Source organism: Pteropus medius, unplaced genomic scaffold, assembly GCF_902729225.1.
Source record: "Pteropus medius unplaced genomic scaffold, Ma_sr-lr_union100, whole genome shotgun sequence".
Lineage (NCBI taxonomy): Eukaryota > Metazoa > Chordata > Mammalia > Chiroptera > Pteropodidae > Pteropus > Pteropus medius.
In genome coordinates this window covers 1,335,596-1,406,120 of record NW_024342468.1, presented here as the reverse complement: position 1 = coordinate 1,406,120, position 70,525 = coordinate 1,335,596, and the positions used below count along the sequence as shown (strand labels likewise).

At 43.9% G+C, this 70,525-nt stretch overlaps 2 protein-coding genes, 1 non-coding gene and 1 pseudogene across 9 annotated transcripts in view; 2 read left to right on the top strand and 2 right to left on the bottom strand.

Moving 5' to 3' along the window:
* TTF1 (transcription termination factor 1) overlaps window positions 1–6,604 on the top strand; it is a 22,211-nt gene extending 15,607 nt beyond the window's left edge. For 3 of the 4 annotated variants that reach the window (XM_039862923.1, XM_039862925.1, XM_039862924.1), the window contains exons 9-11: window positions 887–952; window positions 3,495–3,580; window positions 4,475–6,604. In XM_039862923.1, coding sequence (XP_039718857.1) covers window positions 887–952; window positions 3,495–3,580; window positions 4,475–4,656 — 334 coding nt within the window. In that variant the 3' untranslated portion in view covers window positions 4,657–6,604. Of the gene's footprint in view, window positions 1–886; window positions 959–3,494; window positions 3,581–4,474 lie in introns of those variants that run through there. The other variant, XR_005652826.1, reaches the window with a different exon arrangement.
* Window positions 6,605–14,207: 7,603 nt separating this feature from the next.
* Window positions 14,208–70,133, top strand: SETX (senataxin). Of its 4 annotated transcripts, none has more exons than XM_039862919.1 (26): window positions 14,208–14,361; window positions 15,322–15,436; window positions 22,767–22,950; window positions 23,931–24,141; window positions 25,971–26,080; window positions 27,320–27,539; window positions 28,230–28,349; window positions 30,444–30,615; window positions 30,747–30,834; window positions 31,340–35,539; window positions 39,955–40,054; window positions 43,927–44,100; window positions 46,430–46,662; window positions 47,574–47,741; window positions 48,263–48,419; window positions 51,214–51,315; window positions 51,493–51,608; window positions 53,071–53,142; window positions 54,774–54,923; window positions 55,698–55,805; window positions 58,747–58,934; window positions 59,418–59,510; window positions 61,022–61,186; window positions 62,243–62,341; window positions 63,290–63,377; window positions 66,989–70,133. In XM_039862919.1, the coding sequence occupies exons 3-26, from the start codon at window positions 22,774–22,776 to the stop codon at window positions 67,727–67,729; spliced, it is 8,052 nt and encodes a 2,683-aa protein (XP_039718853.1). In that variant the 5' UTR covers window positions 14,208–14,361; window positions 15,322–15,436; window positions 22,767–22,773; the 3' UTR covers window positions 67,730–70,133. The 4 variants fall into 4 exon arrangements, with proteins under 4 accessions (XP_039718853.1, XP_039718856.1, XP_039718855.1 ...); XM_039862920.1 differs by having other exon boundaries at window positions 14,302–14,351; XM_039862921.1 differs by lacking the exon at window positions 15,322–15,436 and having other exon boundaries at window positions 14,253–14,361.
* On the bottom strand, window positions 19,001–19,107 carry LOC120602768 (U6 spliceosomal RNA). Its single transcript, XR_005652835.1, has one exon. It is a non-coding gene; the product is annotated as a U6 spliceosomal RNA (small nuclear RNA).
* Window positions 41,575–41,693, bottom strand: LOC120602761 (uncharacterized; annotated as a pseudogene).
* Window positions 70,134–70,525: the final 392 nt, after the last annotated feature.

Below are 70,525 nucleotides of genomic sequence, written 5' to 3'. Positions count from 1 at the left end.
GGGAGAAGAGATGAAATGACGCGTGTAAAGTGCCCCCAACAAACATCGTGATTCTAGACTTTGAAGGTTTCCGTGTGGCCGTTAGTTCTTTCCGTCCGTTGGAGATGGAGGCCAGGTACGCAGGCCGAGCCCTGGTGCTCTGCAGTGCTCTTCAGTTCTGTCCTTAAGTCCCTGTTCCACGCAGAGCCTGTTTAAGGAAACCTGCAGGTTTGATGGACCAGGGCTCGTGTTGAGTGAGGAACTGCAAAGAGCGGAAGACACCGGGTTCTGGCCACCCCGCGCGGCCTCACGCCCCCTGCTCAGTGACGGGCCCCGCGTTGGCGTCGTGGGCGCGCGTCCTTGTTTCCCGCGCTTCTCTCTCCTTCCAGAGAGACGGCGTAGGCTGGCAGAGCTGAGGGGGGCATCTCACGTCAGGCATCCCGGGCCCAGTGTCGGCGCCTCCCATTCGTTGTGAAACCTCGAGCCAGTGACTCGGGCTGTCAGCCCGTTTCCTTGTCCATAGAGTGGAGATAGTCCCCGACCTCATCAGCGGGTGAAGGTCATCACACGGTGTCTGTCCCACAGTCAGTGCTGAGGGCACACGTGCCGTTGCTGTCTGTCTGCATCGAATGTCGTGTGTTTTTCTATGACAAAGCAACACAGTTTGGTGGGAGATGCAGAGGGCTCAGGAGGAAGAGAGGCGACCTTTTGGCCAGTAGCCCGCTAACTCGCTGAACTTGGGCTGACCTCGGGCTAGCGTGCCGGCCCCGCTGGGCCTGTGTAACGAGGGAGCTGGAATGGGGGTGAACATTCTGATGCCTTGGCGCTCTTAATAGTCTGTGGGTCCATGGAGATGTCCATCGTGCTGATTTTTGGTTGAAAACTTAATTTTTATATTTTCTCATAGATTGTATGAAATCAATGTGGAAGATGCTAACGAAATAGACTGGGAAGACCTTGCCAGTACCATAGGGTAAGGCTATTTTGCTTAATATTAATATGGTAATTAAAAGGTAAGATGTGACTTTTAATAAGTGACTGCCTGTCGGACTCTAAAGGGCAGGGCTGAGGTTCGTGCCGCACGTGGAACCCATCTAGAAATTGCATCCATGTCCTTTTGTATTTGGAACCCCCCATGGTGTGTACCGGACCAAGGGAATCCCACAGCCTCTCCCCGCACTGCACCCCTCACTGAAGACGCCTGAGAAGAGCGAATGAAATGTGGGCTGCGTCTCTCAGAAGCTTCGAGCAGCTCACAAGTCACGAGACTAGTGCAGAGAACAACTCGCCTCCGCCCGTCACACCCGTCCCGCCGCAGTTCCTTCGTCCTGCTCCCCTCCCTCTCCGGCTCCCTTCTCCAAGGCAATGAAATTTTTCCCCTGAACCGTTTGAGAGATGGTAGTGGACCGCACACCCTGAAAAAGTAACCCAGTCCAGTTATCATACTGGGAAAACTAGACGTTGATATGATGCTAGTCACTGACAGTCCACAGTCAAGCTTCACGACTTGTCCCGATGATGTTATTCACATAGCATTTTCCCCTTGATTGAAGATCCAGTCCAGGATCACTCGTGGCATTTAGCTGTCCTTTCTTCTTAGCATCTTTCCAGTCTGTAAAGTTGTTCTGCCTTTGTCTTCGATGACATTGAAATTGTGGAAGAACACAAGCCGCTTGTCTTGTAGACTCTCACCGTGGAGTTCATCTGACGTTTCCTCCAAATGAGATGAGGGTTTTGTATTTCAGGCAGGAACATGACATAGACGAGGCTATGTTTCTATCACCGGTCACACTGTATCATGAGGCATGTGATTCCCATTGTGATCTTTTGGCTCTGGGGGCGTCTGCCACATTCCCTCGCAGTATTACATAGACAGTTGCTTTAAGTAGCGGTGTTTCTGTTGGTGGTAAGAAGGCTGTGGGGAGGTATTTTGAGACTACGCGAAGATCCTGTTCCTCTTCTAGCTCCTCGGTAGTTTCGCTGTGCCGCTCATTTGCATTTCTCATCTGAGCCGTGAGACCAAACTTTCCTATGTTTATAATCTTGTTTATAATCGCTTACCTCTACTGCGAGCCTTCATCGCTGTAGCCCTTGCATTTTGAATCAGTTCCTGCACCTAAAGAGAAAGGCCACCACTCCCAGTGTCTGGACCGACGGCTCCGTGAGGGAGGGGAGCTAGCCTGCCATGCAGTCCCTTTGAGCAAAGCGAGTTGTTGAGCATCGCGCGGTGCAGGGTTGGGGGCCTTTTGGAAGTGGGGATGTTGAGGGATCGTTTGGCCTCCAGTTTTGAGAGGGTGGGCAGTGGAGCGAGGCTGCTGCTGTGATGTCGCTGATCCAGGATGGAGGGTCTGCACCGGGTCTGGTGGTCAGTCACTTACACCTTGGGATGCAGCCAGAGAACAAGCAGCCTGAACTTGGTCGGCAGGATGTCACACTAGGTGCACGGCATTGTGGGAAGTGGGACAAGTGGGACAGCGCCGTGCCTTAGAATTTGGGCTTTGCAGCCAGATTGGCCTGGCGTTGAGTCCTTCGCTCATCACTTGGCCGTCCTCGGGCTGTGTCCTAACTTGTCTCGGTTTGCTCATCCGCGCAGCAGCATAGCAGGGCCACAGCGAGGACAGAAGGGGATGACAGATCTTAGCCCGGTGCCTGCGGGGTGTGTCCACTAGCGGTTGCCGTGATGAAGAGGTTGAAAGAACCCCACCCCCTTTTAGCTCTACGTACTTAACAGATAAAATGATCCACTCTAATCATTTTAACTGCTAGATTAGGTAATTATTAAAACGCGTAAGTCGTGCTTTTCTGGTTCAAGAAAAAGTATAGCACAGGAAGTTAGCGATTTTCTCTTTGAAAGCAAGTTTAGATTTGGTTGTTTCGATCTTACTGTACGTTAAAAATGTATTGGACTCGTGAAAACATCATCAGCATCTGCTATTATTAGCTTTGCAAAATAAAAACTCAGGATGTCCGCCTTGAATTGTGATGAATACGTATTTACCCTAAACATAGTGGTTGCGGGTAGGCTTTGGAGTCAGACCACCCAGCTGTCCCAGCCCGACCGCTCAGTAGCCGTAAGGTCTTGGACAATTTCTTTACGCCTCAGTGTCCCCATCTCTGCAGTGAGGCTTTAGGGCGGTCGGTAGCTTCCCTGTGGAGCGGTCATGAGGGTCGTTTCTCGCTCTGTGGAAAGTGCTTAGGGCAGGGTCAAGTGCAAGGTAAGCATCAGCACGTTAGCCAGTGTTATAGTTCGCCTACCGACTCGTAATTTAGTTTGTTCTGTTTTAAACAGGATCCATCTTGCACTATTAATTTTCTTTGTGCGTGTGTGTGTTTTTTTTAACCACGTACACAGTAGCTTTCCGTCAGTGTCCTGTTTCTGTCACACATTCACGGACATGATTTCATTTTCAGAATCAGGAAAGCTGCTCATTTTAATTGGTGTACTTAGTACATAGTACGGAAATGACCAATTTTTAAACTGATGCTCACTTTTTTTTATCTTTTTCTTTCTAAAGTGACGTTCCTCCATCTTACGTTCAAACAAAATTTTATAAGCTGAAAGCTACCTGTGTTCCGTTTTGGCAGAAGAGGACTTTTCCAGGTCAGTATTTTCAATATTTGAATATTTGAGAACACAGCGTGTTGATGCCACATACTAGTTAGTGACCTAGGACTTGACTTCCGGGAGCCTCAGTTTCTTTAGTTGCAAAGTGGTGTAAACTGGCAAATTATAATCCCTACCTGACAGGACTTTGCACAGTACTAAAGGAGATGACGAACGTGTAACCTGTGGTCCCCAGGGTACAAGCACTCACCAAATAACCGCGCGTGCCTCTGGGTCACCGCCACGTGCACATGCGTGCACACAGTGCATGCCGACCTGCACACACTCGTGCTGCACGCATGCACACACGCGTTCCAGAGAAAGCATCAGGTGCCTGGTGTCGTCTTTGCAGCCATTTGTGGGTGGCTCAGATATGTAATTCCCAGACCCAGATCATCGGAGTCATGTGGGGACTCGTTAAAAACGTACGTAGCTGGGCCTCATCCCACCCAGACTGACTGCTGGTCTCCGGGTTGGGTTCGGAGACTAGATTTTCTCTCACAAGCTCACAAGAGACTCCAGTGGTCTGCACAGCACCAGTGTTTGGGGACTACTGGTTTGGGTGATATTGCCCTGCAATGTCACCTCTTGCATTCAGCAGGTATCACTTCCTGGCTTGGGTCTTGGTTTGGCCCTGATTAATTCTAGGACTCTGGGCCAGTTTCATGATGTTTCGTAGTGCCTTGGTTTCTCCTTGGAAGAGCGGGTTCGTGGCAGTGTCTGCCCCGGAGGGTTTTTTGAGAGGATGGGGTGAGTGAGTCCGAGTAAGGCAGTGAGGACAGGGTCTGCCCGTGGCAGTAACAGTACAGGGCCATCGGCGGTGCCCTCTCTCTCTTGACCTTGGGAGGAGGCTTCGTACGAATAATTTCAACACTCAATCTTTTTCTTCAGAGATTATAGACTACCTTTACGAGACGAGTCTACCTTTGCTCAAGGAAAAGCTGGAGAAGAAGATGGAGAAAACGAACACAGAGCTCCAGACTCCTGCAGCGCCCAAGCGCGTCTTCCTGTTCCGAGACATCTTTTACTGTGACGACGACAGCGAGGGAGAAGACGCAGGCGAGAAAAGCTGACTGGACGGCCCCGTTTCTCGTCCGTTTTCTAGGTTTGGTCGTGTTCGCGTGCACGTGTCAGTAAAGCCCTTGTCGGTATTGACGTTTGTTAAGAAGATGCAGTGGCTTAAGGAAGGGTACGAGAACGGCACCTCGTGTGATGGAGTATTAAAAACGGACTGACGTGCACAGTCGAGTTCGTTCGAACGTGGAGAGGAGCATATGAGTCGATTGAATACTTCTGTACCGTTACACTGAAAACGGAACTAAAGGTTTTTACGGCAGCAGCATCCATAGCACCCCTAACGCAGCGGAGGCCAGAGTCACGTCCTGCGCATGTTTCGTTATGTGGGTTCAACTACACGTGCGCGCAGCAGCAGAACGTTGACAAGTTCAAACACACAGGCCGCTGTGTTCTCTGCCTTTCCCGCCGTGCGCGTGCGCGTTCGCGCCGTGTGTGTTAGGGAAGCGTCGGAAGGAGGTTGCGACCCTGCCCTTCCCCTACACTGGTTTCGGTTCCCCTGTGCGTGTCACATCTCGTCTTCCGAAGCGCCATTCTAGCATTCAAAGACGTGTGTTTTTCGTGCAAGATGCCCTCTCAGAGCCAGTCACTGACTTCATCTGCTGTTCAGCTGAGAAAAAAGGAAAAACAAAACATCCGCACTCTCTCGCATCGCTCCCAGAAGAACTGGCTCTGTCAGACTTAGAGAGACGCGCCGTGGGTCTCAGGCGCAGCTCATGCCGTACGGAATCGCAAGGCTGATTTTCACGGCGGGCTGTGCCATCAGTCAGGAGAGCAAAAGCGCTCCAAACACAGAAGGATTTAGCGTAAGGCTTTAGGGTACAAAATCGTTACACAGGACGAAGGGGCGAACGGGAAGGGTTGAATCACCCAGCCGCGGGGCGCCGAGGGGAAGCGCTGCAGCCCCCTACCCCCCACACACCTCCCCACAGCCCTCCAGCCCGGCCCACACCAACCGGCCTCCTGTGCTGCCTCCCCAAACTCTGGGCTGTCGGCCACGGCCTCCCTTGCAAGAGCCTGTGCAGCTGTGTCCCTTCTCTGCTCTGCGACCCCAGCAAGAACCCACGTGTTCTTGAAATACAATGGCTTCTGTCCCCCGTCTCCCTTCTAGTTTCTCACAAGTGCCTCCCCTTAGCAGGACTCAACTGGCAAGGAAATCAAGGTTCCAGGTGTCTAGGTACAGGGGACAGACAGCACAGGAAGGAAAGCGTGGGCAGACAGGAAACCATAGCCAGCGATGTCACCAGCTGTGCCAAGATGCAACTCCGCTGTCCCCTGAGCTTTCTCTCTGATGTCATTTGTGTTGCATCATGATACGTGCAATTGGTTAATCATCCACAGAGCCAGACGCTGTCCCAAACCTGCCACGATTGGAGAAGGAAGACGAGGAGTCCTTGGTCGCCACGTATCCCCAGCACCCAAAACAGTGTCATGCAAATTATAGACACTCAGTAAATGCTCAGTGAGCAAAAGCATGTTCCGTTTTTAGCAAGCATTTTGCCTTCAGTCACCTCCTGTCTGTCAAACATACGAGTCTCTGTGCCGATGGGAACACAGATCGTACGCTGCTCCGGGAGGACAATCTGGTGAAGTATGTCTGAGCCTTAAGAATGTACATACTCTGCGCTCCAGTAATTTCACTTGTAGGATTTAAGGAAATAATAGAACTAGTGTATAAAATGGCACATTCGTAACATGAAAACTAGAAAAAGCTGTAAATGATCCTTAATAGGAAATTCATTAAATAACGATATATTCCCGAAATGGAATAACACGCAATAATTAAAAATGATGATAGGTTTGGTTAACTCAAGAAGAGGTGAACAATATTATCAACTGGAATATTTCAGAAGAGTATATCTATTTTCTCAATTTTGTAACAGTCAAAAAAAAAAAAAAGGAAATTGTGTACATACAGATGCATTAAAATGTGTGGAAGTAATTAAACCCAAAATGTCGATGGTTTTCTCTGGGCGGTGGGATGGTAAGTTTATAGGTTAGAACTCTGCATTTGCAAGGGCCGAAAAATCAGACTCAGATAGATGTGAGGACTCTGGGAACTCAGGACCAAAAGCTTTCGTGGATGAGCTCTTGTGGCAAGTAAGGCGGGGTCCAGCTACTCAGTCACCAGGATGTGCTTTCCCTCCACAGTCCCCTTCGCACGGCCACACGTTTCAGCAGTCCTGCCCCCCATTCAAAAGGGTCTCTTCCAATTTTTCTTGCTTAAGCCCTGGATTTTGCTTGTAATGCCCACATTAGAGCATGCGCCCAACTCTGAAGCATCACTGTAACCAGGGGCACGGGATTGGCTTCGACCAAGCTGGGCTCACCTCTGGAGCCAGGATTTAGCTCAACATTCTGGAACGGCTGAGAGGTAAATGCCCCAGTGGAAAATCAGAGTCCCATGAGTCGCAGAAGAGGCGAACGGACTGAGGAAGCAAACCACAAATGAAGCAGACCGCGGCGTGACTGCCTGTGCTGTGAGTTTTAACGCACACCCCCCCAAACTTGTAAAAGTTTGATTTTTATAACTTTTTCTTGCCTATATCTCCCATGTGCCTCCCCACAGTAGGTAGAAAAGTATACCATACAGATCTTACTTTTACCAAATGCTTTTTTATACATAACCCAGGAATTTGGAAGAAAAGAAAAGACCAGCTAGGTCAAGTGCAGGACAGGAGAGGAGAAGGTTGTAAGGGGAACACCTGTTTGGTTTGGGACGTGCAGGCTTTGTTGTACTGATGGAGTACATTTGAGGGGACTCCCAGTCTGTACTGTGATGAGAAGGGGCAGAGGAGGGACCTCAAGTAATGTCCCTACTTGGGAGGAAGCGGAAGAGGAAGAGAGGAAAAGAATGCCTAACTCTCAAACAAAACCAAGCCACAGATCTAATTGTTTTCATACTGTCTTAACTGTGCATTGTTTCAGTTCTCGGTCATTCGGCGCCTTGCAATAAGCACGTTTTGTAGCTATTTATCTTCACTTACAGACTTCATTACCCAGCAAAGCGGTGCAGGACTCTGCAGCAGGGTGTCATAATCAGACCAAGACATCGATTCTGGTCACACCGCTGCTTTCAGTTCACCAAGCATTGTTGACCGTACGTGGTGAGCCGGGTGCTGTTTGAAGCTAAAGATGCAGGAGTGAACGCTACAGATTTGGTGCCTGTTTTCTCAGAGGCTACCCCACCTAGCACTTTCTGAGCACCGTTTCCAGCTCGTTTCCTGAAATACACACCACAGTCGTAATTCTTCGAACTCACCAAACAGTCCCCTAGTCTGTCGGCCCCCCCCACCCAAACAGCCCCCAGTCCGGGCCCACCCCAGCCCACCCAAACAGCCCCCCAGTCCGTGGGCCACCCAGCCCATCGAGGCCCCCCCAGTCCGGGCCCACCCCCAACCCATCAAACAGCCCCCCAGTCCGTGGGCCCCAGCCCATCCAGGAGCTCAGGCCATTGCCTGAGCCTCCTCTTCCGGGCATCCTCACCTCTCTTATCCTCCCCCCTCGGTGGTCCTTCTCTGTTCAAGACCCCAAACCTGCATGAGCCCTTCCATCTGCCTCCCATCTGCACCCCAAGCGCTGAATGCTCCTGGAAGACAGTCACACAGCTGAGCTGGCTGGCTTCACTTTAATGGCTGTAAACCTCAAATGGCCACACGGCGCTACCAGAGGCTGCTGCTCCGATTCTCTACGGGGCTGGCTTTGCGTTTCTCCTGTCGGCTCTTTAATCCGTGCGACTTTCCCACACCCCTCTCCTGCCCGTTTCATAATTTACTGAGAAAACTGAAGCCGTCAGGCATCAACCCCTCCCCGCTCCACCGACCAGACACATCTCCCTCCAGCTACACTCACTCCTTCCACGAGCGGATTCCCTATACCAGCCCCGCAGCCTGTCACAGATTGCTATCTTCTGCTGATCTGGCTCCTGAGTCGTCCATCTCCCCTGTTCTGGACTGTTATCACTTGGGGATTAAGCATCTTTAAACATATTTGCGGAATCGGCATTTCCTTCTGCACTCTTCCCCTGCGCTCACCTTACCGGCCCCTCGGGGCTGTTTCATTGAAATGACATTGACCTGCCTTTGCTCCCAAGCGTGTACTTACTGGTCAGTTTGTCCCCATAGCTCCAGGCTGAAAAATTCATCTGCCTACTTGCCATCTCTGTGTAGGTGCCTTCCATGTCCAGTTTAACAGGTTACAAACAACTTTGCAGTCGCCCACACACACCTCAAAGTCTGTCACCCGCCCCGAGGCTTTCTCTGCCAGTGGTGTCGCTTCCACTTAGTTGAAGTCGGAGACTGAGCAGTCATCCACCTTTGCCACCGTCCTCCAATACTGCCTCAGCCAGTCATTAGCACATCCCATCGGTTCTGCCTTCAAACGCTCAGTGGAATCTACCTCTGCCATCGTCCACCATGATGGCAGATGTCATCCTGCCTGCTGCAAAATTGGTCCTATTATCATATCACCCTTTTAGAACCCTTGAAATGATTTCTCACTACATTTGGTGGCAATATTCAAACTCTATCGTAGCATCTACAAAGGTTCTGCACAATATTCCATTGCTTATCTTTCCAACTCTATCTCAGTTCCCCTCCCCTCATGAAAGAAAAAATTAAGGAAGAAAAAAGGAAGCTCATCTGTACAATTCCCCATGTTACTAAAGAATAAAAACCACATGTAGGGCCAAAAAATAAGAAAATTGCATTTGATAAATTCCGAATCTATCCAATGAAAATAGAAGGCAGCTTCCTCAACCCAATAAAGAGTATCTACAAAAACGTGCACCGAACATTTTTAAAAGTAAAACATTGAAAAATTTCCCTCTGAGATTGATAGAGCTTTATCCAGCCAGTGCAGTCGATCAAGAAAAGGAAGTGAAAGCTATGTGGCTTGGAAATGAAGATGTAAAACTGCCATTATCCATAGATGATTTGACTGTGAATACGGGAAAAATCCAAAAGAATCTACAGAGAATGTGTTGGAATTAGTATAGTAAGTAAAGTTGCTGGAGACAAGATCAATATATAAAAATCAATTCCATGTCTATACTGGTGGCAAACAAAATTTTGAATTTTAAGTAAATCTGTATTAAATTTCTATGCTGCCGTAACAAATTATCACAAATTTTAAAACCACACAAAATCGTCGTGCAGTCCTGTAGGTCAGAAGTCCTGTATGAATTTCACAAAAGATGAATAGGCAGAGCACAGAGGATTTTTAGGGCAGTGAAAGTCCTTTTTGTGTGGTATAATGATGGAGACATATCATTATACATTTGTCCAAACCCATGCAATCTACAACACCCAGAGTGAATCGTAGCGTGAAATACAGACTCTGGGTGATTATGATGTATCCATGTAGGTTCATCAATCGTAACAAATGCTATTACTCTGATAGAGGATGTCGATAGTGGGGGAAGCTATGCATTATGTGGGGGGCAGGGGAGAATGTCAGAAACCTCTGCACCTTCTCAATTTTGCCGTGAACCTAAAACTGCTCCTAATAAATAGTCCTTCGGAAAAAAAACGTCAAGGATTCCAATAAGCACATGAAAAGACGTTCTACATCATTAGATATCAAGGAAATACAAGTGAGGGATACTTTTAAGCCCCTGGGATGATTGATACTGAAAAGATTCACAACGGGAAGTGTTATACAAGGTTGTAGAATAAATGGAAGTCTTTTTGTTTGTTTTACGCCTACAGCACCTGGTCTTCCTAGGTGATCTCCCATCCAAGTACTAACCAGGCCCGCCCCTGCTTAGCTTCCATTGGGCTTGTTCGGGGTGGCATGGAAGTCTTAACACCTTGTTATAGGAATGTAAGATGGTCAAATCACTTTGGGAAATGGATTGCAAGCGCTCATAACGTTAAAGACAAACCTACTTGAAACCTGAAATTCCACTCCTGGGTATGTATCCAAGTTTAATGAAAACGTGCGTCCGTGAAAGACTTATACAGTGATGTTCATAACAACTTTATTCCTAATAGCAAAAAAGTTAAAACCACCCTATACCCACCAGTAGACGAGTGAAAAAAACCAAATCGTGGTATTTTAACTGTTGCGGTTTTATTCGAGTCTTACAATTGTAACTGTTATTTTATTCTCTTCCTTTTTTTGGTCTTACACTCTCACGCTCATATTTTAAGTACATAAAAATGCCTTGTTAACAAATGTCTAACTTGTAGATAACAGTTGGCTTGATTGAGAACTCTAGAAACAGACTTCAAAGGGAGCTAGCATTCCCCAGCCCGTTTGGTGCTCAAGGATTGACTGCCAGATCCTCCCCAGACCTCGGCGTGGCCAGCTCCAGGTGCCTTATCAGAGCGGCTGCGAAGGAGAGTTCATTGTGCTGACTGGTACCCTCAAAGAGGGGCTCCCCACCCCTCCTTAATTCTTTTGTTTTACTTGCCTCCCCTCCGGGCAGCCTGAGAAACAAGCCAAGGCCAGAAGACAAGATAGATGGCCTTGGCCTTCCCCGTCCCTCCAGGATACAGCTCCCTCTCTGGGACTTTGGCAGGGCTCCCTTATCCCTTGCCCAGACCTCCCCCTATAATAACCTCTGCCTGCAATGAAGCGGCAGGACAGCCTTTGTGACAGAAGCCCGCTGTCCTCTCAGGATGCTGGCTCTTGAATAAACCTGCTTTCCTTCTACCAAACTCTTATCCCCTGAGTTACTGGCTTATGGGCGGCAAGCTGCCGAGCCTGAGCTGGGTAACAGTATTATTCATTTAATGATCCCCTACTCCACGATGAAAATGAGTTGCTGATATATGCAACATCTATGAACCTCACACACTTCGCGTTGAACAAAAGGCAGACAAGAGTACCTAATGTGTAATTCCATTGATATAGAGTTCTAGAACAATCTAAATGATCTATGGGGACGGAAGTCAGATGAGCAGTGCCATCGGGTAAGTGTGGTGAAGGGGATTTACTGCAAAGTAGTCTAAGGGCACTTTCTGGAATGAAGAAAATGTTTCCTATCTTGATTGGAGATGGTTATATGAAATTATGGAGTTGTTAAAACTCCGCAAACCATTCACTTAAAATCCAGGTATTTTATTGTACATAACTATATAAATTATATAAAGTTGACAAAATTAATGGAATATGAGGCAAAAATGAGGATGAATAATGATGGAATCAATAGAAATTATTTTAAAAATTCAATAATTCATTAGAAGACATCCATTTCAAATAGAAATAATGAGTAACAGGCTTTTGGATTGTTGATAATCCAAATAATGATGAGCGAATCACATGATCAAACTGGAAAAAGTACTGAAATTTTAACATAAAATACTGACATAAACTCAATATGGATTGAAAAATGACAAGATCTATGATAACCTGTGGTAATAAGGTGTCATCGGTTTGAAGTATGTAGGTTCAATCACTACACCAGACACTTTTTGTGCTTTGACATCTTACAGCTCATATGTGGAAAAAAGCTTTTATTTTAGCAGAATTTAATTTGGCAAGCTTTCATTTTAGCAGAATTTAATTTGGCAATCCTAAAATTTTACATGACATGATAAAATCATTAATTTGAAACTTTTATGAGCTCGATAAAATTTCATCAACCTTGCTAGAGAAAAGACTGAATTATTTTTAGATTCTCTCTATAAAATGATCTTCAACCTCATTGTCGAGGTAATTAAAGTTTATGAAGCCAAAACATGTAACTTTTACAGAGTTGTGTTTGCACTTTAAATATTTTGGTTTTTTCCCCTTGGATTTTGTTATATCTGTGGGGTTTGTCTATTTTTTAAAAATCGTAGTTTTGCCATTTTACTCCAAATAAATAGTCCCAATTTTTTATTTATAAATTGTATTGCAGTATTTTTAACAACACCCCTTAAGTTGTGTAAGCTTTGGGCTCTACAACTCCTGACTATATTTTGGATCAATCTTGGGACATAATGTTGAGTGTAAAAAGGAATTTTCAGAAAAATGCATTTAGTATAATTTTATAAAGTTGAAAAGCATGCAAAATTTAATCTATTGCTTACATAGTAAAACCAAACATGGTAAAAATATGAGGAAAGGCCAACAGAGGGCTCAGAGAAAAGTTGAAATTATGATTTTAGTGGACACTAGGCACTTTTTGCCTTCATGGGCACTTTCGTCCTTAATATCAAAAAATCATATTTTACGACTTGTTATGAAGGCAAATATATTGTTAAATTCTAAAAGACTTTTTATCCGAAAATTCCACTTTTCTGATCTTATAGGACGTTAAAACATTTTCATGCGTTCCCTAGCCCAAACTTCCATACCTGATGGAAATGTCCCCTTTGTTCAGTATTCAGGATAATATTCTAATTCTTACACTGTGGTGAATAGTTTGGCATTTTATTACATTCTTTCATATTTACTTAAAAAAACATAGGTAATCAATTCTACAAGAATATACATAAAAACGGTTTTCTCAGAAATAGAAATTCAGGTGAGTTTTGCCACCTTATTTTTCTTCAAAAAAAAAGTTTTTTTCCCCTAATAGCCACCCAGATTTTGTTAAAAGTATTACATAAAAATATTTTTTAAAGGATACACAATTTGTAACGCACTGTGGTTTGAAACAGCTTTATAACTTTCTCGTTTGAACATTTAGTTTGAGTAGGGCCTATTTCACAGGGTAGAAAAATCTAGATGGGAGGAGAATAACGGTTTTTGCCCTGTGCGCCAACTGCCAACTCTCGGATTGTTAAATTACCATAACGGTTGTTTAATCACTATAACGGCTTATTTAATTACCATAACGGTCGTCGAGGCTTTCCAGTAAGCCACGCCCCCCACTAGAACGTTCCGGTACTATTTAAGCCTTCGCCCTCGAATTCTTCCTTGGCTTGCTCCTTCTCACTCTTGGGTTAAGGGTCTCCTCGGTAAGCCCATCGCTGACCAACCAGACTGAATCGGCCCATCTCAGTCTCTTCTTTCCTTTACAGCATTGATCAGTATTAGGAATTATTTCTTTTTCTTGTCTTGTCTATTAGATTGAAAGTGGAAAAGCTAGTGGTGATCATCAAAGTCAGTAGTAGGTGTTAAAAAAAAAAAGAGTAGGCTTTTCGGTGGTGGTTTTTATTGTTACAGTATTTTTCGTTACAATATTTAGTATATCCCTTTTCTAAAATACGACGTATATATATTCCCAATTACAATACTTAATGTATCCCTTTTCTGTAAAGTATATCTATTCTTCCAATTACATGTTGATTACGTATTATATTTTAGGTCTTTAAGGGAAATCTAAAGGGCAAAAAATATTCCTTTTCAATCCGTAACCCACTCTGCTGAAACACCTGAGGTGTTGAAAACAGAAAGGGACAGGACGGAAAAGGCAGAAGGGTAAGCCCTTAAGTCACCTGGGCCTGGACCCGTCGGGGCTCGCGCGCCCCTCCACCCGCAAGTGGAACTCCTGGGCGGGGCCGCCCACCAACGCGCGGACGCTTCTGATTGGTCGGGCCCGGCGGCAGGAAATGACGCAAGCCAGGCGCCTCGGCCTCCCGTCCCGCCCCTCGCCGCACCAAAACAAGAAAGTGGCGGCTGGGGCGGTGCCGGCGGCCGGCGGACGGCGCGCAGGGGGCGGGGCCGTGGCTCTGGGTTGGGTAGCGGGGTGCGGAGCTGCACTTCCGCTCTCGGCAGACTGTTTCGCGGAGGCATGGAGGCGGGCTCCGGCCGACGCGAGGTCAAACTGGGTGAGGAGCGCGGCGGGCTCGAGGTCGCAGGCCGGGGGGCGGTCGCGCGCGCGGGGTCGCATCGAGTAACCGTCGCGGCGCGTGAGGGGCCAGGCGGGCAGGGGAGGGCAGTGCATGCTCTGCAGCTTTTCTCCAGAGGATCGCGGCCTCAGGCAGGAGCATTCCTGTGGCGTCCGGCGGGGGGCGGGGGGTGGTCCCTTCTGGTGCCTCCCCCCCTGGCGCCTCCTTGCAGCCCGGTGTCCCGCGGACTCTTCCCCCGCCACACTTCTCCCCTGTTGTCTACACTGTGAGTGTCGTGTGAACTACTTTGGGTCTGGGCTCGCGTAGTGTCCTTGGCGGGGCAGGGGGTGGTGGGGGGGGTCTCACTGTAGAAAGTCGACTTCTGTACTCCCCTTCTTTCTTTCTGCCCCGGAGTCTCGCTTTGGAGAGAGTCCTCCGGAATGGCCACCTGAGCCTTCCCTGCTCCACCTGAAGGTGATGAAGCGCTGACAACCAGCCGAGGGGGCTTTGTCCGCCGCCCTCACCTTCTAGGAGCGGCGGCGTGCCGCAGGCTGGCATGGCCGGAGGGGACTGGGCACGGGGCTTGAAGAACCCTACGCTTAGGAGGAAGAGTTGGCCGCTTAGGAGGAAGAGTTGGCCGCTTAAAGTGACAAGAGACGTTAATTTCGATCCTAGGGCAGATCTTACCTGCATTCGCGCTCTCGGGGAGTTTTTGACGGAGGGCCTTAGCTGTTCCCTGAGTAGGGCCGGTCCCCTGTGGAACTAGTCCCTGTAGAGTCAGAATCCCAGTTACACCATTTCTTCATTGTGCTCCCACAGTCAAGTTGTCTCATCTCTCTGAGCTGGAGCTTTTTCATCAAATGAGAACATCTGGCTCTATTTAATAGAATTGACGTGCAACTCAGATGAAATAAAGAGTATAAAAATCATTTCATCAGGTGTTTTTTTTTCTTATTTCAGAAATGTTCTTTTGGGGCCAGAGTCTGGTTACATGTGAATGCAAATCTTCACCCATTCACAAGTAAGCCCAGGAATCTCAACTGAAAGGATCACTTCTCTGTAAGCCTTAGCCCAGGTAATTATTTTTTAAATAAACATTTAAGACATTTTCTCACTGAATATGTGTCAAGCCCTGGAGTAGAAATGATATACAAAACAGATTCTTGCCCTACAGATTCAGAATTGCTGAGGATGAAGCAGGCGAGTGGTCGAGGTGGGAAGCATAAGTAAACAGCTCAGCCCCGGGTCCGTGCAATGATAGAATCATATGCAGAGTCCTGAGATGACAGAGGAAAGTCATCAAAGACAGACTGGCCAGGAGAGGAGGGTCCGAGAAGCTCACAGACATGATAACACTCAGGGTTGGGTTGCACACGGGTAGTTCTCAAATCTGGATTTTTATCAGAATCTCTGGTGGAATTCTTTAAACAAAATGAATCTGAATTTTATCATAGTATCTCATCTATTTTTTTTTTTAAAGTTTCTTTGGTGAGTTTGATGCACCTTCGGGGTTAAGAACCAGGCAGAGGTATGGAGGGCAGGTGTTCATACCTGGAAGATGGAAGAGCGTCCATAAAGGCAGAGAATGCCAAACACCGTGAAGCATTATAGGAAGAGCAAGTTGGCGGGGGGCGGGGCAAGAGATGATGCTGAAGCCACATCATGGAGGGCCTTGTGTGGTGAGCTCAAAATTTTGAATTTTAAACTGGAGAAGTCATTTGTATTTTCAAAGTCCAGTTTTTTCTGTCCCCTTTGGCAGCATTTTGGAGGAAGAATTGGTGGTAGATCAGATAAGAGGCAGAAGAATTCCACTTAGGCTTCTTCTTAGATCTATACAAATAACAGAAACGTATTAAACTGTGGCAGTGGCAGTCTCACTGAGAATAGCGTACGGACGTGATTGAGAAGGTAGACTCTGGAGCTCAGAGAGATGAGGCTGAGGGAGAGGAGAGTATAGGATAAATTCCCAGGTTACTGGTTTGAAAACTGAAGGGAGGTAATGCTATGGGTATAGAAAATACCACTTTTCAGGGAAGGACTTTGTTCTGTTCTGATTGTTTATTTTGAGGTGCCTGTCAGGCGAGTCGAGATTTCCTGTGCGATTGGATATTGGATATATTTTTGTGGAATTCTTGGCTAGGCCGTCGTGTACGGAGTAGCGGAAATGTAGTTAAGCATTGCGTTACAAGGGTTATACACATTCTCGGTCCTTGAGAAGATTCAGTGTAGGTAATAGTTGAAGCAGTGGTTTGAATTAGGTCACCCAGAAAGAGGATATTGAATGAAGAGGTTAGAGTCCTGAGGAGAAGCCTTTGGAAATTAATATTTAGTGAGGTGGGGGTGGGGGGGAGGAAAAGGTGATTGCGAAAGAGATCGGGTAGAGGAACAGAAAGTGACGTGTTGCCTCAGCTAAAGAATGCACGGTCTGCGTTTTCATGTGCTGTCAAGGAGTCAAAGGACCTCTTGGATTTGGTAAGACAGCTAATTAAGGACCGCAGTGAACACAGTGAAATAAGGGTAGAAAGCACAGTGCAAGGGGACTGAAGAAGTGAATCTAGATTACTTTTTCAAGAAGCTCAATTGGGAAGGAAAGAAGAAAGTGATGGTTATTTGAAGTTTCTGGCTAGCTAATACTGAGAAATGATATCCCCAGGGCAAGTCTGTGGAAAGCTGTACCGCGAGGTATCCTGTATTATTGGCACATCAGCTTGTTTGTACAAGGTAGACATTAATAAAATCAGCTCCTTTTTAAAGAACTTTTTTAATTAAAAGTTTTGGGGTGACATTGGGTGATAAAATCAAATGACTTTCAAGGGTACAGTTCAACAATCTGTCATATATATATTGCATCCTGTGTTCACCACCCAAAGTTAGATTTCCTTCCTAGCCAAATATTTGATACTTTTTACCTTTAACCTACCTCTTCCCTCCCCCCCATTTCCCCTGGTAACCACTAATCCACTTTCCACAAGTCTCAGTTTGCTATGTCTGTCTGTTGCTTTCAGTTTTATATCTTCGTGAAATCATATGCTTTAAAGGAGTCAAAGAACCTATTGGATTTGGTAGTGCAGAGATAATTAAGGGCCGTGGTGAAAACAGTGAAATAAGGGTAGAAACCACATTGCAAAGGGACTGAAGAAGTGAATCTAAATTACTTTTTCAAGAAGTTTAGTTGGGAAGGAAAGAAGAAAGGATGGTTTTCAACTTTTTCTGTTTTACTGAATTCGCTTAGCATGATTATCTCAGAGTCCATCCATGTTGCAAATGGCAGCATTTCGTCTTACGGCCGAGTAATATTCCCTCGTATATATGTACCACATCTTTTATCCATCTGTCATAGGTTGCTTCCATGTCCTGCCCACCATGAGTAAGGCTGCTATGAATATTGGGGTGCACATATCTTTGTGGATAAATGTTTTCAGGTTTTAGGGGTAAATACCGAGAAGAGAGATTGCTGGGTCTTATGGTAATGCTATTCTCAGTTTTTTGAGGAACCTCTGTACTGTTTTTCATAGTGGTTGTACCAGTTTACATTCTTGCCAGCAGAGTAGGAGGCTTCCTTTTTCTCCGCATCTTCTCGACCTGGTTATTACTTGTCTAGTTGATAAACAGCCATTCTAACACATGCGAGGGGATATCTCATTGTGGTTTTAATTTGCATTTCCCTAATAGCTAGTGAAGTTGAGCAACTTTTCATATGTCTTTTGGCTTCTTCGCAACTTTTTATTTGTATGTCTTCTTGGGAGAAGTCTCTTCAAGTCTGCTTGTTTTTTAATTGGATTGTTTTTTTGTTGTTGAGTTGTATGAGTTCTTTATATATTTTGGACATTAGGTCCTTATCGTTGTTTGCAAATATATTCTCCCATTCGGATGGTTGCCTCTTTGCCTTGTTGATGGTTTCTTTTACTATGCAGAAGCTTCTTAGTTTGATAGTCTCATTCATATAGTCTCATTTTTGCTTTTACTTCCCTTGCCTTTGAGGTCAAATTCATAAACTCTCTAAATCCAAGGTCCCTGGGTTTAGTACCTCTGGTTTCTTCTACGCAATTTATTGTTTCAGGTCTTATATTTAGGTCTTTGATCCATTTTGAGTTAATTTTAGTGTATGATGACAGGTGGCAATCTAGTTTCATTCTTTTGCATGTGGCTTTCCAATTTTCCCAGCATCATTTATTGAAGAGGCTTTCCTTTCTCCATTGTGTTTTTGGCTCTTTTGTCGAAAATTATTTAAAATGCATTTTAAAGCTATAATATTCAAGCAGTTTGGTACTGATGTGTAAGTAGACACACAAAATAGTGGATCAGACTAGAGTCTAAGAATGGAAGCAGATAGTTCAAAAATTATTCAACAGATGGCTTTTGATGGGGGATTTCATTAAATCTGCATAATGCTTGGGGTAATATGATCATTTTAACTATACTGATTCTTCCAATCCACGAACACAAAATAACTTTCCATTTCTTTGTGTCTTTTTCAATTTCTTTTAATATTGTCTTATGGTTTTCAGTGTATAGGTCCTTCACATGTTTCATTAGGTTTGTTTCTAGATATTTTATTCTTTTTGTTGCAATTGCAAGATGAATTTTTCCCCATTTTTATGAAAATTCATTGTTAGGATAGGAACACTATGATTTTTTTAAAAATACGGAACGCTCCACGAATTTGCGTATCATCCTTGTGCAGGGGCCATGCTAATCTTCTCTGTATTGTTCCAATTTTAGTATATGTGCTGCCGAAGCAAGCACCGCTGTGGATTTTTGAACATTGATTTTGTATCCTGAAACTATTGTATCTGTTTATAATTTCTGATGGGTTTTTAGTGGAGCCTTTAGGGTTTTCTATATAGAGGATCGTGTTGTCTGCAAAAAGTGACAGTTTTTCTTCATTCTCTGTTTGGATGCCTTTTATTTCTTTCTCTTGCTTGATTGCTCTAGCTAGGATTTCCAGTACTATATTGAATAGTACTGGTAATAGAGGACAGCCTTGTCTTGTTCCTGATCCAAGAAGGAAAAATCAACTCGTTTTGATGCGTGGGAAGTGGTACTTACTTCTGTCCTGCAGCTTAATGGTTCCCTGGATACCTCATCTGTGGTTCAGTAATGGTGCCAGGCAGTTGAAGTGAACAAAACTGACCTCCAGAAGAACAGAGTTGTGCAGAAACTTAGAAGATTCACAGTCCTCTACAAGTAATTTTCCCTCAAAAGAAAAATTATGACATGCCCTATTCGGAGTTTGTTGGGCTTAGCTTTCAGGCCTGTGATGATTTTCGATTTGAGGACATAAGCACACACATTATGGCCATTTGGGAGGAATCACGGAAATGTTTCTGTTGCTGGAGCACACCGTGGCACCGTTCTCTGTGTTCTAGATTCCATGGCACTTACAGAGCATGTGGCAGTCACTCCCACCTCCTCTGAGAAAAGTTAGTCTTTGTGGAGTGGAGATAGGCTAGCTCTCTGAGGGGAATAAAAAGCAGACTCCATAATTTTCTTAATGGAAAGTTTGTTTTGCTAACTACGCTTTTAAAATGTCATAGAGGTATCATTTGTACTTCAGTCCCTTAGTTTCAGTTTATGCAGTCTTTTACTCTTGTCAAATCATGCTCAAAACAATTAAGAAACCTCAAAGAAGTTTCACTTTCTATTGAATCTGAGTTCACTCCCCACATTGACTTAGATCACCAGAAAAAAACTAACTTCTCTGCAGACTTCTTAGTATTATGAAATTGGCCTTTCAGATATAAGAAATTCTCCTTTGAATAAAATAATTTTATATTCTGCAGTGACTAGTAATGTTCACGGTTACTTCGTAGTCCCTAATTTGCAACAAGGCAGGCATCAATCAGCTTAATTGAATTAGTATCAGGAAAGGGCAGGACTCTCCCGCTGAACTGGCATCCTTTTTTTTTTTTTTCCCCTCAAGTGAGAACTGTGTCCCTCATGTTATCTTTTGTTCTGCTTTTCAGGAAACCGAATTTAAGACTTAGTGAAATTAAATTTCTTCTGTATAAATTTGGATTGCTCTCTCTTTTTAAATCTCCTTTTTAAATGTCCTTGTCTATATGTAGTACATCAATGTTGAAAGCTTTCCTAAATTCTTTTTAGGTGCAGGAAGAAGGTACGTAATATTTAATAAGTTTAAAAATTAATAAGTATTTGATTATAAAATCAAAATGTGTATTTAATTATGCTTATACATTTATATATAACTCTTTAATCATGGATGTAAGAAGAAAATAAGTAGTTTTTTTAAAAAAATCAGTTTAAAGAACTGGCATTATGCCACAAAAACCTGAGCATTTAAATGATTTCTGTCAAGATGTCATAAGCAGAGATTATGCACTCCGAATTTTAGGGTGATACGCATTCACAAACCTCACTGCCAAGTTTCTGTGCTCAAATATTCAATGATTTGGGTCATATTTCTTAACCTTTTACTGTCCTCTCTCCCTCCCTGAAAGGAAACATTTTATACATTTTTTCCTATGAGTTTCCCGTGACTTTTAATATTAGTGATATATTGTATATCCCTCTGTGTACTGTATGTTTATCTGTGCTCTATGCATAAAAAGAGTAAGACTTTACATAATTAAGGTCAGGTTTGTAACTTTTTTTTCCCATTAGGCTGATATTTTACGTAGTTAGGGTCAGGTTTCTCCTGATGAGGTTTGTTAGCTGATTCCCCGTGAATCAGTAGTCTCATGAAAGAACACTTGCTCTGATTTCCTTCGGGTGTGGTTTTCCTCTTCGTTGTTTCAGACTGGCTGATACCTGTTTAGATAATACCCACTCGGGCTTGCCTTCTGTTTTCCTCATGAGTAGACGGGGGTGCTACGGGTTTGGAGAAACAGACTGCAGAGTTGGAGCTGCTTCCTCATCACATGTCGGGTTATCAGCATGACGTCACCAGCGATGTTGCCCCTGATCCCTTGGTTTGGGTCATGTTGGCCAGGTGTCTCCACTGTGAAATCCCTGCTTTTCCTTTTGCGTGCTCTCTTCTCTGGAGGCGGGCCACCAAGTCCAGCCCATGTTCAAGATGGGGTGGGGTTAAGTTCCTGGAATGGAGAATACTGATATGTATTATTTGAAATTCTTCTATATGGAAGGTTTATCCCTTCTCCTACATTTGTTTATTCAGTCATTTATTTATGCCACTGTGAACTCACGCGTATTAACTTTATACTGTTGGCTCTACTCCACTAGTACATTTATTTTGTCCAGAATGTTTGAGCTTTGGCCATTGAGAGCTCTCTTGGGTTGGCTCCTGGGTCCCTTTGATATGCCCCCACCCTTTTGTATTTTGAGCGCTTTCTGGCTCTGTGAGGTGCTCCAGGCTCACCTTGGTATTGTTCCTGCCCCCAACTTCTCCCTCTTTCCCTCCCTCATTTATTTTCATGCAAACATTTGCTTTTTGTTTAGCCACAATATAACGCTGACTGACAGCACCCTATTGGCTTTTCTATGCATTTCGTTCGGCATAAAAATAGAGCATCTCAGCTTACTTTTATTATACCTCATTAGAGTTCGAAATCTCTAGATTCTGGCTTCCATCCTATTTGCTGGTCCTCCCAGTTTCATGCCATCTGCATTTCTGATAAACGTGCCTTGCATATCTTCTTTGACATCTTTGACATATTTGGTTCTTGGAATTTCCTGGTACCATCTTGCTACTTTGCTCTCCTTGAGATTGCTAGGATTTGGAAAATTATTTACTCTTAACCTTTTCACTTGAGTTTGGATGGTGGAGGCTCTGATGGTATTATAAAAACTAAAGTTGGACACAGTCAGAAACTTGAAGTATGGGACTTAGTAGCAACAGGTTAACATTTGTCGCTGTTACAGTGCGTTGATGAGTAGTGAATTATGGGCAGTGATGCTCTATGGCAAATTCATGTATATATACTTTCTAAGCAAGAGATAGCCCTTCTCTGGGTTTTTGTTATTGGTGTGGATTAATATTTATGGATTTTTATGCCTTCAGGGATTTCTGGAACATGGCATCTGGGAGTGTGAGATTCCTTGAGGTTTCGACGGGGTTCCAGTCCGTCTCTAGCTCACTCCCCACTCTGCTTTGGCAGCACCGATAATTCCGTCTCAGTGTATTTTCTACGTGTGTTACGTAGTTTTGAGCCTTCTTTATAGCACAGCTGTATATTGCCTTATGATGTTTCTAACTAACAGTGCTTTCATTTCATTATATTTTTCGCGTGTCATAAGTTTTTAAGAGTGGGCTCAGAGTTTAGTCCGTGATTGACAGGCTGGCCAGCAGATGGCTCTGGACATGGTGGAGGCGCATTTTAAGTGAGGGCGAGGGGCGTTAGGCGGGGGCATACCCATTCACACAGAATGGGCCGAAGTATTGCTTTGTTTCTTTCCTTCATCTTTGCCATCTTTTCTGAACGTAGGTGCAGAATGAGCACATGCTGTTGGTGTACGCCAGGTGGCGTTTCCACCGTCGACTTCCTGAAGCTCTATGCGTCCGAGACCCCATCCAGTGAATTTCAGACCGCCGACGAAGACCTCTGCTACTGCTTGGAGTGTGTGGCCGAGTACCACAAGGCCAGGGATGAGCTGCCGTTCTTGCACGAGGTAATTTCCAGTAGATGTGTGATAGTTTTCAGAGTTTGATACCTCAGAAGAGAATAAATTTGAACTCTGTTGGAAGCGTTCAGGGAACTGGTTGTTTACACTTTGAAGGCTGATACACTTTTGGTAAATTCATTGCTGACTTAATGCTCGCTGACTGATGGAATGGAATTGAAACTTAAGGCAGAATTTTCTGACTTCTCACCTTTAAGTCAGTTTGACAGGAAACAGTTTTTTGAAATGAAGTGATGTTTGGGGGTTTTTTGGTTTATGTTTTTATGTCAGACTTTGACAGTGTTAGTGATGTCTGAATGGCTTGGGTTATTTTATTGGTTCATCTTTTTTTTTCTCATTTCATTTTTTTAATGGTAAATGGTATAAACCTCTAAAGGCAAGTATATTTTTCTAGTTATATTAACCAAAATGAAACATGTAATTTTAAATACTTGGCTTTGAATATTTAGTTTATCTGATGAAAAACAGAACACAAACCACAGATATATCTACAGTAGAGAAAGAAGGGGAGGGGGTGATTATTTATGAATTTGTTCAGAAAACTTTTGCATTTGCAAAATTTCCTAGTTGTGAGGCTAACCATTGTCTTAAACCAGCTGATGTGTAAGGTGAGTACCAATAGCTGGAACATAGAAGGGAAGACGTGGAAGGCGTGGCTCATGCCTTTGACAAAGAAGCTCCAGCTTCTCCTTTCCTTTTTAGTAGAGTATACTTGGTAGGGGTGTTGAGATATTTATAGCAACCTTGCAAAAGTGGTGTTTAAACATCTCTTGCTCTACGTCCTCATATTTGTGTATCAAAAAAATGGCCATGTTCAGTGACTATTTTCTTCAAATCTAATATGTGATATTTAGTACTTCTGAATTTTTATAGTTAGGAGAAGGCTTTCTAGAAAGATCATCACATCCAGTGTATTTTGTTGATAGTAAGATATATAAAGCATATTGCCTATTTTTGTTTTCCTGTAGGTTTTATGGGAATTAGAAACCCGACGTCTCATAATTCATTTTGAAAAATCCATGAGGGCAGAAATCGAAGATGATGATGAATTATACATAGTGGACAACAATGGAGAGACACAGCTGTTTGACTTTACTGGCCAAGACTTTGAAAATAAGCTTCGGGTTCCTCTTCTTGAAATCCTGAAATATCCTTATCTGCTCTTACACGCACGTGTTAGTGAGTATCTGCATGTCCCACGAGTTACGTCAGTTTTGTTATTTCAAGGATTGTAGGAATTTAGGTTTATCTTTATTGAAAATCTGTTCGTTAAACATAGACTACTTAATATTTTTCCCAACGTTTTGTTACCGAAGATTCTAAACAAAATAATTTTGTGGTGAACACCACATACGCACCACACAGATTCTGCAGTTGCTAACATCTCGCTATATTTGCTTTATCACATATTTATTCATCTGTCCATTTAGTTAATTTTTATTCTTGTAATTTGTAACAGGGTTTCTCAACCTTGGCGCTACTGATATTTTAGACGGGGTGATCATTGTTTGGGGGGCTGTGCTGTCCATTGTAGGATATTTACTAGCATCCTTGGCCTCTGTCCACTAGATGCCATAGCGTCCTCCTCTCCCTTGACCCAGCCGTAAAAACCAAAAGTGTCCAAATACTGCCAGATGTCCTTTGGAAGTCGGGAGGGGCAGAATCACTTCTGGTTGAGAACTGCTGGGCTGCAGTGGTTTTCATTAATCATTGTGGCATAGCGTATCATGGCCGCCTAGATTTTTGGTCATTTATATTTGCATTTCTTAATATGAATCTCTTAAAAGCAATACCTTTAAGGGATCTGATATCTAGTTCATTTTAACATCTTTCTCAGTAATTGCAAAATGTATTTTGGCTGATTTGTTTAGAGTTCAATCAGGAATGATACATTGCATTTGGTTCCTATTTCTTAAGTCTCTCTTAATTCCACATAGTCTGTTTGTACATACACGCGCACAGACCTTTTTGTTGTTTTTTCTTAACTGACTTGTTGAGACCATGTAGTTGCCCTGTAGAATAAATAATGCACTTTGGGGATTATTCCAATTGCTTTCTTGTGATATTAAACTTACGTCTCTATCCTCTGTATTTTCAGTAAACTGGAAAGTCGATCTAAAGATTTAATTAAATCTTTCTAAATTAAAATAATTAGATTTTAAAATTCTAAGTCATTTTTCAAACATTAAAGACTATTACTTCTAGGAAAGTGTGTGTGTGTGTATAAGCTTAGTAGTTTTTCACAAACTAAACACACCTCTGTAGCCACCACCCAGATGAAGAAAATACCAGCACCCCAGGAAGTCCCCTCACGCTTTCCTAGTCAGTATCTCTTACTCAGTGCCTGCCACTGTTACTGAGTGTTCTTTGAAGCTTGACAGACTAGAGTTGATTCAGCTGATCGTGTAAATGTGTGGTTTATTCTGTTCATGACACTTCTGAAAGAGTAATGAAATTTCCATAGAGCAGCAGGAATTAATACAGTGCTGGCATGGATAGGCTAATGGGACAGAGCAGAGTCCAGAAGTTCACCACGTGTGTTTGGGGAGTTTAGTATCTAATGGCGGTAGTGTTTCACACCAGTGGGGAAAAGGAATTATTCAGTAAATGAGAGTAGGACAAAATAGTCATTGGAGGGAAAAGCTGACTTTATTATTATCACTCCAGTCCATGTGAATCAAAATGTAAGATGCCAATGGAATTGGATCTATAACCAGACTTCTAAGCAGACACCCTATGGAGATAATTATGCCAAGGGTAAAAAAAAAAGATGTATATACTAGTCAGAATCATTCATAGGAACCACACTGTAATGAACCAGTTAGTCTTTCAGATAGGTAAATATTATTCCTAAATTTACATGATCAGCCTTTTTATGCCACACTTAAAAAAAAAAAAAGGAACACGTTTTCATTTACTTGAAACAACTGAAGGAGCCAGATTTAGGGAATCTTGTTAAGTCGATAAGATTTATGTCTTATGTATATTGCTTTATTTCTTCTGTGTAGATGAATTATGCGTTGAAGCACTTTGTCGGATGGAACAGGCCAATTGTTCCTTTCAGGTTTTTGAAAAGCATCCTGGGGTCTATTTGTTTTTGGTCCATCCCAATGAAATGGTGAGTATGAGCGTCGGGCAGTGGAAGGACGTATTCTACTTTCACATATATAGATAGCTGTAGTAGAAGTGTTGGGTGTGTGTTTTGTTGAAAATGTTCATCAAGATTATTTTCATTTTGTAAAATGACTATAGTTAAGTGGAGGTGCTGTGGGGTTAAAGAAGAGATCCAAGAGGATAAGAGAATATTTCTGACGGGTGATGATTCAGCTTAAAAGACAGATAAGGGAGTACTTTGAACTTCTTTCAGTCTGTCGACCTGAACCAACGAAGAACTTCCTCTTTTGCTTTCCTTGCCTGCCTACCCTACTCCAAGCACACGGAAATACTGGTTAAAACATTTTGCTAATTGAAAACAATTGAAAAAATTATTTTGCTAATAGATGAGATTTTTTAAAGTCTGGGGGAAGAGGGTGAAGGAGGGGAGGGTAGGAAATCCAGTTCCTAGGTACTGAAAATGAAGAGGGGCAGACGAATCAGAACAGAGCAGAGAGCAGCACCAGAGTACTGAAGCCCGACATTGAGCCTATTGCCCAGGTTTTTATTTTGACTTTCTTTTCTTTTTTTTTCTTTCCTTTTTAAAATTTTGTTATGGAAAATTACACACAAAAGTAGAATGGTATAATGAGCTCTCATATGTTCATCACTGAGCTTTATCAGTTATCAGTACATGTCAATATTCTACTACTGCCTTTTTGGATTAGTTAGAGCAAACCCGAGACACCAGAGCGTTTCATCCATAAAAATACTTCCGTATGTGTCTCTAAGAGATGAGGACTTTGTATTTTTTTTATTTTTGTCGTCTCGATGTGGCTGCTGCTTTATATCCTTAGTTACAGGAGTCCTGGTCGCCCAATCTGCGGGGGGGTTCTCCAGGGCGGTTCTGTAATTGGGTTGCGATTTCGATGTGGTCACGGGAGGAGGCGGACACGGACGGCATTTACCTACTCCGCCATCGTGACTGGGAGCCCATAAGGTCTTTTTAAAACAACAAAGCAATGCTATCACCGCGCTGAAAATAATCTTTTAATGTCATATTCCTAGCCAGCGTTTAAATGAATGGAGATGATTGCCTCAGAAATGCTTTATTAGGGTTAGTTTATTCAAATCAGGATCAAATAAGGTCCACACTTTGCATTAATTAGTATCTCGTGTCTTTTAAAATCTAGAGGGAATCCTATTTTCTTACCTAGTTTTTTGTTGTCTGTAGAATGAAGTAGCAACTCTCTTCTGCTTTCAGGTTCGGCGCTGGGCCATCCTGACCGCAAAAGGCCTGGGGAAAGTGGACAGGGACGATTACTATGACTTACAGGAGGTTTTGACTTGCCTCTTTAAAGTCATCGAGTTGGGGCTTTTAGAAAGTCCAGACATTTATACTTCCTCTGTCCTCGAGAAGGGTAAACTGGTTCTTCTGCCCTCACACATGTATGATACTACAAACTACAAAAACTATTGGCTAGGTGAGTGTGTTGTCCCTACACAATTATAATTTGTATTTTTCTATAGTTTTTATGAGTATCCTGCAAAGAGAGTGATCTCTTGGTAATCTTATCAAAATGCGAAATACAAGATTTCATAGTTTCCAGTTCTTCTGTCATTGATGTAACTATTACACATCTCGTTTTAAACATTATTTATCCTAGAAACTTTCTATGTAGGAGGTAACATTTTCAAGTATGGCAAGTAGATCTTTTATGTAAAGCAATATTAGATATAACAAAATATTAATAGAGCAGGTGACTTTAATAGGTTTGATCTATTTAAAACAAAGGTCTAATCCAACTCAGAAGAGGCCCACCTGCTTTACTGAGTCTAGGTCTTATAGTCATGTATCATATTTGGCAGTGATTGGCACTTGAAATGTGATGATCTTAAAATTGAAGCCATGTTAGATTTAATGAAATATGAAATGTGTGGCAGTCATCTTAGATATTGTTTTCTAAGCACGTTTGTACTGCATTCCCTTTTTGTTCTCAAATCAGTCTGCTATCTCGTTATTTAGGAGCAGTTCTGTGTGAAAATGCCAGAGTTAAATGTGTGAGCAACTGGATACTGTTTCGCTTTATCTTTCTGCCATGTTACTTTTATCAGCTAAGCCAGAGAAGGCATTAGAATATAACTTAATTCAAGAAAACTGAATGATCTTACAGGTATCTGCATGTTGCTTACCATTCTTGAAGAGCAGGCCATGGATTCACTGTTGTTGGGCTCGGACAAAGAGAACGATTTTATGCAGTTGATACTTCACACCATGGAGAGGCAGTCAGACGGTAATGAACTCTGTCTGCTAAATGCTTTTGAATACTGTGATGATGATGCACTTTTAAAATCCCGGGGTCACTGCGAGAATTGGGGGTGTGGTGCGGAGAAAAGAAGAATGAACATTTTGTGGTTTAGGCCACAGATTCAGGATTCTAAGTTAGAAGGGACGTTTAGAGTGTAATTCATCACCCCACTTTCACAAAAGAAGAGACCAGAGCGCAGAGAAGTCAACTTGCTTTTTCACGTGAGAACGCCCCGTTCGTGGTAGAAGCAGACTAGAACCTGTAGGAGACACATTTCTAATGTATCCCCTGTCGTCCACTGTCTCCCTTTTTCCTGGTTCTTCATTTCATTTCTTTCTGGTTTCACTGTCCAGCCTGGTGACTGCTAGCTGAATATGGCTCTTTCAGTTTAATTAAAATAAAATTAAAAATGTGGTTCCACTTGTACTCCAAGAACTCAGTAGCTGGATGTGCCTGGGGGCTACCGTACCCAACAGTCCTCATGGGACGTTCTGTTGGACAGCACTGCTCAGAACGTCTACAAAATAAGGTCTAAAACTTGTCGTCGTGTTTACTATTAAACCCCAGCTTTCTTTGCTCGTGGTCATGTCAGATGATCAAGGAGGATTTGTGTTTACATAAGTGTTTCTAATCTTACTTCTTTATGAAAGAATGAATCAGTAAAGACCAAGCATGCCGGATCCGGTGAAAACATAATTTTTCCCATTTTGGCTTTTCTTTAGAAAACTTCAGTGTGGATATAAACTCATTTCTGGGAGATTCTAAAATATGTTCTTTTTTTTTGATCCTATATATTTTTTTGCTGGATTATTCCTGAGTAAAGTTATTACTAATTCATTTGCCAGCATTTACTACATAAATTGTTCATTTCTTTCCATGTGTCTTGCACAAAAAAATTTTGTTTTCATTAATCCACCTCCCCTAACCTTCAGAATGTGAGGCATCTCTTTAAGAGACCTTTCTTAATTGTCTTCACTTAATCGAGGACATCCTTTAATTTGAGAGCTCACTAGACTTAAGATGGTATGTCAGCTGCATTAGAGGATAAAAAAGTGCATGAGAAGGTGTACACGAATGACTTCTGGAAAGTATAGTCTGAGAGTCTAAGAGAGAAATAAAGCAGAGAGTTCTCACCCCAGAAGATGCTGGGAAGGAAGATTCTGTGGCTGGGGACCATTTGATACAGGAGGAAGCTTTCGGGCTGGACTTGGAGGACAGATAGGATTTTGATAGGTGGCGCTAATAGCGAGGCATTCCGGTTCTTATTTGGGAAAAAGCCAGCTAGCTGTTTTTGCTGTAGATTGGGAATGATTATGGAAGTGTGACAAATAACAGGAAAGAAACAGTCGAAGAGGGTCTTGTAATGCCTACCCAATGAGGCCTTTGAATTTTCTGGGAAGACATTGAGGAGCCATTGAAGGTCGTTAAGCAGGGCAGCGTCTTGCCGCTGCGTGTCTGATAAGAGAGGGAAAGGACTGGAGGTTAGAGCTCTTGAGTGATGGGAATTCCTGCCACTGGGTGAAAGCAGATACCAGCAAAGCCACGTTGCGATACGGGCGGATGGAGGCTCTGCGTCTCTGCTCACCCACTAGCTAAGGGATTCCGTCCTTTACGCCCGCCGGATGGCGCACTGCTCGGGGTCACGCTAAACCACTCTTTCTTGTAACATGGAATTTGTTTAGATCCGTAAGTACCAGTCTTTCTTTTGCCCATTTTTCCCTCTACTTCTCTTCTCTTATTTATTGGAGAGAGTATAAAGTTCTGGGAGAAGTTGAGCTGAGTAGGAAAGATTGTTTCAAGGGTGTTAAAATGGTGAGAAAATTTAGTTTACCTAGACGCTCTCATTTGTTCTCTGTTTAAAAGTTTCTTACGGAGGTGTATAGTATTGAAAAATGTGTAAAAACATTTAAGAATTTGCCAGCTTTTTGAAACCTGTAGTTGGCAGCACTTTACGTTAAACTATTTGCTGCTTCGCTTTCGGTTTTGTTGCTCCCCAGATAAAGAATGCGTCATTCTCAACATATTTTAGCATCTCTTCTAATCGTTCTGTAATTTGGCAATAACTCCATTGTATTTCAGACGATAGTGGGGATCCTTTCTGGCCAGCGTTACACTGTTTCATGGTGATTCTGGATCGCCTTGGATCCAAGGTCTGGGGGCAGCTCATTGACCCTATCGAGGCATTTCAAACCATCATCAACAACCGGAGCTACAACCGAGAGATCCAGAGTATCCGGAACAGCTCTGTGAGGTTCGTGCCATCATACGGCAGGGTTTAAAAACAGCCTCCGGAAGGAAGGCTGTTGAAGCTTACTTAACGTTAGCGTTTCTTCTTTTTTTTCCTTTCATTTCCGTAATTTCTATTTATTCTTAATATTTAAGGACCAAGTTAGAACCGGAGTCGTGTATGGATGATATGGTGACTTGCAGCCAGATTGTATACAATTATAATCCTGAAAAGACCAAAAAGGTATAAAACATTTTGAGAATTCAGATGACATTGTATTGCTTTTATCTTTTAAGACGGTGTTTTATGTAATTAGTTGGATCGCTGCTTTTATGATGAGAAGCTGTTTTCAATCAACTGCTGCATAAAGGCTTTCTGTCTGAACCGATGCTGTGCGGGGGGAAAAGTGGACTTTACCTACAATTTTGCACACTTTCGGAAATTCATTTTTAAGCACAGTTAGGAAGGGTGGAAAGTTTATGGGATCGGGAAGATAAGTGACGTGACCAGAAATCAAAAACAGCAAATGGGAAGGAAGGTCAGAGTACATGGAGGTGTTGTAAATTTACCTTTTTGTGACACCTTAACCTAAAAATTGGACTGTGCCTTCACTTTCTTGGGGCTATGTATGTGTGTGGAAACCAAAATAGGAACATCAAGCCATATGTTTTCTCGTTTACCACTTATGTGCTAAACCTGTCCTGAACGGTGCTTTTTTATCTGAATGTCAGTATTTCTTTCATTTTAGGATTCAGGCTGGAGATCAGCCATTTGCCCAGATTATTGCCCTAACATGTACGAAGAGATGGAAACATTAGCCAGCGTGCTTCAATCAGACATCGGTCAAGACATGCGTGTTCACAACAGCACATTCCTGTGGTTCATTCCGTTCGTTCAGTCCCTCATGGATCTGAAGGATCTGGGCGTGGCCTACATAGTAGAGGTTATCCATCATCTGCACTCGGAAGTCAAAGATGTCCTCAACCAGACAGTTGTCGTGTGTGACAAAGTCACTGAATTTTTTTTTCTAATTTTGGTGTCAGTGATCGAACTACATAGGAATAAAAAATGCTTGCATTTGCTGTGGGTGAGCTCCCAGCAGTGGGTGGAGGCTGTCGTGAAGTGTGCCAAGCTCCCGACCACTGCCTTTGCACGGAGCTCGGAGAAGTCATCCGGCAGCGGCTCCAAAGGAACACCGATGATATCATCTCTGTCTCTCCATTCAATGCCATCTAACTCCGTACAGCTCGCTTGCGTGCAGCTGATTAGAAGTCTCCTTAAAGAAGGTTACCAGCTTGGGCAGCAGACTCTTTGTAAGCGGTTCAGGGATAAGCTCAACTTATTCCTGCGAGGGAACTTATCTCTAGGCTGGCAGTTGACTAGTCAGGAAACCCAGGAGTTGCAAACTTGTTTAAAGCAAATCATTAGAAACATCAAATTCAAAGTACCACAATGTAGCGCTATTGTGGACCTGACTCCTCCATGTAAGATTCTTCCGGCATCTTGTGATAAAGAAGAAAATGAGCAAGTAGGGAAGAAGTGTAAAAACATGCTCTGTGTGGAAAGTTCCAGCCCAACGTTTTCTAAAGAACCAATGAAAGCTGACGCGTATCAGCTGCAAGAGAGTATCTTGAGCAAAGCAAGTAGCGCTGTGGAAGAGGATAATGAGCCAAATTACATTAAAGATTTGAAACTAGAGGACCATCTCTCAGCTGAGTCATGCTTAAAGCAGAGTAGTAAAAACCTTTTCGCTGGAAGAGCTCAAGATCAAGTTAAAATGCGTACGGGGAAGCAAAAGTCTGTCAAAGACAATTCTTTATACACATCAAAGAACTGTACTGCAAGGAATGGTCCAGAAAGAGGATGTGGCAGAGGAATAATACTGTCAACACATTCGCCAACTGATTCTAGCGCTGATACTCAGGAGAAGATGTCCACATCAAATGGGGATTTCTCTTCGAAGGATGGTGTTCTTGGCAAAACTTCAAAAGCAAAATCTAAGGCCCAGAAAGATGAAATCTGTGCTAAGTTATCGTGTGTAATAAAGAAGCCACACAGGAAAAACACCTCGGTCAATAGTACTGTGAAGTTCGAAGGAAACCTGGCCGCATCTAACGTTGAGAATTTCTGTTCAAGGAAAGACGCAGGAGGTCAGAAAGGGGATAGCTTCATGCACAGTCTCTCTTCAGGCTCCGACGGTATTCTGGATAATAAAAATGGAGAACAAAAAGCTCACAACAGTTTATTGCTGAAAAAGAAACAGGTGAAGAGTGAAGAGTTAGATGTTTTTTCTTCTCATGAAAATGATTGTCAAATACAGGAATGTGATGTCGGCAATAAAGATTTGGTCCTATTTACAGAAACGACCAATACTTTCATGCATAAAACATCTCCCTTTAAAAGTCCCGGGGCTGTACTTGAATCAAGGGAGAAGAGAGTCAGCAAGAATACTGACTTTAGAGAACAGGCCCCTAGCATCAGCCCTAAGTCTGACACCTTAACAGATTCTCAGGTAGACAGAGACCTCCACAAATTATCTCGAATAGCTCAAGCCAGTGTCATTAAATTTCCATCAGATTCAAATCAAAGAAGCTCATCCCAGCTACAAAGAAAAGTGAAAGACAAAAGTTTCACAGCCAACCAAAGTAATGTCGGGGACACCTGCCGTGGTCAAATTATTATTATTTCAGATTCCGATGATGATGATGAAGATGCTGATGAAAGAATTCTGGAGTTTGAGAAATTAAAACACATTAAACAAGATAAAGTAAGCATTAAGAAAGAAGGCCCAGGGCCGCGTACATCAGAAGCTCATACGAACACAGAAAGGAAGCCGATCAAAGAAGAGAAGCCAGCTTCCCCTTTAGAGTTTGAGGAGTGCGACTCGCAGGTGTTCGAGTTTGAAAGCCAACATGAAGTGTTTTCAGTCTGGCAAGATCAGAAAACAGACGACAGTTCAGTTCCAGAGGACGGAAAGAGCTCCTGCTTGACTCACATTGTCGATATCACAAATGACTGGGGCTACGAGACAGATTATCCTGTTTCTGAAGAAGTTGCCGAAGTCACCAAGGACGTCGAAAATGCGGAGCCACGGAGCAGTCGTGTTTCCGTTGAGAAATTTTGTGAAATTGAAGTAAGAAGATCTAAGAGAAAACAATTTGAAAAGCCTGTGGCCGAAGATCCTTTAAGGCCTTCGTCTTCTGCCAGAAATGAGGACCAGTCTGACATCCTCAACGAGAGAGAGCTGACTGAAAACGATCTTAAAATTGCAGACGTGCGGACGACGACCCCTGATGCGCGTGTCCAGCGGGCCACCGCGGCCGCCCTGAAGAAGTCCCCGCCCAAGCTGCGCGCCTACTCCAAACCCATCCGGAGGGTCCCCGTGTCCAAAGCCGCAAAGAAGACACATTCGGATGCCAGAAAGGGGCAGAGTAAAAGTTCAAATTACATAAGCTGTAGGACAACTCCTGCCATCGTGCCACCAAAGAAATTTCGCCAGTGTCCTGAACCCACCTCCACGGTTGAGAAGCTGGGTCTGAAAAAGGCTCCCCGCAGGGCGTTTGAGCTGTCTCAGCGGTCTTTGGAGTACATAGTTCAGCTGCGTGACCATGGCAAAACCGTTGGTGTCGTCGACACCCGAAAAAAGACTAAATTGATCTCTCCTCAGACTCTTCCTGTCAAAAATAAGAAACTGCTTGCAAATCAAGATCTTCAGTTGCAAAGGCAGGTGAGACCCAAATCACAGCAAAACAGACAAGGAGTTTTTGACTGTGAAAGCACAGATGCCGCGAGAGCGGGCCCAGATGCGGCACAGATTCCTGACGTGTTCGTAGCAGAATCAGCTAGGTCAGATTGTAGTAACAAAGCGGGAGCTGAGGTCATCGCCAGCAGTAATGGAAGACAGTCAGTGACATGCGTGTCTTCCGAACAAGAGCCCATGAAAGCGAAATTCATTTCCCAGGAGACCGAGGATCCTTGTCCCTTAAACCAGCGTGAGTGTGTCATGGCAAATGGAGGGATACTGACGCATGAAAGAGCTCTCTCTACTTCAGAGGACCCTGTAGGTGGAGGTGACCTAACGACACCTCATTTAGACGTGGCAACTTTGAACAAGGGAGAGCCCGCATCCAACAGTGACATGGAGGAAGATAATATATTTTTAACCCAGTGCGATCCTGAAGATATGGATTTATGTTCTCAGATGCAGCAGAACGATAATGACAAACTCATTGAAGTAGTTCATGGAAAAGATACAGTCCAGGTAGGAGAAGATTCACTCAGTCGGCCTCCCTTGGAGTCTTTGAGCAGCACAAAATGTAAGTACAGAGATTGTGCCGAAACTCTGAAAAACCAGGGCGAGTACTGCTCGAAACACTGCGAAGCCAAAGCAGCGGATGAAGACGTGTTTCGGAAGCCGGGCCTGCCCCTTTCCGCGGCTAAACCCCTGAGACCGTCCACGACGAAGATTTTTAGCTCAAGTAGTACCTCACGAATTGCTCATCTTTCCCGCTCTTTGGAAAAAGCCTCCGCGCTCCTCCCAGCTTTAAAAAATAAGTCAAACGGGGCACAGTCCGTTTTGAAAGCGCCACCGCCAGCCCCTCTGGCGCCTCCTCAGAAGCCAGTGGTTGAAGTGAAGAGTTTGTGCAACATTCTTAATTCTCCACCTTCGAATAATTCCAGCAGGCAAGGTTACAGACTTCCGTTCAGTGAAAGCAGACCTTTTTCTTCTTCTCCGGTAAACATGCTCTTGTCCTCACAGTCCATCTCCGACGCCTTCGTGAAAGAGATCCTCAAATGGAAGTATGAAATGTTTTTGAACTTCGATCAGTGCGGGCCCCCAGCAAGTCTCTGTCAGTCCATCTCAAGACCTGTGCCTGTCAGGTTTCAAGATTGTGGAGATTATTTTGATGTGTTTTTCCCTTTGATGATATTGAATACTTTTGAAACAGTAAGTATGTGTTTTAGTTGCATACCCGTCCAGACTTTGAAGCCCCGTCTTCCCCATGCCGCGCGGTAGAGCCCAATTACAGTAACAGGCCTCACTGGGCTTCAGACCCGGCTTTTAGACTTCATGGGGAACAGACATTCGTGCCACACCCTGCCCTAGGTGCTGGTGACACAGAGGAAACAAGTTCTTAACCACTGCCCTTCCGGAGCTTAGAGATGCCATTCAGGGTGTTAATGTACCTAGGCCGGGGTGACTTAGGAGGAAGTGGTTTTCACTGCGAAGGGAAGACTTCTCAGCAGGTGGTCTCCTGTCTGCAGGATTTTGTTTTTTTGAACAGTAACATAGTACTTAAGTTTTCTTGAGGTGGCAAAGGGTCACTTATATTGAACAACACAAAGCAATAACTCCCGAATTTCTCGTAACAGGTCTTTCTTCCCAATGCTTTCTCTCCTCAGCCGCCTCCCCTCCCCGCACGCCCCCTTCTGCTTCTCTGTCCCTTACTACCCCCCGACTGGGACTGCCCGATTTGAAATACAGCATTCTAGTTTAAGTTTGGACCTCAGGGAGACAGCTGGTAATTCTGTAGCGTAAGCACCCAACAGGCATTTTGAAGGATGCTTTTGGTGTTCTCAAAGGAGGTGAGGGATTGGATGTAGATTATTACTCTTTCAAATTTTTTAAACCCGAAACCTGAGTATGCAGTAAAACCGTTAAAATCAGTAACAGCCAGGTGAACATTCATAGTCCTGGTGCAGAAGCCGCGTAACATCAGCTTTTGCAGATAACAGGTGTCATCCTTGATGATGGCCGATTATGGTGGTCAACTGTAGTTTTAAGAACTTAACGACTAAACTATTACATTAAGATAAACCACTTGAGCCCAAAAGGTAATTTGTTAGTTTTTTTTTAATTGGAAAAATTAAAATGACTTATTCACACAGGTAGTCAGTCCCTTTTCTAAAATTGCGATTGTCCCCATTTCTCAGATCCTCACGGGTACTTCTGAATTTGAGTTTTTGGGAAAGGATTAGAAGATGAGTGTAGAGAATTGTAGAAGCTGGCAGGAAAACGGAGCATGTTGGTGAGAATTGGGGTCATTTGGACTTGTGAGATGCTGTGACTGGGAAGTGACATTCTCAGTGTTTCATGCGGTATGGGAGATGCTTTGCAGCTGCAATGTGTAGTGACCTCAGGTGGCTATCGTGAGCAGTGGACATGTGTGGCTAGAGAGACAGGAACAGGATTGATTTTCTAGCTACCGATTTCTAGTAATTTCTATAATTCCATTATAGTCTGAAAACAGACATTGTAGGATTGCTCTCCTTTTAAATTTGTTAGAATGTTTTTCTGCCCCAGAATGTGATCTGTTTTGGGGACTGTTCCATGTGAGGTTTAGAAGAATGTGTAATCTGCTGTTAGATGAAGTCGTCTGATGGTGCTTTTGAGTTCAACAATGTTTGCACTGATTTTCTGGCTGCCGGATCTGTCCATTTCTGATAAGATAGTGTTAAAGTCTCCACCTAAAATATTAGATTAATGTATTTTTCTTGCAGGTCCATCAGTTTTTGCCTCACTTATCTTGGTGCTCTGTTGTTGGACACATACATGCGAAGGCTTATTATGTCTTGGAGCATTGAGCCATCATTACGGGATGCCCTTCATCCCTGATCACTTTCCTTGCCCTGAGGTCTGCTCTGTCAGAAATTAATATAGCTACCCCCCACTTTCTTTATTTTTTTCCCCAATTGCTTCTGTTGTTACATGTTTGAAATGTAGACAATGAGAAACTTTTTAAAAATCCTATCTGGCCAGTTGCTAGCTATATTGCCTTGGGCATGTTATTTGAATTTTTTAATTTCTTCAACTGGAAATGGCATCTACTGGCAGGGTGTAATGGTGTTAAATGTATGTAAATTGCCTTGTGCGATACTACTACTGCTTTGTTTTGGTTAATATTAGCATGCTTTATCTTTACCCCTTTACTTTAATCTGAGTTTCTTTTTAGGCACCGTATAATTGGGTCTTGTTTTTTGATCCCTTCTGACAATCTTTTATTTGGAATATTTAAACCATTGACGTTTAAGGTGATTACTGATACAGGTGGATCGCTTTCTCCTGCATTTGTTACTACTTTCTATTTGTTGCACTTTTTCTTTTTTCCTGTCTTTGTTTTCCATACTTTTTCTGCCTTCGTGGTTTTCATTGAGCATTTTATATAATTCCATTTTCTCTCTTTCCTTAGCATATCAATTATTTTTTTAACTTTTTTTTTAGTAGTTTCCCTAGAGTTTGCAATATATATTTACAGCTAATCCAAGTCTGGTTTCATGGGTAATGTGAGTGCCTTACATAATAACAAAATATTCTTAATTTGTCCCTCCCGTCCCTTGTATCATTGCTGTCATTTATTTCGCTCGTGCATGAGCATAATAAACATGTACATAGACGTACATAATTGAATACATCGTTGCTATTTTGAATAAATTTCTGTCGGTTAGATCAGTTAAAAATAACAAGTTTTTATTTACTTTCACTTATTCTCCAGTGCTCTTAATTTGTTTATCTAAACCCAAGTTTCTGACCTATATAATTTTCTTTCTGAAGACCTTCTTTTAACATTTCTTGCAAGATAAATCTAATGGAGACAAATAACCTCAAGTTTTGTTTAAGAGAGAGATTTTTCACTTTCGAAGGATAATTTTGCAGAGTTCAGAATTCTAGGCTGGTGGTTGTTTTCTCTCAGCAGTTTAAATATTTCACTCTGCTTGCCTCTTGTTTGCATGTTGCTTAGAAGTCAGATTTAACTCTTGCCTTCTGTCCTCTGTAGGTAAGTTTGTTTTTGTTTTTGTTTTTCCTACTGGCTTCTTTCAAGATTTTTCATCTTTGATATTTTACGTTCCTGACATTTGAATATGATGTGCCTAGGTGTTTTGTGTGTTTTTTTTTTTTTTTTTTTTTTGCGTTTATTCTACTTGGTGTTCTCTGAACTTCCTGGATCTATGATTTGGTGTCTGACATAATTAATTTGGGGAAACTCGGTCATTATTGCTTCCGTTCCTTCCTTCTGGTGTTCCCATTACCTGTGTGCTGCACCTTGTGCGGTTGTCCCCAGTTCTTGGATAGTCTGGTTTTTTTTCCTAGTTGTTTTTTTTTTCCCTCTCTGCTTTTTAGCTTTGGCAGTTTCTATTGCTATAGCCCCAAGCTCAGAGATTTCTTTCCTCGCCATGTCCAGTCTACTAATGAGCCCATCAAAGGCTTTCTTATTCTAGCTTTTCTTTTTGATCTCTAGCACCTTTGATTCTTTCTTAGAATTTATGTCTCTCTGCTTACATTATTCATCTATTCTTGCATGGTCTACTTTTTCAGTAAACGGTTAGCATATTACTTACAGTTTTTTAAATTACTGGTCTTATAAATCTAACATTCCTGCCATCACTGATTCTGGTTCTAGTGCTTGTTCAGTCTCTTCAGACTGTGATTTTTGCCCTTGAGTATGCCTTGTAATTTTCGCTAAAAGGTGGACTTGACATACTGGTTAAAAGGAACAGCAGTAAATAGACCTTTAGTGATGTAGTGCGTGTGTGTATGGGGAGTGGGGGGACAAGTGTTCTGTAGTCCTCTGATGAGGTCTTGATGTTTTAATGAGCCTGTACCCCTGGACTGAGCTTTACACACGTTTGTCAGTTCCCCCACCTCCTTAGGTGGGACAGGATGGCCAGAATGGGCAGGAGTTGGTTGTTTCTTTTCCTCCAAGTATTAATATACTTGGCTCTGATAGAAACCCCAGCAGGTTAGGCTCTGGTGTTTCCCCGTAGAGCAAGCCTTGTCAAGGTCTGAATGCTGTGGTGTATTTCACAGTGGTGCCTTTCCCCGTCCCTCTGCTGGAAGCAAAGGGGTTTCTCTCCAGTATTCTCTGAGGACCTACCTGGTCGAGCTCCTAGAGGTAAAACTCACCAAAGTGTGGGGTCCCCTAATGACTGGGTCCCCTAGAATTTTTAACAGAGTTGTCCATACTGAGCGTCCAGCAACTTGTCAATTACAAGTTCAGATTTTCCTATCCTGACACACAGGTTTCTACTTGTGGGGCTGCGCTCGGCGAGTTGAGATTATTGTATCCACCTGTCTGTCTTCTGTCTCGGGGCAGTAGTTCGCCCTGTGGCCTCAGTTCTCTGGTTGACTCTAAGAAAAGTTGTTGATTATTCAGCTCGTTCAGCTTTTACTTGTTAGGATGGAGCGGCGACTTCTAAGTTCCTTACACACCAAGCTGGAGACTGAAAGTCCCAAATTAATTTTTAATATTTCTGTCGCCTGGGATTCTAGGTTCTGAATTTGACTATTTTGGAAAATTTTGCTGTTTAGTATTGGCTTTCTGAATGTTTTTACTTTCTTAATTTGCTCTTTTTTGCTTTGCGTAGGTAGCACAGGAATGGATCAGCTCTCCAAATAAAGAAAAATTCTATCAGCTGCATTTACGAAAATTTCCTGCAGATTATAAAAAGTACTGGGAGCTCGTGGGTAAGTTCGTTCTTGCGTGACTCGGAGTATATATACTAATTGGAGATTTCTCTTCGCAGAAACAGTATCATTGTTTGACTTTTCTGGGTCGTAGGTGTCCTACGCTGAATTTGTGACCTCTTAACAAAGAATGTTTTAAAGTCTTAATTAATGAGGATAATTACTGGGACAGTTATGAATATAAAGTGTATGGTTTTAACCATTCTGTAATTAGAATACCACAGGCCAGAGTGTCCATGGAAACTAGGCATGGGCGAGAGGGTGGGGGAAGGGTGCTTGGCCATGGAGCGGTGGGGAGGGAAGGCGGGGGGGGGGCGGGGGAGGCAATGTTTTAATAATAGTGTTTATAGATTCTGAGTAAGTCTTCCTGCCATCTCTCTTCTCATTTCATTGTTTATAGTTTTTTACTGTCATAAACATTCGGAATAAATTACACATTCAGTTGTAAATAAAACTACACATTCAGAACTCTTTAAAATAAGATGCATAAGCTCACCCCCTGCTACGCACACCCGATACATATGTGTGTTTATTTTGGGGAAAGGTGCTATGTGTTCATTGTAGAACATTCAGATAATATTAGCAGTAAAATAACCATCACCCACAATTCCCATTATTTAGAGATAACCCTTTGAATATACTAGTGTATACTTTACTGCCAGACTTTGCACTAACCCGTGTGAAGTGTGTGTGTGTAGAGGGGGGAGATTCTACCTATTTTGTGTCTGTTCATTTAATCAGCAGATATTTATTGGCTTCATATATGCTATCTGGTAGTATACGATTCTCGATGCTGGGTATGTAGCTGTGAAGAAAATGAAATTCTTGCCATCATGAAGTTTAAATTTGACTTATTTTTATGTAGAATATTATAGATGTCTTTTCAGAGTTATTAAATAATAACAGTATGTTTAATATTTTTGAGTCATTTCTTTGCAACTATATACCATGATTGCATTAACCATGTCCAGTTAGACGTCTACACTGTTTATCATTTTTTGCTATTATAAACACTGAATAAATCTTTTTGCCAGATCAAACAGTATGCGTATTTTGAGACTTTTGATTCACATTGCCTCTGCCTACCAAAAGGAATATTATTTTCACTAATACAGGATGTGAGAATGTACATCTCTCTCATTTTGCTATTCCCCGTTTTAATATATGAAAATGTATCTTATTTGAGGTGGTTTTTGTCCCCAGATTTTTGCTGGTCATTTGTATTTTTGGGGGTGGGGAGCAGGGATAATTGTTCAGGCCCTCTGTCTTTTTTTTCTATTAGGTTTTTTTCTTAATTTGTATTCGTTGTAAATATTTTTTTTCAGTTTCATTATTTGCTGTTCAGTGTCACATGCAGTTTTTGGGACATAGACAATTTTATCTTCACATATTTAGAACTATTTATGTTTCTGTCTTTGGTCTTAGAAGTCAGGTAAATACTTTTATATATTCTCTTGTACTGGCTTTATATTTCTTTTTAATGTTTAAATCACTAATTTGGCATTTATCTTTTTTTTTAATGCCTACAGCACTTGGTATTCCTAGGTGGTCTCCCATCCAAGTACTAACCAAGCTCGACCCTTATTAGCTTCCAAGATCAGAGGTGATCGGGCACGTTCAGGGCGGCATGGCCATAGACTGGCATTTATCTTGATTGCATGATAGAATCGCATAGTGTTTCCTCTTGCGTCTGGCTTCTGTCATTTAACATGTCTGTACAGTTCATCAGTTTTGTGTGCATGTTATTTTTTTCCTTGCTATGGCGTTATGTCATTCTGTGACTGTGTCGTGATTTTATTGCTGATAGACATTTTTTCAGCAGTTTTGACTTGTGTGTTGGGTCCCCAAGACCATCCCTGGGTTCAGTAATTTGCTGGGAGGACCCGCTGTGTTAACTCTCTTACACATGGCATTTATGAATCATGCTATTGTGGTCAGTCACGTGTCTCTTAGTGTTTTTGTCAGAGTCTGTAACCAGAAGCAGATTGCTGACTCTCACAGCATGCCTAAGTTCAACTCAGGTAGATAACACCAAGCCCGTTTTATGCAGTTACACCCCACCAGCCGAGTATGAGTTCCGTGTCTTCAACACCTTTATATCGATTGTTGTGTTAATTTTAGCCATTATGTTGTATGTGTACTGATGGCCTTTTGTGGTTTTATTTTATAATAGCCTTTGTAATAATCAGTGAGGTTGAGCACCTTTTCATATATTTAGTACGGGCTTCAATTATCTCTTTCGAGAAGTGCGTATTCAAGGCTCTTGTTCATTTTCTGTTAGTTGTCTTTTTCTTACTGATTTGTAGGAGTTCTTTATGTGATCTGGATACAAGCCATTCTCTCCCTGTGGCTTGCATTTTGAATCTCTTAGTGATGTCCTAAAATCTGTGTATTATTCTTAAGAATTTCTTATTTTTACATGACAAATGCGCCCCCTTACACATACACACTTCCCGTGGTTAGTGATCTGTACCTCATTTAAGAAACCTTTTCCTGCCACAGGGCATAAATATATTATCTTAACATCTAGAAGAGGTATCAGCAAACTGGTTTGCAGATCTACCCCATATCCTGTTTTTGTACTGCTTTAAAATAAGGTTTTTACATTTTAAAGGGCTTTGAAAAAAAAAGATGGTTCTGAATGTGCCAGGGCCTTTTCTAGAGGATATATCGTTTCATCAGCCTGGAATTGATTTTTGTGCATGAGTGAGAAGTGTATGGGTCATGTTTAATTTTTATTTCCCAAATGGAGGTGGAATTACCCCAGTCCTGTTTATTGAAAGACCATCATTTCTCCGTGCTCTTCCTCGCCATAAACACCGTGCCCATTCAGGGCATGGGGCTTTCTCTGGACTCGGTTCTTTATTGGATCACTTGCCTGCCCTTGCGTTGTATCGCGTTGCCTCGTTACCTAGTGTAGCTTTATGATAAGTTTAAATATCCAGTGAACACCAGGGCCCCCACCTTTGGTTTGCCTTAAGAACACCTTGGTTATTAGTGTCCTTTTGCGTTCCCATATAAATTTTAAAGAAAAAAAAATGAAAACTTCTTGAAAATTGACATCTTTCTAATATTGATTTTCTAATGCGTGAGGTAAGTATCTTGGGTTATTATTTAGGTTTACTTTCAGTAATGTTTTATAGTTTTCTGTTTTTACAGATTATCTTTGGTTTGATTTTTTTTTTGTCCTGCAATATGCAGTTTCATTTCCGTGAATATCTGTAAATGGTTCAAACTTAAAACTTCATAAAAAACATTTTATTGCTAAAATATTAATGATTCATTAATATCAGATAACTTAGTCATTGTTCAAATTTCCAGTTTCTTCATAAATATTTTTTCTGCCTGTTTGAATTAAGATCAAAATTAGGTTCACTCATTTACATTGGTTGATTTGTCCTTTTTAACTATAATTCTCTCGTTAGTTTTTTTTCCCCCTTATGATTTATTCTTGGAAGGAATTGGGTGGTTGACCCTGTAGTTACTCACTGTGGGTTTTGCTAACCGCGTCCCCTGGTGGTGGTTAGTGTGTTCTTCTGTCCTCTGCATTTCCTGTAAATTGATAATTGGATCTAGAAGTTTGATCAGATTCAAGTTGGAGTTACTATTTTTGGTAAAGCTCTTTCAAAGGTGGTGGTATTTTCCTTTATCGGGTTGTGCACGATGCCTAATTTCTCTTTTTATAATATTTACCACCATTGATGCTTAATAAGCTGTTAATTTATTAAAGGATATGAAATAGTGGTTTTATCTGATTATTTCTTCATTAATTAGCTGTATATGTGCTTGCACTTGGTACAAGTTTTAGTCTCCTTTAATCTTATTTAAAATAATTCTGTTAGAGTAAATGCTGACATCTCATTGTTTTCTAGTTTATCTTGATGAAGGCGAACTAGCTAAACAGCTCCACCCAAAGGAGAACGATTTGGTGTTTTTGGTCCCTGGAACACTGAACGGAGAGGAGCACGGCCTGGAGCACAGCCTCCTGCAGGAGCCGCACGAGCCTTACTGTGGTTATGTGCACAAGTTTCGCCGCACTTCAGTCAGTAAGTAAATTTGGAGACGTTGACGAGAAGTCTGTCAGATAAAAGCTCATCTTCAGCGTCCCTCTGACTGGCCTTCACCAGCCACACAGGTGTTGTAGAGTTGACTCTCGAACAGCACAGGTTTGAGCTGCGTGGGGCTGCGTACACGTGGGTTTTTTCAATAAATACTGTAAATATATTTTCCTTATGCTATCTTTAATAACATTTTCTCTTTTCTAGATTAATTTATTGTAAGAACATAGCATCTAATACATATAACAAAAGTGCGTGTTAATTGACTGTTTATGTTATTAGTAAGACTGCTGGTCCACGGTAGGCTACGAGTAGTTAAGTTTTCGGGAATCAGCAGTTAGATGCAGATTTTCGACTGTGCAGTTGTTCAGGGGTCAGCCGTACTTTTGTCAGACATGAATTTGCTAAGTTGATTACTTGCCATTCAGAGTCCCTTTTTAAAATTTTTCTAGACTCACCCAAAAAGGCCCAATATTTATTGCTCTAGACTTACAGTTTTAAAGCTTTCTGTTGTGATGTCCTCTGCTCCAGTATATTCCTTCGTCTGTTATTGGTGTGTATTGTAAAGCAGACAGTCTATAAGCCATCCGTTTGTTAGGTCTCAAATCACATTCCAACCTTAGCTTTGTGGCCCGATACTAATGTGAAGACTAAACATGGAATTCATTTCGAGGCCACTTGAAGGCGTCATCGTTTCCATCGTTCCCACCTATCGTGTCTTAGGGATTTCTCCCTCTAGGGTAGCATAACGAAAATGATGTTAGCCTGAATTTAACGAGCACCTGCGATGTGCCAGACAGTGTGCCTATCCTTCCTGTGCACATTTGTCATCCGCCCCAGAGCCCTACAAAGCAGCAAGAATTACTTGTTCCCTTCTCATCAGGAAGCCAGGGCTCAGGGATGTTCAGAGCACCGTGCCCAGGGCTGTCCCCATATTAAGGGGTAGGTCCTCTCGTTTGACAGCGAAGTCCGCCTCCTTTATCATATGCCAAGCCGTTTTTCTGACGTTGCCACTTTCTTAGTCTCAGTTTTGTGACAAGAGCAAGATGTCATTATTTCTTTGGTCTTTTGCATCATATTTTAAAAAGATAGTAACAAAGCTCCTTAGAGTTCATCCATCATTCTGCATTATAACTGGTGTGTCTCACTTGTTTTAAGTGTGATCAGAGCTCACTTCTTTGTGTAGAATGCACTTAGAAGAATAGTAACAAGGATATATAGCTTAATGTGTGCTTTGGACTCTTGCAAATGAAATCATTTGCAAAATTTATATTTCTAAGGTAGTCTTCTTCCCTGAGCTCCTCACGCATCTCACTGTTGACAGCTCCACTTGGAAATCTCAGACATTTCAAACGCGACCCATAAAGAAACACTTGGCTTTCCTGCTGACATCTGCTCTCCCTTCACTTTCCCCGTCTCAGTAAGTGGGGCCTCCATTCTTCTAGTTGTTCAGGCCAAAAACCTCAGAGTCATCGCGGTCCTTTCTTTCTCTCACACCCTACATCTAATTCATCAGTAGATCCTATCGACCCTTCCTTTGCGATCTGTCCAAAATGCCGGCCCCACCTCTACTGCGTCCGGGCCCGTGCCGCCGTCAGCTCATACCTGGATTACTGCCGTAGCCACCTGAGTGGTCCTTTTGCTTCTGTGCTTTCCCATTGCCGTTTATCTTTCATTCTGCGATGAAAGTGATTCTTTTATTGTGTAAATGAGAGCATGTCACATCCCCGCACAGAGCTGTCCTGCGGCTTTCCGCCTGACTCAGAACAGTGTTCCGAGTCATCACTGTGGTTTGCAGAGCCCTTTCAAACATAACCCCGTTTCACTCTCTGAATCTTCTGGCACACTTCTCCCAACTTTTTCGTCTACCCATACGAGCTGCCTCCGTGTTGCTAAAACACTCCAGTCTCATCTCCACCTCGTGGTCTTTGCACGTGCCGATTCTCCGCCTGTAACTCTTTCTCCAGATAAGGGCAGGCTGTCCCACTTCTTTCAAGTCTGCTCTAGTATTGTCCGGTCAGGAAGACCTTCCCTAACTCTCCCGTCTGCAGCAAGAGCCCCCCACACCCCACACCTACCTCTCTTCATAGCACTTACTCTCCACCATGTGACATGGGCGTTTGGCCGTCTGCCTCCCTCTTCCGAAAAATAAGCCTCTTCGGGACAAGAACATTACCTGGGTCTTAAGAGGCATTCAGTAAATATTAATCAAATTATTTAAATAATATACTGTACAAAAACATAAGTTGTAAAACGCCTAATTCCGAACAACCTTTTTAACTGGACCGAAAACGCTTTTTCTCTTTCCCCGTAACAGTGCGTAATGGGAAAGCTGAGTGTTGCCTTTCCATCCAGACTCAAGATAACGTGGCGGTCAACTTAAGTGAATTTGTGAAATGCACTGTAATCAGTTCTCTGGTAACTACACAAAGGAAGTTGAAAGCCATGTCTTTGTTGAGTGGTCGGAACCAGCTGGCTAGAGCTATTCTGAATCCAAACCCCATGGACTTCTGTACAAAAGATTTACTGACGACAACATCTGAGAGAATTGTGAGTGATGATTACCTAACAGGGAAAGTAAGACCATCTCGCGTCGGGATGTTAAAGCACCATGTTATTTATGTGTATCTGCTACAGATTCCCATCTGTCTGTAACAACATCTGTGTGTGCACTGGGATGCTGTGTAGCGCTTAGTTTTCTTTAATGTTGCAGAGTGGGTATTAGATTGGTCAGCTTTCCTCAGGAGGAAGGGATAGTATGGAACTGAGTATGCCTGAAGAGCAGCGGGCAGTGTTAGGTGAGCTTCCTACTGAAATGTTCGTTAGGCAGTTAAAACTCAGAAGTGGGAGAATTTGGTGGTATTGTCGCAAGTACGAAGATGAAGTTGTCATGTTGTGTGAACACACGTCTCCCTGTGGGAGTTGCATATAAGTACCAGGAAATTAATACAGAGAAAGGCAAAAGGAAAGAATGTTTTTGAACCCCGGCTGGGTGCTAGGGCTTTGTGTACGTTATCTCAATCAATTCTTGCCCTTTAAGGAATCCCAGATTTAATGGATGACAAAGGCTGAGGCTGATAGAGGTTAAGGAGTTTGAGAGACCCAGCTTGTGATTGAAACTGAGGTTTAGACTCAGATCTGACCCAAAATTAATGCTCTTTCCACTGTATCACTCGTGTTAGGAAAGAGTCTTTTTTTTTTTTAACTAAGGTGAGAGTTGACTAGAATGGGAAGAACCGAAGAATAAATAGAAGGAAAGTATAGAACAGTTCATTGTCATCCTTTTTATAAGAATCACAAGTAAAAATACGGTTGTAGTGTTTGTAGATGGGCTGAAGCGACTGCCCGTGAGTAGCTTGCTTTCCAGGAGTGTGCGTGGTTTTTAGATTAAAGGCCACTGTGGGGTCTTGCCTGGTCATAACAGGAAGAATAGCCCATTCTCCACGTTGTCTTTTATATAGACCCTCTACTTAAAAGATTTCAATGAAGACCAAAAGAAAGCCATAGAAACTGCATATGCCATGGTGAAACACTCCCCATCTGTCGCCAAGATCTGTCTGATTCACGGACCACCTGGAACGGGAAAATCCAAAACCATTGTCGGCCTGCTGTACCGCCTGCTGACGGAGGTAGAGTGTGTGAGGGCGTCGGCTGCTCACTGAGGGCCTCGTTTACGTGGATTAACTGACACGTAAATAAGGACTGAGGTGCCTTTCCCTTCACCTCTGTGCGTCTCTGTGATGCCATACAGAACTTGATCAGAGAAGCGAGTTGCAGAGCGAGAGAAGGGTACGAGAGGTCAGACGAGCAGGAAGTTAGCCCTGGGGCCCCGAGAGGTGGTCCTCCGGCTGTGTTACAGGCCACATCTAGGGCCAGGGCCCGGGCCCGTCCGGAATGACTTCTTGGGCTCATTATGGCTGAATTGAGTGCTGAGTGAAATCAGTGGGTAGCGAGGCAAGGCTCAAGTTGTGATGAGGTTTTGTGCCAGAACCATTTTAGTATGAATGTAAGACATAGACACTTAATTATTTTTAGCTTTTCATAAGGGGAACTTTCAAACACGACATGGAAGTAGAGGAAGGCTATAACACTTCACAGCAGAGCTCATCGGTATTTTTTATTTGTTCGGGGCGTGTGTCTTCAATTGCAGAACCAGAGGAGGGGGCATCCCGATGAAAACTCCAACGCCAAGATCAAGCAGAACCGCGTCCTGGTGTGTGCGCCTTCCAACGCGGCCGTTGATGAGCTCATGAAGAAAATCATCCTCGAATTCAAAGAGAAATGTAAAGACAAGAAGAATCCTTTGGGTATGATACTTACATGGGCTTTTAATTTATTTTTGTTTTGTTTTCAGTGTTCAGCGTGGGCAGCTTCAAACAGCAGAGAGCAGGGCCAGTCGTGATAACTTCTGCATGGGCCGTGGTCGTGTGTACCTAGAGGTGGTTTTAGCAGATGTTACCGAGTTTGGTCTGTCAGGCCTCCTGCTGGGGACCGAGGTTTCAACAGCGGAACCTTCCAAAGACGGTTGGATGCGGAAGCGGAGGTTTCAGTGGGCAGTTAGAGCGCAGAGCCGTACGATCTGCAGTAGGAGTGAGATGTGGGTGCCGTCAGACCCCATAGCGCAGCCTTGATTCGGCCCTGTGGGGGTCAGGGAAGGCATTTGGAGGAACGACGCCTAAGATGAAACCCGAAGAGTGATCAGGAGGTAGCCATGGGAGGGTGAAGGCGGGAGAGGACTCCAGCAGAAGGGGCCAGAGGCAGGTTCAGTACAGCTAGACTGTAACGAGCTCCACCGAGGCAAGGTGTTTGATTTCTTCGCTGTAGGGTCTCAGGGCCTAGCACGGCGCCTGCTCTCAGCTGGGGCTTGGTGACTGTGCCATGTCACCCTGTACACCACTGAGGGAGATGTTTGTGTCTGGGTTCGGTATACACTTTTTATCAGGTTAAAGAAGTTCCCTCTTCATTAGAGTTTGTATCATGAATGGTTGTCGAATTTTCTTGCATGCATTTTTGGTGTTTTTACATTCATTGAATTGATACTGAAGCTTTTCTTTAATCTGTTAATATGGTAAGTTACAGTGTTTTTCTAATGTTAAAATATCTTCGATTCCTAGAATAAAGCCAATTTGGTGATGTATTACTATTTTTTAACACATTGCTGGATTGTTAATGTTTTATTTAGGATTTTTTAAATTACTATTTATAAACGAGGCTAGTCTGTCATTTTTCTTTGTCATATTTTTGTCTAGTTTTAGTATTGAAGCTAACAAATTTTAAAAACGGAGTTGGGGGAAAATTTTCTGTTTATCCTTTGGAATGTTTTGTATAAGACACATTATTTCTTCCTTAAAGGTTAATTTGGTTGGTTGGTTAGTTTTGACAGACAGGTAAGTTTTTATCTACTGTATAAATGTCTTTAATCGTTATGAGTCTATTGAGATATTCTAGATTTGAGTGAGTTTTGCTAATTCACTTTTCAAGAAAAACTTCACTTACATTTTCAAATATGTTGGCATAAAGTTGTTCATTGTATTCTCATTTTTAAAATCTCAGCTGTCTTTCTGAGGGTCACCTTGGTCATTCCCTGTATTATACATTCAGCGTCTAAATTCACATGTGGCCCAGGCCCACGATTGGTGAGTCTCAGGGGAAAATGCTTCCCGAGCTAAGCCCAGGCCAAGATGGAGCCACTTCTGCTCCTTTCTGCCACCCATTTCAGGCCCTTTTGCTTTCTGGTGGGCTTTAAAGCCCAGGCCCGCATCATGAAATGTCTTTATCTTGATTGCAGTGGTACTTTTGCCATTGTAGACATTTATCTCCATTGCAATGGTACTTTTGCCATTATAGACAATGGTACTTTTGCCAGCTGTAGAACTAAAGATTTTAAATTCTCTGCATTTCATTGAATGTAAATTTAAAAAACACCTCAGCACTGAGATAGTGACCAGCCCTGACCCCTCACCCTGTCCCTCGGGGAAGCCACAGCCTCTCAGGGCTTTAAACTCTGGTTTTCAGCTTTCTCTTCGTTGTTGGCACCTGGGAATTTCTCTTACGTTCTTATGAATTCACCCTGTAATTTAAAGGATGTCAGTTATAATTTTTGGAGTGTTTCTCGGTGTTTATAGTGGGCAAGGTTCCATGTAGTCTCATCTACCTTTTTGGTGGAAAGATAAGTAATGTAACAGTTTTGAAACCTCCAAGTAAATGTTGGCCAGAGCAGGTGGCTTCAAATTTCAAAGAAATTTGAGCTAAACTAGGAACAAAAATATGTTGTAGATAACTGTGTAAGTCATTCACTCCTTCATCCAACATGTGTTTATGGTACTTATGTGCCACCACTGTTCTAGGCAATGACCAAAAATCCCTGTTCTTATGGGTCTTAGATTCAGTGGAAGGAGATAGTGAACAGATAAGTATGTGATGTGTCAGATGGGATGAGTGTTGATAAACTCTGCGTGATTGCTGTAATTAGCCCAATAATGCAGTGGGGGATTTTTAGATGATGTAACATCTAGAATGTGGTAACCTAAAATAAAAACGTGGTTAATAAACAATCCAGTTAAATGATGCTTACAGTTTTTGGAATGATCTTCAGAATTTCTAGAGTAGCAATGTGATATAGAGCAGATATTCAAAAACTTTGTTCTTCGTATTCTGCAGAAAAGGATTAATGGTCAGATAAGATTCTGTTTTAGAAATTCACATATGTATTAATATATGCAAGCCTTTATAAATCCTTAAAATATCCTGGGGTTAAGAAATCTTATTTTAATTCGCTATTTCCCAAATAGACTTTACCATGGGGTGTTGTACAAAACATAACTTGAGGAACCGGTTAATAGAATGTCCACTCTGCCACGTGCTGTTTAGACAGCACCCCCTGGCTTCTGTCAGGTGGGGTTGGTAAGAGCTCGCGTCGCAGGGGTGTTAGGAAGAGTCTCTAAGGCAGTGTGTCTGACGCGGCCGGCGGTTCCAGGTCTCCTGCCGACCAGAACATGCTGGGCCCCTCTCTGCTGTTCACGTGTTTGCTGAGGAGGAGGAATTGTGCAGAGACGTTGCAGTGTCCTTGATCTCTAAGCGTGAATCTTTTTTTATCAACAGGAAACTGTGGAGATATAAACTTAGTACGTCTGGGTCCAGAAAAGTCCATTAATAATGAAGTCCTGAAATTCAGCTTGGACAGCCAGGTTAACCACAGAATGAGTGAGTACTGACGGAGGTGCCTTCCTCACGTTAGTTCCATTTGCTTTTTTTTGGGTGGTAGAAAATGGCTTGACACTAGAGGCAGTCTAGCTTCGCAAACTGGTTTTTCTTCTTGTTACGTGTGCGTGTGTGTTAGGATCGTATATAATTCAGCTTTTTTTTTTTTTTTTTTTTTAGAAAAAGACTTACCTTCTTATGTCCAGGAGATGCACAAAAGAAAGGAATATCTGGATCATCAACTCGATGACCTTTCCCGCCAGCGTGCTTTATGCCGAGGTGGGAGGGAAATACAGGTATCCAAATATTTCTCGATTTATGTTTTTTATAAATCCTAGGTACACAAACTAATCGATGAGTATTTGATGCCATTTTTCCATTGTGGAATAGCATAATTTGTGTATAAAAATGTATACAGAAGCCATATGCCTTACATCAGGGGCTAACAAACTTTTCGAAAAGGACGAGACTCCGCAGGTCTCCATTTCAAGTACTCAGCTCTGCCGCTGCGGCGCAGAAGCAGCAGTAGACACATGTAAGTGGGGTGCGGCTGTGCCAGCGAAGCTGTTGGTGAAAGCGGACGGGGAGATGACGTTGGCCCGCAGACTGTAGTTGGCTGCTGCCTGCCTTATGGTAAAGCTATGCTGAACGCATCCAGTGTCTTGATTACATGTTAAACCCAGTTCAAGTGAAGTTAGAGAGAATTCACTGGCTCACACCCCTGGGGAGTCTAGGAATGGACTAACTTCAGGAAGGCTAGGCCCAGAGCCTCAAACGATGTCTTTCTCCACCCTTGATTTGTTTTTCTGTGTGTCAGCCATTTCTTCTCCGGGAGAAGACGAGTGCCAGAATCTCTAGGCTCCACCATCCCAGCTTAGAAAACCCACAAATGGAGAAGGTCTTTCCCATTGTTCAAGCATCAGTGCCAAGGAAAGACTCTGATTAGTCCCTGTGTTTAAGGGGATCGATGCCACGCTCGACCAGGCCTGTTACATGCCTATAACTGGCCAGAGGAATGGTTGGGGTGTGACTGGCAACCTCATTTGAACCACCTAGAAATTGGTGAAGGGTTGGAATGCTCAGCAAACAAATAGCATATGTTATATACACTGGGCATAACAATCTTACATAGTGCTAAGAATTTATCAAATTGACACTAAGTGGAGCACAGGGTGCTAGATGGTGGGGTACCGGGTGGTGAGCCGCTTTCAACAACGGACCCCACAAGAGACATTAAAATGGAGAAATGGATTACTCACAGGTCCTGGAGGAAGTCCGTGGCACGCCTCAAGGGGCCACACGGGGAGGTCAGTGCAGGCAGAGAGAGGCAGGACCTGGAGTGCATGCCGTTATTAGAGTCTGTGGGGTTCCCGGGCTAGTGCCGGATTGGTCAACTGAAACCAGAAGGCATCATGTGAGGGGCACGTGAGTGGAAGGCACTAGGAGGCAGGGCAGACTGCTGATCACAAGAGCTCTGTGGGCTGCTGCCTGGAGCGTGCGCATGGGTGAAAGCACTAGTAAGTTTGAGGTCTCTGCAGGCCGCGTGGCCAAAGTGGCTACAGACGCAGCAGCACCAGGGAGTAGCTGAGCTAAACTCTGGACACAGCGATGCAGGAAGAGTGGGGACTTCACTGCGAAGAACATGGTTTTCATTGGTAAAATAAGAGACTCACCCTTCTGAACTGCGAAGCAGTCCATTGGGAAAGCATTTTAAAATGCTTAGTTGAATTTTAATGATCGCATTCTAATTTTTTCCAGAGACAAGAACTAGACGAAAAAATTGCCAGAGTTTCAAAAGAAAGGCAGGAACTTGCTTCTAAAATTAAAGAGGTAAGTCGTAAACCTATAGCATTGTTCTGTTTTTTTTTTTTTCTTTTGTTAATTTAATTATGATATAGTTCAGACAACCCTGTGGGCTTTTATCAGTTACATTAAAATTTTTTTTATTATGAAAAATTTCAAACAAATACAAAAGTGGAGAAAGTAGTGTAATTATGTGTACATTTACATTTTTTTTTTTTAATCACCACCTGAGATTTCTAAGATAAAATACCTTTTCCTTTTCTATGTTTGAGTAAGTATTAACCTTTTTTAGGTACTCTCCCCTCCAAAAACTGCAAAATCAGCTATAATTGTTATCAGTTAAACAGTAAATAAAAATAGGTTTGTGGCTGTTTTCTCTATTAAAAAGAAAGTCACCTGCGTTGGAATTCAAGTAGCGTGACAGTGGCAACTCTGTGTTGGATTTCTTTAAATAATACGGTATTTCAGTTGGGGGTCAGAGAGAGATGGTAATATCAACTAGTAATCATTAGTATTTTTGGTGAGACCTTTCTTTTGAATGTATTATCAGCTTTCTCCATGTGGCTAAATAAAAATAGTTGACTTTGATGCGTATTTCCATTAGCAGTTTGTTTATTTAAATTAAAAATTATATGGAAAGGTTTTCATTAAAATTTTAAACAGAGCCCAAAATTAATGTTCCCAAATTTAACATTGACAGGTCTTGTGGGTTTTGCTGCCTGTCAGGTTCTGTGGGTCATTGAATCTGTCGCACTTGGCAGCTTTACTCTCGGGTGGTTGAAAGGAGACGTATGTGACAGTACTTCAGACACGTGAGCACTGGAGGGCCACAGTTACTGCCCACTTCCTGAAGCTCGCACACCTCCCTGGTTGAATATACCACATGCAGAGATGAATCACTGCTGCTTTGCAGGATCAGAAACAAGCTGCCCGGCTCTCTGGAAAGAATACACTAGCTTATCAGCTTGAGCACTGAGGTGTCATTCACACTGCCTGGTTCTACCACAGTACACTTGTAGTTTTGATCCAATGTTGGTAATCACATGTGCAGAGGGCTGACTTAAGTTATACGAGGGTTTCCACCGGTGTGGGTAGTCGGCGCCTGGCTCCCCGAGTTGTCCCAGGGGTTCACTGTACATCTCATTATAGATGTGTAGACCGGGGTTTTTCTCCCTGTGGGAGTAGGATGCTCATCAGTTTTACAGGCGATGTTGTTGGTACTAGCCTTTAAATAGGGAATAACACTAAATACTTAAAAACTAACAGGAAAACATATTTAAGCTTAGCTCTGATCTTGATTTTACTCAAATAATTGCTTCGCAACTCAGTAGAATGATTTAATCTCTACTTATTCTGATGCCTGCTGACATACACTTGGCTGTAAGAATTGTAATCTACTTTGACCATATCAGACCGTGAATAAGTTTTTCTTAAGTGTTCTTAAATCATATTCTAAGCTTAGACCGTACTGCAAAGCAGTGTTCTGGTGGCTTCTGATTACTTTGACTGTTTCTGCTGCCGTCTAGATTTGGGGTTCTCCCCTCACGTTTACTAAATATTATTCTGTAGCATAATAAAGGGTTGCTTTATAGAAAAAATAGGCTTATCATACTTGAAAATTTATATACAACTGAATGTTGATATATTTGTTGCCTTAGGTTCAAGGCCGCCCACAGAAAACACAGAGCAATGTCATCTTGGAGTCCCACATCATCTGCTGCACACTGAGCACAAGTGGCGGTTTATTGCTCGAGTCCGCTTTTCGGGGACAGGGAGGGGTTCCCTTCAGTTGCGTCATTGTCGATGAGGTCAGTGAGCCGTTGGGCATACAGCTTTGACCAGTGCTCTGAGGAGCTAGTCTCAGATGAGCAGAGGCTGCTGAGATGTCGACAAAATGGTCTTTTCGCATCTTATTTTTACCTGCCGTTAACGTGTGTTGCCTTATGTTGAAATATAACTTTGGTCAGCTCTGAGCCACGGTTTTTTCAGCCAACATCCTTTATTTCTAGTTCATTCATTGAGCAAACATTTATTAGGTACCTACTGTTCGCTAGAATGTAGAGCCAGAGATGGAAAATGAGGTAGAAAATCGACCCAGGAGATCCAGAATCCAGTAGTCACCAAAATGAAAGAATACAAAAAGTGAGAGTGAGGGACTCATTGAAGAAAATGTCATTGAATCGAAGAGGTGCTTGAGTCTTGCAATTGAAAGGCCTGCCAGGGAGCAAGGAAGGAGGAAAGGGGTGGGGTGGGGACATACATAGACGCACAGTTCCCTCAGACACAACCCCGGGGCATTCCATGGCTTTCTAATTGTGGCTGGTTCCCAAGTATCAGTGGCACTTGAGTGGTGGCTGACTTCAAAATACACGTGTAAATTTTTTTAAATAGAGTGTTTTCGTTTTTGTTGTTTGTTCCTTTTTCTAACTAAAGAAATTCCTTTTTATTTTTGATATTCGGTGCAGAAGGAGAAAGCGTGATACTTTTCTGAATGGTTAGAAGGTTTGAGAATTAGACCATACGCGGATAGATAAGGAGGAGAGAGACTGAGACACACTCTCCGTCTGTTCTTCCTTCCCCAGGCCGGGCAGTCTTGTGAGGTGGAAACCCTCACCCCACTCATCCACCGCTGCAACAAGCTTATCCTCGTGGGGGATCCCAAGCAGCTCCCTCCCACCGTCATCTCTATGGTGAGGCTTTTTATACTCTCATTTCTTTCAAGTGGAAGGGGCGTGGGGCGTTTCTGAGGGGGTCTTTTTTGGTTCATTATCCGTTACTTGCAGGGAAAAGTGGGGAAGGCTGAGAAAAGAGAACCGCTGTTTGAGACGTAGTCAGAGTCTCTGCAAAGGTCCCTCTGTTCGTAACTGTGCTCTGTATGTGCGTGACAGGAGCCATGTAAGAAGAGACCAGAGGACTAGAAGGACCCCATTCCATGTGCACTGGGCTTTTTCCTTTGGGAACGGCAGTGTGCAGCTCTTTGAAAGACTGTATTTAATTCATTTTAATAACGTAAACACCAAAGCAATAAAAGAACTTTAAAAGCAAGGAAAAGCATCTCCACCTACTGATTTATATTTAAATATGTGCAAACTTGAAGAAAACTTTATAAAGAGAAATTATTTTTAGAGTACATTTCCGCTTTTAGAGTTCTTTATCCTGTAGTGCAAGAAAATGTCTGTGGCCCTCACATCCTCAGATAGCGAAGGTGACAGGAAAGGAATGCGACTGTGAGCTGTGCCTGTGCGGGAAGATGACCTGCACTGTGTGATCCACTCCGCTAGGTTCTTTGGTCCCTGAAGATGGCTCCTAGATACACATACCAGATTCCGGATTTAGTGCAGGGGTTCCAACCCCCAGGCCACGGACCAGTACCGGTCCGTGGCCTGTTAGGAACTGGGCTGCTCAGCAGGAGGTGAGCGGTGGGCCAGCAGGAGGTGAGCGGTGGGCCAGCGAGCCAAGCTTCATCTGTATCTGCAGCCGCTCCCCACTCCCCAGCGCCAGCATCACCGCCTCAGCTCCGCCTCGGATCCTCAGGCGTTAGATAGCAGCCCTGGTCTCTGGTGCCAAAAGGGTTGAGGACCGCTGGTTTAGTGGCTGTGTTGGGTAATCTGTATGGGTCTTGACCATGGTTTTGGTGAAATTTAATGAACTTTGGATATTGTTAGGACAGTTTTTACATATAACTTATACAGATGTAGAGTAGCGGCTGCATGACTAATCCCATAGAACAGATTGTTTTCAAAGCATTTCTTCTGTTCGGTTGAGGAATGAGCACATGTGGATTTTGTCGTCGTCATTGTTTTTTAACGTTGCAGTCACTCTAAATGGTAGCGCAGGTCTTTGACGTCTGAGCACACGTGCGTGGTTATGTTTGGGGTGGCCTGGAAGCTCACCGTCTCGTCTCTGAGTAAAAGCCCGTGTCAGTAGGAAAGCTGCTGCAGGTGACTCTCTTCGTGGAGGACAGTGAAGAGCCAGCTGTTTGCATTTCTGTAATGATGCAGTTTCTGAGAGTGCGGATGGACCTTCTTGAAGGGCTGCTGCACACAGCGAAAACAGATTATCTCTGGGCCTCACCTTTCCTGTCTTTTTCAGTGATTGATTAAAAGCAACAAAGATGAGAAGAATTCATTTGGGCTTTTTCGTAATTGCAAAAATAATACGGGCTTATTGAAAATTCAGAAAATAATTACAAAGTTAATTTCCTCGATATGCCATTCTAGTGACCCCTTTCAAGGGGTAATTACTGTGAACGGTTCAGTGAGTAGTTTAACAAACCTTGCCAGGCATTTGTGCGTTCATTTCTTTACCTTTTTCAGTCTATGTTGAGTGCCGGCCTAATTCAGGTACTGTTTTAGGTTCTGGGGTTTTGACGGTGAAGAAAACAGACAAAAGTCCCTGCCCTCCGTGGAACGTGGAGTTTATATTCTAGTGGGTGACGCAGTAACTAAGTTACTGAAATACGGAACGTCAGGTGGGCGTGAGGTCTGTGTGCGCGTGCGCACACGTAGCTATGGCTTTGTGTAAAGGTGGCAGCGTCATGCAGGGCCAAATTGGCTTTTTTCCAGTCAGTAAATAGGTCAGGTATATCCTTCCATGTCGGAACATATATGCCTACCTCATTTTGTAGAATGAACCCCATTTTTTTCCTGGAAGTAGATGCGTTGCCTCATGGACGTTGTTTTTCTCAGAGAGAAGATTCAAAATGAGGTGTTTTGGCTAACTTGAATAGATAAAATCTTAGGGATGTAAATGAAATTGTCAAATGTCTACCAACATTTTCTTTAGTTACACAAACCTATTTAAAATCCCATATCTGAATAACATTTAAGAAGTAATACCTTTTCTCGCGCTCTCACAGTTTGTGAAACAGGTACCTTCAGACTTTGCCCACGTGTTTAACTTCACTCAGGAAGAATCCATCATCTCAGTGCACATTTTGGTTTCTAGGTTTTTATATAATGCTTTTTGAATTTTGGTGTGATGCTGACATCGAAAAGTATATCCCAGGGCACAAGCATGATGACGGTTAGGACAGTTTTCTTCATTTGTCAGTTAGATGACTGTTTCTCAGACTGCAGGTTGTAATCCATTCTTGGGTTTATGCATCAACTTAGTCCGTTGTCTGTTTCATCCACTGGATTGTGAGTTCTGTGAGGCTCGATCTTCGTCACCGTAGCGGTCTCAGCACCCCAAAGTTTAGATGCTGGGTGTCTGTTGGAGGGATGGATGAAGAGTTGGTCTTTTAAAGGGCTCGTTTACAGTGACAGTGAATGTTACTGTTGGTTGCGAGCGTACCCTAGAAATAGTCTGTGTCATGTGTCTCTGCCTCTTTCATCACTGAGCCAAGTGACCTGTGTTAGCATCAGTGTGGCTTCCGTTGTGAGCCTTCACAAGGTCCCATCTCTTCCTGAGCAGTGTGTGGGTTTCCCAGATCTGGAGGAGATACCTCCACCATCATCACGGTCATGCTGCCTGGCTTTTCAGGGGCAGAGTCCCCACTCTCTCAGGTCTCTGCTTGTTGGTGGCGGCACCTAAGCCTCGCCACGTGCTCATGAAAGTCAGCAGCTATTGTTGTCACGTGGGAGAGTGCAGACAAATGCTTAGAGGCTACGACTTTGTCCGCCCTGTCAGAAGGCCCAGGAGTATGGCTACGAGCAGTCGATGATGGCCCGCTTCTACAAACTGCTGGAGGAGAATGTGGAGCACAATGTGGTGGGCAGGCTGCCCGTGCTGCAGCTCACCGTCCAGTACCGCATGCACCCGGACATCTGCCTCTTCCCGTCCAATTACATCTACAGCAGAAGCCTGAAGACGAACAGGTGGGTCCCGCCCTGCTCGTTGATTCTAAAAGTCTTATTGATCACAGCAGATGTGGGTGAGCAGAAAAGCGGGGGACGCCCACATCTGTACTACTCGGAGATATGCACTGGTACCATGTGAGGATGTGCCCTTCCAGCCCTTGTGCTACGCATATCCTTTTTTACTTTTTTTTTATTAGAAAAAAAATCATACCTTCCTCTACATAGGATTCTATGGCTTGCTTTTCTCATTTCCTCTGTTATGAGTAACTTTCCAGTCATGATTGTTTTAATTACATAGATCATTCCCCGTAGCACTAGAATAGAAATAAAAACCATTTTGAGTCTTTCACTAAAGTACATTTCAGGAGAGGGTCCTTCTTGTCCCCGTACTTTCCCCAGCTCCCTCTCCTACGAAAAAAAAAGATGGTCACAATAATTTACAAAACTTTTCTCCTGACTTGACTCGTATTCTGAACGGCGATGGCGGCTGCTTCTTCGTAGGCAGACGGAGACCATCCGGTGTTCGTCAGACTGGCTGTTCCAACCCTACTTGGTGTTCGACGTCGGAGACGGCGCAGAGAGACGGGACAACGAGTACGTTCCCCTTTCAGTACCCAGCGAGGGGCCCAGAATTGTTCGATTAGTTTCGTTCGCATTTATGTTCAAAACACTTTTCCACACACAATTCTCTGCCCAGGCCAGGCGCAGTCATTGGACTTAGCCGGGTCGATACCTTCCTTGATGGTACATTAGTGATATTTTTCTCTGTGTATTTCGGTCTCTTCTTCAGTATGTAAGGGGGCTCGTACTCTCTGACAGTTGGCAGGCACTTGAGTTGATAACTGCTGAGATCGTAGCTGTGAGGAGGACACTGGGCGCCAGTGCAAGCTCGCTGTGCTCTGACGGGAGGCAGACATCAACCAAGTAGAGAGTCGGGTCAGGTTCAGTGTGGCGAAGGCTAAGTATGGGTTTAGCTGAATTAAGGTGTGAGGCAGAGGCGGACGGTCCTTGATGTGTGTTGAATTATCCAGGTGGCCCGTGAATGACAACACGGGACTGGTGGTTGCTGGTTAGGAAACACACAGAGGAGCCAGAGCTGCTGGGAGAGGAGGGAGTCGTCTTGAGGTACAGACACCACCCGTGTGTCATGAAGTTCAAGGGGACGCAAACTCCACCTGTGTTGTGATGGCTGCAGAGCAGATTGCATCCTCAGTGAGGGTCAGACGTCGGTCAGTAGAGGTGGAGAGGTAGCAACACAGAAGCGGCCAGCTGGGGTCTGCAATGCAGAGGGGTGGGTTGGCGGGGGGCTGTTGGGGCAGAGCAGAGGCCGAAAGGAGCCCCATAAGCATGGTGGGCGTGGAAGGTCACAGAGGGACGTTGACCTGAAAGGGGACCAAGCAAAGTAAAGATTTTGAGGACAGAAGAGATGGCGAGCTAATTGTGGCAAGTTTTGAAGTTACGATAGTGGGTATTTAAGGCTCGTGGCCTCAGGACTAAAAGGTGCAGGTGCAGTGCACCCCAGTGTCCCTGCAGGCCACATCTGGCGTGACGAGGGCACACGTGCGGTTTGGGAGACGCGTCGGGGTGAAGGAGGCGGCCAGCAAGGACCTGGCCTGCTGCAGGCCCCGTGCGGCTCATCCCGGGGGCTCGCACCACATTCAGTTGTGCAGGTGGCGTCCACTCGGTCGTGTGGTGCCTGACCTGCATGGCTGGCGGTGGGGAATTAGGGAAGAGGACACATCTAAGTCCTTTTCTTGGGGTCTGGAAGGTAGCAGGTCTTTAATGAAGCTATTTATAACATCTTCATAGTTGTCCTTCCGTTCTTACTGTTGCTGTCCCCATGTTAACAGATGTTTAAGAAATTGGTACCTAAATTTCAGTTGACTGCACACTCATTTCTCCCTTACGACCTCACGTTCCAGCAGACAGTGGTTTTTCTGTTTATGTGCATGTGCGGTGTCAGCGGTCACTGCGCCAGCCTCCCCGAGTCACTGCTGACTGACTGGTCTGCCCTTTACTGTGGTGGAAAGCAAAGCGAGCCTTAAGGTAGCACTTGGACCACTCTTAGTTTTGACGTGTTTTTTTTTTTTTTCTATCTTATTTAGCTCGTATGTAAATGTTCAAGAAATAAAACTGGTAATGGAAATAATTAAACTTATTAAAGACAAAAAAAAAGATGTCTCTTTCCGAAACATCGGCATCATAACCCATTACAAGGCTCAGAAGATGATGATTCAGAAGGAGTTGGACAAAGAATTTGATGGAAAAGGGTGAGGCACCTATATTTTTACAGATATTTCCAGCTTTTCGGATGAATGAAAGAGAAGAAAGGGGGATAGACAGTTTGGCTGCGAAGTCTCCCTTTTCTCTTTCCTCTGCTCCCTTTCGCAGTGACTAACCGGCGTCCGCAGGCTCGTGCTGGGTGGGGAACGGGTGCCCTTGTCGCCCTTGTAGACAACTGTCCCGCCAGCCGCAGTGTCAGCACCGTCAGACTTGACAGTGGGATTGACTGAGACCCATCTCCAAGGCCTTTGCCTTTAGTTCCGTGACTTGTCGATCCAAATTCTAGTTCTAGGGGCTCATGAAGTCCCTTTTTCACTTAAATTACTTGTCCCTTTTTCACTTAAATTACTTGTCCCTTTTAGTGTTTTAACGTATAGGGCGAAGGTCACATTTTTGTCTTCTTTGTACCTCAGCAGCAAAACAGTAGTTTAGATTTTGGAAATCTAAGGTTTCTTAACCTAGAAACACACAAACTACCAAAATTTACTCTAGAAAAAAATAGAAAATTTGTACCAACTTACAGAAAGTAGAGGTGGAGCTAGTCATCGAACACTTGCCAGCAAAGAAGAACTCGGGACCAGGTTTTGTAAATGGATAAATGAATTTTGGTATACCTGTACAATCAAATATTCAGTCATAAAAGGCATGAAGCACTGACACACGCTGTGACATGGATGAACCTTAAAAACATGCTCAGCGGGAGAAGCCAGACACAATGATTCCATTTGCACGAAATGTCCAGCATAGAAAGTAGCTCATTGGTTGCCAGAGCCTGGAGAGGCGGGGAAATCGAGACTGAGGGCTGGTAGGGCTTCTCCTTTAGGTGACAGAGATGTTGACATGAGATAGTGTTGGCGGTCGCACAGCACAGGGAATGGATGAGAAGCCACTGAACGGTGTACTTTACCATGGGGAGTCTGTGTTATGCGCATTATGTTTCAGTAAATAAAGATACCATGAAAAAGTTTCTGAAAAATACTATGTAAACATATTTAATACTTACCTTACTTTTTCCAGTAAACGTGTTTCTCTCTCATAAATAGGCCAGCGGAAGTAGATACTGTGGATGCATTCCAGGGTCGTCAGAAAGATTGTGTCATTGTCACGTGTGTCAGAGCGAATGCCATGCAAGGCTCAATCGGGTGAGTAACTGTCATTGATTTTTTTAAGTCGTGAAATTGATCCACTCTTGGGTCCGCTTCTCTTGCTACCTTATGTATTAATCCATGTCACAGTGCGAACCGATTCTTTTATTAAATAAGTGAAATAAATCATTGAATCAAGTGTATTTTGCAGGGGCGTGTTATTCTCCCGTGGGATGTGGCTTACGTGTTTTTCCTCTTCTCTCTGTTTCCTGCTTTGGCTAACTTCGTTAACCCTAACTACTGTCCGTTTACTTGCTGTGGATGGTAAGGACGTGTAGTGGGTGACAGAAAACTCCCCTGAGTCTCGGGGGCCCTGAGATTTTCTTCTCATGAGTAGTGACAGGTGGAATTTGTAGATTGTAAATAAATTTAATTGTTCTTAAAATAGTAATTTAAGTTATCCCTGCCCCTCCCTAGAGATAGTCTGTATATACAAATTGAGGCCAGTTATCTCAAGACCATTTTGCAAACAGTCCATTCTTTTCCAACTAATTTGAAATTTCTGCTTATCATACACCAGTTGTTATTTCTGACCTTTTTTCTGATCCACAATATTTTAATAATCTCAAATATATTTAAATTTAAGACACATTGATCTAGTATCATATTTTTAGGATGTCTTTAAGGCTTAGAAATCATACTGTTAAAATTTCTAGTATCTCATTCAGGTCAAAATAGGAGACTGACAGACGCATTCCTCTGATGGTAATGATGCCCTCGAAGCTACACACTTGAAAGCACCAGGTGCTTTGATCACTGTGTTTAATGTGGAGTCGCGTCTGGGCCAGGGACCTTGTGCTGGGAAAGGAGGGGAAAGCTCTTCGACTTTAAGGAAGAAGGAGCCCGAGGAAAGCGCTAGAGCGCTGCCTGCGTGTCACCCACGCTGACGTGCCAAGCCAGTCTGTAGAGAGAAGTAACTCTTCGTTTTTCTTTTTCATTGCCTAGATTTCTGGCAAGTTTGCAGAGATTGAACGTCACCATTACACGAGCCAAGTACAGCCTCTTCATCCTCGGACACTTGAGGACCCTGATGGTAGGTGCATTCTTGGGAACCAGAGAACTCAAGTTTGCCCATCTTGATACTGGGTTGAGGTTCAGTGTTTATTCTCCATGAAAATGGAGATGGTTTCAGGGATACATAAAGTAATGCGCCTCTTCCCCCAGTTGCGCGTCCTCCAGCGACTTCTTCCTAGAGCTTTTACATCTGGAAACCTCTCCCCTTTTCTCAGCCCAGGGCCCATAGTGTGCCCTGGGTCACCTGTTTAAAAAATTTTCCACATCATAGGATTGCTAACACGATACGTAAGTCCATGCATGTAAAAGGCTGGAAGAGGCACTCAGCAAACAGGAGCGTTTGTGGCTGCTCTTGGCCCAGCTTAATGCCAGAGAGGGGGACCTCACAAGAGTTATTGGATCTTTTTTTTCCATTTTGGCACTTAGAGCAATACTGCTCGCTCTTGAGAAGTGAGTGGTATACCACTTCGGTAGACAAATGGTACAGCTTAATTTGGTGATATTACCTCTTTGGTAGACAAATGGTACAGCTTAATTTGGTGGTATTACAGCTAGATAAAGCATATATTTGCTACTTGTCTCCTTAGGGGTAATAACTTCAGTTTTTCTCATTTCTAAATTTCACTGTCATTGGTTGGTTACAGGATGGAAGCCAACTCAGTAGATTTCTCCTGTTTTGGTTAGTGCCACCAGGGGGCGGTCAAGTACAGCCTTTCATTCAACTCTCACATCTGTGGCCTTGAACTTTTGTGTGCCTCCTTGAGAATTTTTAAAAGCTGTATACCCTGTTTTTAAGTATTGCTAATGACTTTGTTTCTGTTGTGTTACAAATATTGACATTTTAAAGCTTTTAAAAGCAAATCTAAGCAAAAAAAAAAAGTAAAAAGTAAAAGTAAATCTATTACATCGCTCTTAAATGCCTCTGATGGACTGGAGGTCAGTATTGCTCTTTCTGCTCTTTGAAATTGAACTTTCGTTCGTATTTTTGAGGGTAAAATTCAGTGGGGTGATATGTTTTTATAATTAAAAGTTTTTCTGTCCTCACTACAAAATCCCTCTGCTACAAAAATTAACATATAAATTAAAAGTTTAAAAAGCTTTTTCCATAACTATGTGAGGAAACTGCGAAGCTGCCCAGAGCCTCTGCGGACTTTTTTTTTTGTTTCCTGTGACTCTATGTTAACCTCAAAATAGTTTTTTTAAAACTATTTTTCCTGTGACCATAAGGATCTGAGTGTTAAAAAATGACTTATTGTCAACTGAATAATCTGTTACTATTATTATTTTCACACAGGTGAATTTTGATGATGATGTTTAAATCTGTAAAGTAAAATGTTGGTAGAGCTGATTACAGGGACCCTGTGGGCACCCCGATTTTTACTGCCCCCGTTACCTGCCACCTGGGAGTTTTCTCGTGCCCTGGCAGCGCACCCCTGTCAGATTTGGGCTGGACGCGAGCCGTAGTGACGAAGGGCGGGTGAGCAAGGCCACCAGGACCTGGGAAGCAGCCATTCTCACAGCCTGGGGGGTCACACTGGCACAAACTGGAAGACTGCGGACCTCCTGCTGTGACACTGGCTTCACTCTAGGGACTCAGGCTACAAAAAGAGACGTAAAGAATGGAATAGAATAGAAAAATCTGCCAGTTCATCCTCAGGCTTTCAGACAGACTTTTGTTGCCTTGGGGCTTTTTTACGCTCCCGTTTCCTTACGGAAATGGGATCAGTGGATTGATTGATTTCCTCCGACGCCCTTCTCAGAGCTGTTTTTGTGGCCTTAGGATTGGATTAAACACCAAGTTCAGGTGTAGTAGACTTGGCCACCTGCTTCACATGTGTGCTTCAGCTGCAGGGTGAGAATTTCTAGAGCTTTCCTGCATGAGAAGACATCCGAGCACTGCCTGGCACTGCCTGCAGGGGGCCTGTCCGGCGTATGCCCTTCACTGCATTTTATTTACATGACTTCCTTTAAACCTGACAACAGCCCTGGGGAGTCAGCATTGTCACTGTAGTTTATCAAATTCAAGAAGCCATTAATGACAGCGTGCAGCATTATTTTACTGAACTACTATTAAACTGACATACCACCTTATTTTCAACTTAGAAGTTTTGTTTTATATTTATTGAATTCTTAGACTTGTTCAGACAGATTTTCACTATATCATGCCTGTTCATCCATAAGAGAAAACACGAATGAAATGAATAGGCTGGGGCACTCCTAAAAGTGTTCCACTTTGAGCGTGTAACACCACTTAGTCATTTCCCAGGTCAAGGATGCGTGTCCTTGCACACACCCGGCCGCCCTGTGCGGTTAGAGGGTCAGAGGCTGGTGGCGCGGCGTCGTCTGAGCGCCCCCACCATGGCCTCTGGGGCTTTCGTCCAACCCCCGTCTCTGTTCTCCACGTCTTAAAGCCAGTGCTTCCTAGAGTCTTATCAGATGATGTCTTTGGACAGGTTTTCAGGCCAGAGCCAGATGCATTTTTTTAAATCGTTTCCTGACGAAAAGTTCAGGGGTCATAGTTGCCTCGCCAGAGATTCCTCCAGGATTAAATATGTGGCAGCGCCATCCGGCCAAGAGGCACCCCAAGTGTAGAAACGGTAAAGTGCGAAGACAGTGCACATTTAGAATCAGTTAAATATTCCGATTTAACAGATGAGGAAACAGGCTCAGAGAGGCCAGGTGACTTGGTCACGCAGCAGTGAACCGTGCACGTGCCCCACTGACCTTGCCCACCCCATGAGTAGCCTGGGGCCCCCGTGAGCAGAGCCCCCCATTTTCTTCTCTCTCCTCTAACTTTTGCCTTTTTTCCTGCCTCGTGCTCGTTCTGTCTTCTTTCCGAAGAGGTCTGAGTTCTGGAGGCCGTGAAGAGGCGGTTCCTTGCCGAGGAAGCTGGAGATGGGCACGGGAGGCGCATGCAGTGGGCTGGCTGCCCCCTCATACGAGCTTTTTGTAGCTTCAGCTTCTCTAGAAGGGGGACGGACGGCGGCCCGGCGGCTTTGGCGTGGCGTTTCAGGGAGCGAAGTGCTTATTTCCCAGAGTTGGGGCCTTTGGGAGCTTGGTAAAAGCTGTGGACCTTTTTCCAGAACTGTCACACACTCAAAAGTTAGGGTCCTTCCTGCTCCAGCTCCAGCTCGTCAGCCTTGCTAAGAGGCAGGCAGGACTCAAGATCAGCAGCGTCCAGGGAACTTTCTGGCTGATGGTGCTGCTCCGTGTCTGCAGTGTCCGGCATGTTAGTCCACGGTTGCAGGCGGCTGCCAGGCGCTGGACATGTGGCTGGTGCAACTGAATTTTTAATTTCATTTAATTGTGATTAATTGAACTTTAAGTAGCTACATGAGGCTGCTGTCAGCCAGTGCAGATCTGCATGGCGTCTGGTCCCCAGGCAGCACGAGTGGCAGTGGCAAAAACGGAAGCCGTTCTCCTCATGGGTGGGGAGATCCGGGGACGTGGTGTGTCGCGCTGTGTTCTAATCTGTTTTCCTTTCAGCCTCGTCTAACAAGTAATGGATTCTTGAGACTCTCTGTTCATAAACGTGGGCTCGTCTGTTCGGGATCAGAGCCGGAACTGCACGCTTTGCAAGCAGGTGCGCGGTTCTTTGGGGCGTAACTATTTCTCCCTCTTCGTTTCAAGGAGAACCAGCACTGGAATCACCTGATTCAGGACGCACAGAAGCGCGGTGCCATTATCAAGACCTGTGACAAAAACTACAAGCACGACGCAATGAAGATCCTGAAACTCAAGCCCGTGCTGACGAGAAGTCTGACGCACCCTCTGACCGTCACCCCCGAGGTGGCCAGACCCCAGGGCGGCGACCTGCCCGGCACCAAGCCGGACAGCAGCTTCACCAAGGTAGCTTTTGCTTTGTCCCTGTGCCACCTAGCCTCTGACTCCAAAGAGGCTCTTGCGACTGTTGCTGCAAAGGACTCGGAAAGGCCGCCTGCGAAGGACCAGCCTCGCGACCCGCGGCTTTTTAGGAGGATGGGCGTGAGCCCTGAAACCAAAGGGAAGTGCCTGCAGGACCCACAGCCCTTGAGCCCCCAGTATCCTGGAGCCACGCCTCCCCTGGGGGAGCCAGGCTGCGTGAGTCCCCAGGCTCTGGGCAGCCTCGCAGAGCAGCCCTCTGCCACCGGCAGCAGCCACAGACCTCGCGTGCCGAGTGAACCTCCAGCCGCCGGCACCGATGCTGCCAGCGATCAAAGGAAATGTGACCAGGAAGGGGAGCACGGCCACCGGAGAGAGACCAGGGCTTCCAGCGAGGGGAACCAGGAGCGGCGGGGCCCTGCGGGCCGTCACACCAAGAGGAACTCTTCCTGGGATGGCCGGGTGCCGGAGAGGGAGGACCGCAGCTCCAAGAAGAGGAAGCTCCCGTAGGGAAGCTGCGGCCCAGACCTCGGCCGAACACTGCTGCAGGTCAAGGTGGCGGCCGACGGTCTGTCCTGATGGGATTGTTCCTTAAAGGGAGTGTGTGTGCTGTTGGGAAACGGGGAAAACACGTGGTGACCCGGGGCCTGCGGGTCATCTTCAGCGCTGCTGTCAGCTGCAGAAACTCTGGAGAGGGCGTTTGCGTTTCGATGTCAGTGGCCTTGAAGCGCCAGACGTGACTTGTTGATCTCTTGTTCTTCTTGAAGAAAGTTAGGTCGAATCGGAGCGGATGCTGTAAAAGCTGAAATGTGTATTTGTATAGCAAATAACAAAGTCCTTTTACAATTGAATCTAGTAGATCACTTTTCTTTCCTCTGCTTAAAATGTTAATCATTTTCACTAGAACAAATTTTATATTTAAAAAAACGAAAGAAAAGCAGGAGGAGGGCAGGGCCTGTCAACCTGTCATGGCAAGACAGGTCTCCAGCAGCCCGCCCGGCAGCTCCGACATCCCTAGTTCTGTTGAAAAAAGATCCCTGGAAGCTGCGGGAAGCAGATTTCTGCTGGGTCAGGTTCTACCGATGTGGGACAGTTCTAGATGAGGCACCTTGGCACAGGATGTGGCATTTCTGTGACTAGCTCGCCCACCTGTTTAGTGAGCACATAGTTCTCTAGCGGCAATTCGTCTTGAAATAGGTGTGAAATGAAAGGGTCACTCTCAGATTATCTTTTCTTACGCCCCTGGCAGCTCGTGAGCTTCCAGTAGGTACGGTTCCAGCTCAGTGGGTGCCCGCTGCTGGGTCAGGACCAGCCGCCTGCGGGTTGCCAGGGGAACCCAGCCAACTAATTCATTTTAAGCAGAGCCTGGAAAGCCTCGTGTCAAACACCTTCCCAAGGGCTTCTGTCACCAGGCAGCTTGGGACCATGATGGCGTCAGGCCCGGTGTGATAATTTAGGCAGGAAGGAAACACCCCTTTACGGAGAAGGCTCAGCTCTCAGAACCAGGGGTGGGCTGACAGGTCCCCTAGGGTCTTGGACACCATCCGAACTGTGGAGGCCACGCTGCGGGTCGTCAGGCGTCGTGCTGTGAGTGGAGGGCTGAGGGGGCTGCCTGAGGTCCAGCCCCGGTTTCCAGGCACGCTCCGGCACGCGTTCCGGTGTGAGAGGGGATAGTGCAGCGGTGGCAGGGGACAGTTGTTAGAATCTGGCTTGTGCCGTGTAGAGCGCTCTGCGCCTATAGCCAATTCGGCCGGAAGTTGAGTCCCTGGAGGTGGATGTGTGCGCCACGTTCGCGTTTGTCATTCGTTTTTGAAGCATAAAGGGCTTTGTGTTAGAAGTTCTACTGAAGTTATATGAGTTAAGAGCTGTAAAAGAAAGTGTTTGGTTGCCAAAAGTTCAAACGTCCTGTTCCTTCATTACGTGTCCCTGTCACCGGTGTCCAGACACCTGCTGATGCCGAACGAGGGACGCGCCTGCTCCCCGCTTGCCAGTGGAGAGTGGCCCTGGCGGGCGGTGAGGGGAGGGCCACCCCATCCAGGAGTTTCCTGCGTGTGCCTTTGGCAAGAAATTTCATTGGTTAGGTTTACTTCCCATCTCTCTCGGTAAAATGTTCAATTTAGCAGTTATTGGAGTGGTGACAGTTTAGTCCCCCAACTCTGTAAATGTGTACAGGCGGCAGGACACACAGTCGGGGTCAGTAGCTTCTCCCGCTGTGCTCGTGCGTACAACACATGACTTAAGAGAAGTGTCCTTGCAGTTCCGCTTGGTGCCTGGGCTCACACGCGGTGCTCACCTGTCGGCTCGCCTGGTCTGATGATGCAGGGGTGAGTAGGAGAGCTGTGGAACCCGGCCTCTCCCGGCAGGACGCAGTCCCCTCTGACCCTGCATCGGAAACTCTTTGTTGCTCTTGTTGCTCCGGCTGGTAAAAGTATTTGCATAACGCATTTCACACGTAGAGTGTGGCTCTCTGTGGCTGTCATAGCGTTGTTGGTTGGTAGTTAATCTCATCACAGGGCGAAAAACGGCTGTTTGCTTCGTCCTTGCCACGGCACCGTAAGAACGTGCCCTGTCTTCTTTCAATATTCTTTCAACATGAATGTATTCTTATTTTGCTTTTTTGTATATAATTTGCATAGGATTTATTATGCACGGTTTATTTAGTTAATATGTTTTCATGTATTATCAGGAGCAAATTTGATAAGTACATGTGAATAATCTGGAAATGTTTTATAACAAAGTGTACTAAACTATTTTCTAAAATTAATTGTGTACATTGATAATTTTTTCCTGTAGCTTTGACTCTTTCTATGCTCTTAATTCATAGCTGGGATTTGGCAAACAATAGATCTGTTGTCTATTAAAAACCTAAATTTTACGAGAAAATGGCAGAATTAAAAAATGGAAACAAAACTGACACGGGTTAGGGGTTCTGTGTTGTTTAACTGAGGTGCAGCGGGCGAGCCGGGAGTCCATCTGGTCTGCCGTTGGACTTGCTTTATGCGGAGATTATTCGGTGGAGATTTGTTTCATTCACGCCTGTCACCGAGCCCCACCCCCACCTCTCTGGCCTCCCACCCCTTTTGGAATCTTAACCTGTAGGCGACGAGGTGCCTTGTGGAGAAGCATGGTGTCAATAGGTGTCTAGTTGGGTCCAAGGAAACACATGTTCACCACTAGGCTGAGATGGGGGAGGGAGCGAGGGAAGAGGGACAGATGTGACCCGTGAAAGGCGCTCCTAGGCACCGAGGGTGGGGCAGGGCATCGGTGTCCCGGGCGGGCCTAATTGCTGATGGGCACAGAGATGCG

What these genes read in the sequence shown, in the direction of transcription:
- SETX (XM_039862919.1), top strand. Translation starts at nt 22,774, where the DNA reads ATGAGCACATGCTGTTGGTGTACGCCAGGTGGCGTTTCCACCGTCGAC. An exon ending in GTTTCGCCGCACTTCAGTCA is followed by an intron (nt 44,101 to 46,429) that starts GTAAGTAAATTT and finishes TCCCCGTAACAG; the next exon opens with TGCGTAATGGGAAAGCTGAG. An exon ending in AGACAAGAAGAATCCTTTGG is followed by an intron (nt 48,420 to 51,213) that starts GTATGATACTTA and finishes TTTTATCAACAG; the next exon opens with GAAACTGTGGAGATATAAAC.